The sequence below is a fragment of the Henckelia pumila genome, chromosome 2 (genome assembly GCF_033568475.1).
Source record: "Henckelia pumila isolate YLH828 chromosome 2, ASM3356847v2, whole genome shotgun sequence".
NCBI lineage: Eukaryota > Viridiplantae > Streptophyta > Magnoliopsida > Lamiales > Gesneriaceae > Henckelia > Henckelia pumila.
Genome location: NC_133121.1, coordinates 131732182 through 131802852, shown reverse-complemented (window position 1 = coordinate 131802852; position 70671 = coordinate 131732182). Strand labels below are relative to the sequence as shown.

The following is a 70671-nucleotide window of genomic DNA, read 5'->3' as shown; positions in this document are numbered from 1 at the left end:
AAAGCCCGTGGTAATTCATGAGCCATGTAAGTCCAGGAGATCTGCCACCCTGGCACCAAAAAAACCCAGGTGATCCACCACCCTGGTACTCAAAGGCCTGTGGTAACTCACGAGCCATTTAAGTCCAGGTAATCTGCCACCCTGGCACCAAACTCAGGATTCCTGGCACTCGGGCATCGAAAATGCCCAAGGGAGTAGGCCACCCTCGTGGTATATCAAAACAAAGGATTTATCCAAACATACAGGAAAAATCAATCGAATAAAGAGGCGAATCAAGAGCAAATTTTTTTCCTTAACAAACAAACTATACATGTGTAAAAGTTAGGAGCCCAAGCCTAAAAGCTCCAATGAATTGCCTAAATCTAAGAACCCGAGGGGTCGGTTTCCTCTTGAGATTGCTGATCTTCACTGGCGTCTACCCTTTCCTGGGGCCCTTCTCCTTCATTTTCAGGACAGAAGGGTAAAGAAGCAATGGCCAAGTTAAGATCTGGAACTCCTTCCTGCATCAGGCCAGCCGCCTCGTACTGAGTAGAACAGAGGCCAAAGCCCTGGGTGAAAAAGTCGAAGGACTTATCCATCACCGTCTGCTCAAACTCCTTGGAGGAAAGGAAAGAATTCCGCCATTCAGCTTCGGTGCTAAAGCGCTCCTCCAAAGCCTGGGCAGCATCCAAAGCTGAAGAATGATGCATATCCGCCTCCGTACGGGCGATTACCAACTGGTTCTGCATCACCTCCGCGGAAGCCTGAAGCCCACTCACGGCATTCAAAGCCAGGTCTTTTTCCTGGCGAACTTGACCAAGCTCCCGGGTAATTTGCTCTATTTGAACCTCCAGAGATTGAATCTCGGAAGAGCGGCGATCTTGGATCTCAACTAGCTTACGCTGCCATCTTTCCTCCACCCGCGCCACATCTGCCCGAAAACCCTCCAGCGACTCTCGGTGGGATCGAACCTTCGCTTCATGAGTCTCTCTTAGGGCGGCTGCCTGCGATTGAAGCAGGGTGATATGCTCCTCAAAAGAGCTGCACCTCTCGCTCTCTCGGGCGAGACTAGCGTTCGCCTCATCAAGGGCATTGGCCAGCATGCATAAGCCCTGCATCCAAAGCAACCAAGGGATTAAATAAAGACGTGCACAAGCACCTTTGTTCAGGTATCTAAAGGGCAGAGTTTACCATATAAGCATGAGAAACACCCTCCGATAGTTTGGAGGTGATACCACGAGCTGCCAGTAAAGAGTGATCTTCCGGGGAGAGCAAGCTTTGGATTTGGGCAACTTTGGAGGAGGTTGTCCCTGATAAGAACAGAGGAAATCGAGAGCCCCAGGAGGTGGAATCCACTCGGTCACCCCAGGCGTGAGAAATGGGGTCACCCGCAGAGACAGAAGCATCCCAGCCCGGGGCCCGAAGGGTCATAGAAGAAATAGGAGCAGATGAGGCCAGGTCTTTGGACAGCAGGATGTCCTCCGAGTCCGTCAGGTCGATCATCTGGGATACCTGGCCGATTTTCCTCTTACGGTGGGAAAGCGGTACCTCATCTTCCAAGTTCTCCGGTGACAAAGATAGCTGGGCTTGGGAAGCAAGTCGAGGTGGGCATAGCGCCGTAACCGAAGTCCCGGCAACAGCAGCGCTTGAAGGGGGAGAGAGTACAGCTGAAAGAATCGGCACTGTAGACGGAGGGATTACCACGGTGGGTAAACGCAAAGGACTTTGCGGATGAGTAGGACTCTTTTCCTCCCTACGGGCCTTTTTCCTTCGCTCGGCTAGGGCTTGGGTTTTCTCTTTAGCAGCCTTCCTCTCGGCTGCCCGTCGGGCGAACTCTTCCCTGATCATATCTGATGGCTCTGCACCAAAGGAACAAATGTGAGTACGTATACGTATTAATAATAAAGTAGTGTAAAGAAAGTCAGAGAACAGCCATTATCAGGTTGAGCCCCCAGGTCGCCGTATGCATTGATCACCTGGTCAAGGAGATCTTCCACCCGGGTGCCCAACCCGTAGGCTTTGATGTTATCGTTCGTTAATAAGGCGGGGGAGGAAAATGTCCTATTCTTGACTAAGGTCAAACTACGAGTATAAGGTTCCTCAACCTTATAATGTTCAGGAAGCTCAGGTTGAGAAGGGAGACTAGATAAGAACCCGGTCCTAAAAGTGAAAGGAGCCGGGGGTTGAATAAAAAAATACCGCTCTTTCCATCCCTTTAAAGATGAGGGGATATCGGAAAGAAAACGAGCATTCAGCCGTGCGGCCAGGGAGAAAGCCCCTTCGTTGAAACGACAAGAAAAAAAGTAGTGCAAAATCAGAGGGGTGATGGCTAAGTTGTGCATTTTAAAGAGGATATAGGTCGAGGCCATTATTCGGAAGGATTTCGGGTGGAATTGATTAGCAGGAACGTGAAAGAAGTCGGGAACAGCTAGGTAGAAAGGAGGAATGGGAAATCGAAGGCCACTCCGAATCTGGTCTCGGAAAAATGTGTAGCAACCGGGAGGAGGAGTATCAGGAGTACTCCCAGGTAGAGGACGGAATAAGAAATAGGATAAAGGGATTTCCCCTAAGCCGCGAAGTTCCTCCGCGGCCCCTTGGGAGAGGATGCTAGGAAGGTAAGTGTACCAGCCCAAGGAAGAGGGCACAAAAGATAGGGATTTTGGGTTCTTCACTTTTTGTTTGCCTTTTCCCTTGGGGCGAGAGGAAGAAGCAGCAGAAGGCTTCGTCGGGAGTCGGGAAGCTTGCTTAAAAGAAGAAGGTCGAGAAAGCAGCGCAGAAGCGGAGTGAGCATCGCTCGAGCTACCGCTTGGCTCCTCGTCTCTGGGCGAGCCTTTGGCGTTCGCTCCAAAGGTAGATGAGGTACCTGTAGACATTGAAATAAAACTTACAGAATTAAAGCGAATAAGGGATGCAGGGAAGCGGAAAACGGAACTGAAAGCACAGTCGCTGGGAGCCAAAGGGTAATGAGTTCGAGAAGAAAGACGATGAGAAGAAGAAGGAAGGGTCGCGAATGATTAAATACTAAAAGGGGCCAAAATAATCTGAGCCGTGTATTTTGAAATAAACGGCAGAGATATGCAAAGCGTGCTCAAGAAGCTGAAGCGACGTCTGACAAATTCTCTGACAGACGCACTACGAAGCATCTAGGGCTGACGTAAGGGTAGCGACTCCCGGGTAGATACCCCAGGAGATAGGACCCGGGATGAGTGTGATGATATCACATAACCAGGATGACGATACCCCGGGTGGATTGGACCCGGAAAGATGGTATTAGTCTCTCGGGACAACGGAGCAGGTCCTAGCCCGACTATCTTTAGGAAGTGTGATGATATCACATAACCGGGATGACGATACCCCGGGTGGATTGGATTCGAGAGGATGGTGTAACTACGACATATTAAAGAACCCGGGACTGGGGGGCAGTAACCTGGGATCTGTAAAAAAGGCTTAACCTGGGAGGTCTTAGCATCCGGACCGATACAGGAGATCGAAAGGAACCCGGGTAAGGGGCCCTCCCGGAGTAAGCCTTCGGAAATTAGGAAAACCAGTGGGGCCCCGGCCTTTCTATTTTTAGGGCCAGGAAACGACCATGTTTATTTAAAGTATGTCAGGTTCAAATCACAAATCCAATCATTACTAAACACGATCCAAAGGCATGGGCTCTGTCCGGAAATTATGGGGGTCTAAATCACACGTGATAACCATCTTATCACCCTAAAAGTTGTCAGTAAGGCCATACCCAGTAATCATTGAGGACCCGGGTGGGCGAGTATAAAAGCCCATCCTGGGGGGCAAGGCAAGAAAAGAAGGACGAACTCTCTAAAAAATAAGGTGGGTAGAGCTTCGTCTCAAAACAGATAAGATATTCATATATTTTGTATCTTCACTTATCTTTTTCGCTCGGGAAATTTACCCATCTCCGAGTAGTCATTTTGTGATAAGCACATCAATTATAATATTAAATTTCATAAGGTAAAAATATCATGTCCATCAAATATGAAGTAGTTGATTTTCAATATAAAGCCATCAAATTAAGCAATGATTAATAATTCTTTTTTCATCATGCTACTAATATAAGAAATATTTTTCGTAAGATCACTCTATAATTAATAAGATCGGTATTTTAATAAAACATTACAGTCAAAAAAATTATAGTAACACCTTTCCAATATTTAACAAATATATTTTGAAATTAAAATAAGCATTGTGATAGCAAAGTACTAATATCGAATTCAAAATAAATGAATTACACGCCTTATTTATTTAAATAGATATAACATTTATATAAACAAATGTCCAAAAAAATATTAATATTTTTCCCACAAAACAAACATATAAAACTAGAATGACATTCATCCTTATGAGCTAAAAATATCAAAAATTCTAGAATAGTCATGAGTCGTTACACCAAAACATCAACAAAGAAACATCCGATTTACTTGTTAATTTCTAAACAAAATTCTAGAATAATCATGATTTAATGAGAAAATACACTCGTTTTCTTTTCTCCTCGTCCAAAAGTTTTTTTAATAATCTAAAATTTTTAATGTCACCTTTCATCAATTTTTGAATCTCCTTAAATCTTTCAGAGTCTGTAAGTACAGTTATACTATAAACACCCTCGTGTATTCAATACCACTTGATCTTTTTTCCTTCTTCTTGCTTGTCACGAAGTATATTTCTATCAAAAAAAATCTTACTGAGATATTGGACTTACATATATTTCTATCAAAGAATCATATATAGCTATTAGGATTAAAAAAAAAATCCGCTACTTGATTTACCATTTTCACTATATAAGTCAAAATTATCTTATCGATCCTTCCGATTCTGTATTTTCAAATAATCCACTTTTGGATTGCATCAATAACTAAGCTTGCATCATCGTCAAGATCAGATTCATAAGTGACATTTGATCCAATTAATTAAATTCGTCATACCACTAAAGCAGGAGAAATTTGAAGTGCATATTGTATCATGGGTCATGGCTCGATCACGTTATGGAGCAAACTTACGAATTCAACATAATAAAAAACAATTACAGAGCAATCATATATGTTTAACTTTTTGAAAAGTTCAATAAATATATCATATAACATACCGAAGAACTTTCTATGTATTAGCACATCTCTTTCGGATCAAACATTAGTTAGTCACGCATAAGATCGAACCACAATAATAGAATAGACATACTTCGACCATAATATCTAAGGATAAGGACAAAATACCGAAATACCGAAATAACGGAAAATTGTATCGAAAAAATTATCAAAATTATTAAAAAAATCGGTATACCGAAATCGGTATCGGTATGATAATTTTTTTTTCGGTATACCCGTATATACCGAAAAATAATTTTTTTTAAAATATATATATATGAAAATTTTCGATATATCGACTTTTTTGCCGGTATACCGAATGTTTTTCGGTATACCGAATTTTTTTTGAATTCGGTATCGGTACACGGTATAGATTTTCGTTATACCGAAAGTTCGGTATACCAAAAGTTCGGTATACCAAAAATTCGATATATTTGGTATACGGTACGATATCGGTATGAAAAAATTTCATACCCATTTTTTCGGTACGATATACGGTATCCGAGGTATACCGTACCGACCCACCCCTAATAATATCTACCACATTTGGCCAACGTATCCACAAGATGTCCATCCATTCCAGCTACTATCAAATCCAAGATTTCCTGTAATTTCCTAATTTCAATATTTAGTATGCCAATGAGTCGGTTATAACTTTTGTGCAAGCCGAGTTTAAGTTTAACGTACGGCCACTATATATGATCCAAATTATCACTTTGAGTTGATACGTTGGTGATTTCACGATTAAAAAATAGCTCGAGTATCACATATCGATCAAGGCTCTATACGGATGTACATGCAGAATAGTGGCCGGGGGAGCAATCGTCGATCCCTAATTACATGTCCTCTTTCAACCATTCCATAATCCAAGATTTGTTGTTAGACGTCATGTTTTGGACAACTAATTAGAGTGGAGTAGAGCACCTAAATGGATTGGAGTGTGAAAATTTTATTAAACCAGTGACAAAAAAAACCTCTATTTGTGTGACAGAAGAATCGAGATGAAACACGAACATAAGCGCGCGGATTCCTGCTACAAACTGAGTTCATGTATATATAAAACAAAACAATTATGTAACCTGAAGGAACAAAAGCAACGTCGTCTCCTCTCGTCTAAAGTACTGCAGTGTCTTCAATCTGATCCCAGAAGTAACAAATTCTTTGCCTTAATTTCTTAGTATTGTAGAGGCACTAGTAAGATCCAGTACTCTTAACATACTCCAGTGCATTATCTTAATTTTCAGCGTTTCAATCTAATAATATTGTGATTAAAAAAATGTAATTTTTGCTTTTAATAATCTGGTTGTTTTACCTATACACACATATACGTAGCAGATATTAATATACGTAGCGGATCGGAGATTAAAAAAATGATATTATGAGTGATAGATTAATTAATTTAAAAATATATATAAAATTACGATTGAATTTTAAGTTTTGCTGGTTATACATCTACACAATAGAAATTTAAAAAAAAATTGATATTATGAGTGATAGATTATTTAATCAAAATTTTTTAAAATAAATATAAAATTCGATTGAATTTAAACATAATTTACAATAGTTTTTTTTCGTGATCAAACAAAATTTAATTTTTGTTTTTAATATGAGATTGTTTTGCCTATATGTAATGCATATACACGACATAGATTAAAAAGCATATATGCAACATAGATTAAAAAACATGGTATTATCAATTATGAGTGATAAACTCTTTAAACTAATTTTTTTTTAAATATAGATAAATTAACGATTGAATTTAAACAAAAACTATAACAGTCTTTTTCATGATCAAACAAAATTAATTTTTTGTTTTTTATTAAGGCGGTTGTTTTGTCTATATATGTGATATTATGAATTATAGACTATTGAGTCTAACTATATATTCTAAAATATAGATAAAAATACGATTTGATTTAAACAAAATTTAAAATAATGTTTTTCGTGATCAAAGAAAATATTTTGTTTTTAATATGGTGATTGTTTTGCGGATCATTTCAACCTACCTATACAGGTTGCTGCATATATATATATAATATATACATACACATATACACACACAATAAAAAAAAATTCAAAAACAAAAACAAAAGATAATATCACGAGTGATATACTATTTAATATAAAAAATTTTAACATATAGATCACGAAATGTTAAAATGTAATTATGATAATTGCGACAATAATAATGCAATTTTAAAATAAATGCATCATGAAATAGTTTAATTAATCCGACCATCCTCAAACCATCAGCATTACTCCTCATGGATAGACGACGATTAGAGCGACCTTGAGACTTAACGGTCAGGTATTAGTTTTCTGATGTTTCCTCTTAATTTATTGGTGCGGCTGACGGCTGCTCGATTTTTTCGGTAAAAATGCAGGCATGCATTGAAGGGGATTTAGGCATTGATTGTATTTGTAGGCTTATTGTAGTGGGATTTGAGTGAGAAGGTGTCTACGGAAGGGAGAAAAGAGATTAATTCTCAAAAAAATCGACTTGCACACGGATAAGTAATATAATAGTGTTCTATAACTTTTGTTGTACCTTGTATAATTAATCTCATTGTAGACTTTCAACGCTTGTTTGTTAATTGTGTATTTTCACATGGTACTTAGCTAGTCTTATAACTAATGTCCAAGACAACAGGCCTTAAATCTTATATCTTTAACTATAAATTTAAATTCGATCATATCTTTATCTGTATTTACGCAATGTCTTTTAGCATTTTTGGATGAAACGGGAAAATAATGCTAGCTTTCTTTTTTAATATATTTTTCTGTTTATATTTACAGATATAGATTTTGAGTCAAAATATATATATAATAGATTTAGTATTTCAAACGATGTGAATTTAAACCAAATCTTTTAATCCAAATGCAAGATATATAATATTCACTCTACAAAGCCTATTACAAAAATCAAACATTGTTTAAGAAAGAAAGACTGGTAAACTTCAAAAAACAAATCAAATGTCTTAATTCTGATAAAATATAAACTTTTACGCAATGTACAAGTTTTCTTTCATTTCTGGACGTAGAAAGTAAATTACCTGATACGATTTTGTAACTAGCAAGTAGCCCAGACCACAGTCGGTTTCCCCAAATTTAGGTCCTAAATTCGGGCCAAACAAAAGAATAATGTTTTTTTTTTCTTTCTTTCAACTCAAAAAAAAAAAAAAAAGGGGGAGGAAGCCATATTGACTAAAAGATCAACGAATAAAACAATGGTGTACGTATACACTTTGTATATGTGTTCTCTACCCTCTACCCTAGGAACACTTCAATCTTCAAGCAAACAAGTGTCGAGCCCCTCCGAATGGCGGCTCCGATCTGCTTTTCATTCGGAACTTTGAGCTCCAATGCTCAGTCTTAATTCCTTGGTTACGTAGAACTGTAATCTACAGAAGGTGAATGGCTCTTCCTCCCTTCCGAACCGACGAACGAAGACCTCCAAAGCTTCCCTCATCCATGGATGTGTACATACTTCTCTTGCTTCGTTTACTGTCATCTGTGGAATGAATTGTATGCATACGACACACTTCAAAACTCGTCTTGCATCATAGCATGGATTGTCTTAACGGATTCGACTCAGACATATGAAAAAATATTATTTTTTATAATTCTTGTAACTCTCATGGAATGAAAGCACGAAAAAAAAAAAATAGAAATATTTTTATTATAAGATGTACCCAAATTCGTTGGCGGGCATTCTTCTCAGGCCAATCATTCAACTCCTGGGTCACCAACAAGGGGAACATGGATCCCTGGTGATATTTATCTTGGCTTTTGCTCTTGAAAACCCATTCACCTAATTTATCCTGCAGCAGGCCAATGTGCACCAAATAAAATCCTAGCTAGGAAATCCATTGGTAATTCGAAAACATCATGCTAATTTGATTCAACATGAATATGGAATGTTAATCCTAACCTCCAGCAAGCCGATCACGCCGGCTTCCTCGATGGTCTCCCGGGACGCGGCCAATTCGATATCCTCATCAAGTTCCCAACCACCCTAATGAATTTTATGGCAAACAAACATGTCGAACTTTAGATCTTATATATTTACATATCATGAATATTCTACAAAATTCTTGTGTCGTTTTTTCGACGCCCACAAGATTCTCCTGGAAGAACATGATGTACATGTACCTTAGGGAACATCATGTTTGGGCTCTTTTGAGAGCTGATCAAAAGGATCTCCAAGTCTTCAATCGTGGTCCCCTGATCCAATATTGGGGTTGATTTGTTGCTTTTCCTTTTCCTGTATGGAATACATCTGCAATATATATATTTGAACATATCAAATAAGCTATCCAATAAACAAATACATGATCAACAATATCAAAGAAATCCAACAAAATTAACAAATCAATCCAAAATACATGCCAAGATTGAAAGTGGATTCGGAAACACACACCCGACGACCTGACGGAATCCCCGATCGTAGCGCTGCAAATGCCGCCCCGTTCGAGGGGGCGAAGACGCGATCGCGTTGATTTGCATCATCTTAATTATTCCAACTTCTCCACCAGAAAAAAAAAAATTTAAAAGAAAAAATTTCTATGAAACAGAGGGAGTCTATTATTTATAGAAGGTGGCCTTTTCCGTACGTTGAAGACATTGAGATATCACCGGAAGAATCGGAGCTCGCAACTGCATGTGTACCAGAATTATAGTATCCTTTGTATCAAATTGCTGGGAAAATATATAGTGTGTGTCATAATATATATATTTTTTAATAAATTATTTCTCGGTAACAATATTGTTTGTACATATTTAATTAAGATCCTATGATTCCACGGCCAGGGATTTCTCTATTTATAGATTTGAGAATGGGGAATATGGGACCGACCAATGAAAAAGTGGAAATGGAATAAAAATCAGTTTCGTGATCGAAAGCAGCGTGGAATGTGTTTTTATATGTATAGTTTTTTAGGTACTTGTAAATATTCTATTGGGTGAAGCAGAAGGAATCTTAGAAATTGAAGATATGGCCACATTATATACATAAAATATGAAATTTTTGCAAGTGTATTCAACTCATGAAAAACTAAGAACACGTGCGTATTTTATTTTATTTGTGTTAAATTTTAGTAGTGGGGGTTGGGCATGCAGGATAGGTACGGACGTATTATAGCTAGTTTTATTTATGCTGATTTTTTTTTTAATGAAAAATTATTTGTGCTCATTTTAGTTGCGTAGGAGATTGATAATTAGGAGACTCGTCTCCGTCCTTGACTCCTTTCCTACCTTTCCTTTCCTTTTTATTTTATTTTTGTTTTATTTTATTTGTATATTTTTGAATATTTATATATATTTATAATTGACATGAAAGATTTGACTACGCGATTTTTGACTATTCTCAATTCACACATCTTATTAAAAATGTTTTGGTTATATTCCCAACAATCAGTTTTTCTTCAAACAAAGTACCGCAACTATTCTCATGGTCCGAATGGTCTGATCACTAGTTCACTTCAAACTCATCAGTCCATCCTCTAAATATGGAGAATCATACACTCCAATTGACGGCACTCCCTTTCACTGCGTTGAATCACTTTCTTTTTTTAGTATCCGAAAACTCCAGTACTCATATGACGCAATTTGAGCCTTCAATACCTCCTTTGTTTCCACCCACATATATAGCACAATTAGGCCATGACTATGATGCACTTATTGAGTGACAAAACTCGTATTTTTTTTTTACAATTATATGATATGATATTATTAATTTTGGGTGTAATTAAGTCCTCGTAGATTTGTATTTGGACTTTACCCAAAAGTCTCGTATCAACAAAGATATCATCCGATCCATCTTATTAAATCATGATCTTTCTCAGTCTTCCAATGTACGATGTTAGTTGCATTCCCATGCAACAATAGATTTCGTGGATGCATTTTATTGTGTGATATTGTACAGATAATGTCCATATGATTTTAATGTAATATAATAATTCTTGTGAGAATGTTTGTTGAGTTGATTTAATTAAATGATCTTCGATCAGTCTCAATTAATGAATAATATTATTATGTCAATAATATTAATTCTCACTTCATGTCATTTGTAAGACTGTTTCGCGTGAAACCTATATATCTTAATTAATTGGTATATATGCTTCCTCTAGTACAAAAATTAGTGTACACGAGTTTATTTCTACGAGACAAATATAGATGGTTCATTCGATGCTACATTGAGGTAATATCTCTATTGTATATTCAACGTACATAAAGAGTAAAAACATAATTTTATATATGGGCGCCCTCATATTACAGTACTGCATGAAAAATATATGTTGCCCATTGTGAACATTTGATCAATATATAGTTGGAGTATTACCCTCAATACAAATCCACAACATGATCACAATATGTTATTCTATGTGTGACTCTCATACATTGCATCACATGAAAAATTGTCCATGGAGAACGATAATATATATATAATATATCAAATATATATTTTTATATGGGTGCATACATTATATATATCACATGATCGAGAGTATATTTGGTCGAGTATGAATCGAACCATTGGATATACATATAACTATGGAGGATAATACTCTCACTGTAGATTAATCGAATAAATTATCAGCATGAACAATCTGACCTTCATTTAAGTTGACTATTCTTCCTTTCAAAACAGAAAAAGGATAGCTACTTTCGGTCTAAGTGATTTTTAAAACTTTGAATCTAGTTTTATATGTATGTGAAGTGGGACACGTGATCATTTATCACATTAATATTGCACATTTAATTGTTGATGTTTATCGATAAAATTGATAAAGTTATTTGGCCCCAGCCATTATTTCTTGTCCCAACCCTAATAATTAGGGGTGGTTCGGTATCGTATACCGCATACCGTATCGAAAATTTCGGTATAACATAAATTCATATCGATACCGTATCAAATACCGAAATTCGGTGCGGTATCGGTATCATACCGTGTATATTGATTTTTTAAACTGTTTTTTTTAAAAAAATATCGGTATACGCGGTATCATATCGATACCGTATATACCGATTTTTTTTTGGTATACCGAAAATTTAAAAATCTTATTTCGGTACGATATCATACTGTACCGAAATTTTCGGTATATACGGTTTTTTTCGGTACGATAAAGACGATACGACGACATTTCGGTATTTTTGATCAAATTGCTAACGTGACAACATTGCATGTCAATTTTTTTCGCCATGCTGCGATATATTTTTCCGGTCACGTCATTTTTTTTTCGCTACCACGTCAACAATTGGACAAAAACAATCGAAAATTAAAAGTTGGTATACCAAAATAAAAATTTTGAAAATTTAATTTAATATGAAAATATTAAACCATTTTCCCTTTTTATGTTTGTAGAATCAATCACTTGGTTACTATAGAGTGTTAATATTACTGATTTTATTAATTAATATCGACATCGTGATATACGTGCAGGCTAGGATGCAAATATTTATGCAAAATCGAGTCAACTTTGTGACAATTTCAAACATTTAACATGTGATTTTGACTGGGATGATGACTAATGGTATTGTTAAGTAGTGGCAAGCTTTCAAGACAAATTTTCAAATAACATCATGATGATAAATATAGCATGCTTTGAAATTTTGCTATTAGTGTATTTTCAAGGATGAGATACATTTGCAATAGTCACATTTTAAATATTATCGTTTTCACATAGTAATTTTGATCGACTTTTATTGACTCATGCAAACCGAATCCTTCGTACCGCAACTCAACAATAGTGCATAAACAAAACGTATAAGGTTAATGCAACTATTCGCTTAACAGGTCAAACAAGATAATCTGATCCAAGTCAACATTCGTATGAAGACAGTGATAAAACATCTTCAAATAGAAAAGATGTGTAATTTCAAATTCATATATATGCTAGATAATAATACATCAATCCAAGTAATTTAACTATCTTGATCTTCTCAATGTATGGACAAAATATATCTTCCTTTTTTTTCGATAAAAGTTATTACAAAAATTTATTTTAGTATATTCTAAAAATAACTATACAATTTTTTTTTTTGAAACATAAATTAATAAAAAAAACTATGTACACGCGAATTATTGAATAGGTAAGTTGAATTACAAAACAAGCAGCCACCCTCTTGTGATGACAAGAGAAATAGTTTGGTTTGGATCAAAATTGATTGGGCTTGATTAAGCAATAATAACTCAAATTGGGCCACATTTTATTTATTTTGGGCCAGAAAGCTGCGCCGGGCCATTTTGTTTTTTTTTAGAACTCATTTTGTATTTTTTTTAATAAGTTTGTAATAAAATTGATTTTAATTCTATTTTAAGTTATATATTTGGAGGAATATATTTCAAATATATTTTGTTGTTTAAAATTTAAAATTAGCATCATGAAATTCAAATTTATCATTTACACATTTATATAAGGCCATTTTGGTTAATAAACATTTTGCTTAATTTTAAAAGTGTTTTTTAAAGTTGAATTTTAAAAATATTTTTTTAAGTAAACTATAATAATTATGTGTTTGGATAAATAGATTGGAAGAAATTTTTTTTAGTTGATTTATAAAAAAAAAAACAGTTGGAAAGCTATAAATATGAGATTTTAAAAAAAATCATATTTTGAATTAAATAAGTGCTTTTAAAAACACTGCAGATCTACCCAAACACATTTGAAACAATGAAACACAATTTTTTTTATAAAAAAATAACATTTTTTATCTTCTAACTTCTTCCAAACGCACTCATATTGTCAGTTAAAATTCATTATAATTTGTACCGTTAATGTGTTAAAAATAAGGTGGGATTTAAAATTTGTCTATTGTTTAATCAAAAACAATACGCAGTGTTTGGTTCAATTGATAGGATTATTGAATGATTATTAAATGAATGATAAAAGAAATGATAAATAAAGATTGATAATTTGTGTTAAAAATAGTATTGTGTTTGGTTTAATTTTTAGGAATAAGATTAAATATTGGTTTAAAATTTTTTGCCAAAAATACCATTTATATTTTATTAGATGAGTGAATTTTAGATTGGAGGGAAAGGATAATTATGGAATTTATGAGTAAGATAAAAACAAGGATAAATAATACTAGGGTGAGAGGAGGGTTTAGTTAACCTACTATAAAACAACTTTATCCTTTCTAGGTTAGATTAGCTTGTTTTAATAAAAATCCTACCAAACAATGGATTAAATAAAAAATTACAAACAAACCTACCTAATCATTTGTACCAAACACTGCGTAAAATTATAATCGAAATTTTGCTAAATCCATCAACCCAAATGAACTCTTACATTTGTTTAGCATTTTTGTGGTAATATATTTTTTACTTTATTTTCTTATTGATACGTATAATTTTTATTGTTCTATAATACTTGAACATCTCGTAAATCATAATATCTACTTTGATATATCAACATGACACTATTCTTTTTGTTATCTAGTTTAATCATTTCGTATATAACTTTCATGGTGCAGAATAATCTTCATGCCTTTTCCAATATTCTCATATTTTCTTCAATTTTTTTTTCCTGTTTGAGTCAAAATCATTTTTTAAAAAAAAAAATAAAAAATTTATGTGATCACTTGAAACTTAGTGCATAGTTACCCATTAATAAAAGAATGATGATTTTTTTGTAAATCGACACCATATGTTAAAAAATAAAAAATAAAAAAATTGGAAAGAAGTGTGATTAAATATTGGTTGACAATAATTTGGTTGATCATCATCCTGTTGACTGAATCGCATTCCACCCGATTTCCTCTCTCCGGACAGGCGTTTCTTCCCCGATTCATTCTCCGCCGCCGGAATATTCTACTTCCACTAGACCTATTGCAGTACAGATGAACCGGAAGAGGACCGAGAGTCCGGTCTACACCCGCCAGTGGAGCGGCGGATCAAGCAGCACCGGTTCATCTTCTCCTGCTGGTTCTCCGGCTCATCCACGATCCAGGCCTCCGCCGGCGGCTGCGGGGATGTCAACTATCAAAAGGACTCAAAATGTTGCCGCCAAAGCAGCGGCGGCTCGCCTTGCGCAGGTGATGACAGCATCGAAGACTACAACAGAGGACGATGATGACGATGATCTGGAGTTTCGTTTCGGACTTCCTCCGCCTATTTCGAGTAATAATAGCATTAGTAGGACTGACAGTAACACTAGCAGCAACGGTTTGTCTGGAATCGCGGTTTCCAAGCCTAATAGATCTCCGTCGCCATCGGTAAAATTTGATTTACCGTCCTCGAGTTCTTTGACGTGTTCTGACTTCATTTTGGCTCAATTTTTTGTCATAACCACTGTTGCTGACCTTATTTTAGTTAGTGAATCGTTCAATCCGTTCGATAGAAGAGTTTCAGTTGTTTTTTGATTTGTTCCGTTTTGAATTGAGTGTGATATCTCGCAATTTGATCTTGTTAACTTAAATAATTTTTTCTTATCATGTTGAGATCTAAGCGATTTGGTTATTTTTTATGGGTGCTAGCTCGATATAGTGAGAACTGGTTGTTTACTTGCGATGTAGCAGTATAGTATGTTATTATTCGGACATCATCAGGCATTAGTCATGTCATGGATGTTGAGAATATGTTTTAAAATTTAACTGAAGCTGTAATGTTTGGACACCAGGGTTCTTACAGCCGAACAGGAAAGGATAATCCCTTTTTATAAAAAAAATTTCTTAAACTTTACATTTTAAAGCTGTATGAGTTACAGTCAATTGACAGAATGTCGTGGTTAACAAATCTACTGATAGTGAATGCTCACTTGCTTATGATCTGTTAAATTGTTTTGTATTGGTTTTAGTTAGGTCGGAACTTTATGGATATCACTCCTTCTGTTCGATCCACTTCAGCTGGAAGACCTTCAATATCTGTTCGTACCACAACGACTAACGTGGCACCTTCGAGACAATCCTCATTGAAAACTCCAGTTATCATCCCTCCTATAGAACCTCCCAATAACAGACTAAGAGAAAAGCGGTAAGATCTTCATCTTTTTATTCTATATTCATTTCAGCTAATTTTATGAAGTACAATAATTCAAGAGTATAAGCCTTGATTTTTTTTTGATGGTGTCATGGATAGCTGGATACTATGTTTAACAAACCTTTTACACAGTGTACATTTATATTTGACTCTGATCCTAGAATAATTAAAAAATTAACGATGTTGAAATCTTAAATTAAATCTATTTAGGGTTGAAAGTTCTGCAACGTCACTGTATTATAAATATATCGCATGTATAAAATGTGGCAAAGACACAAAGTATAAATTTCAATATGTTTTGAAACAGTGCCACGACCTCTGGCCAAATACTTCAACCAATATTTTGAATTTTAGTTGATTATAGCACACTCTTCTATTTTACTGTTATCATCTTTAATGTTTCGGACTTTGACAGTAAATAGATAAAATGAATTGCTAGTGGTAGCATTTCTTGATAAGAAGTTATTGGATGATTGAAATGGGCAAAATAGTACCTCCTGGCAAATTTCTTGCAAGTGTGTGCTAATATGGAACAGGGACCAATTGCAATTCGAATCTGTTATTGAAACATGCAACCAACGGATACATGACCATATTTTGTTGGCATTTTGTGGGACAATTTTGCTGGCCTCAATGTTTTACAGTAATTTCACCCTGATATTTGAAAAAAATTTAAGAGTTAAAAGAGAACAAATACATAGTAATTTTTTTATCTTGAAAAAGTTGAGAAACATCAAACCAGTTATAATTTTATTCTCACCGATCTAATATGCACTTAAAATGTGAATGATGGACAAGGGTGTATTGAGGGGTTCAACTGAACCACCTCAATTGCACCTTATGTTATACACATATACACCTATATTGCAAAATTCACTACATTTTACCCTCATCCAAAATCCAAAGAGTAATGCAAAGGTTCAAATCTTTTAGTCAAGTTTTGTATATCTATAACTCCTGTAATGATCCCTAATGATCCCTGTATGCGGAGTCACTAATTTGCCCTCATAATCCATCAAACTTGGGTGTATTTCCTTGAGGAGTGTTAATTGTTCTTCTTTGAAACAGTTGGTATGAAGTTAACTTTGTGCTTATTAAAAGCATATCAAATCAGTTAGTCAATTTATATGTGCATAGCATCCTGGTTGATTGGTATGATTTGAGACTTCAGAATCTCAAAAATCATCTGATATTGGCACATACACAGGTTAACACATGATGTGGGATTTGGCCTGAAAGATTCTGGAATTCAGCATGAGACATCTGCACTTCGTGATGAAGTATGACTTCTAAACCAGCTGCAAGTTATTCAATTTCACTTCAGTGGGATAAGAATGCATCTTTCTGTTGGGTATTGATTCTAATGTGGCACTAGGCAGGGCTTCCTCCTGTTCTTGTGAGAATTACCGTTGTGTAGAATGCTTTAGTAATATGAATCGACTATCAATGGTGGAATTTGAAAGTTGATGTGATGTATTAATTGAAAAGAGTGACACTTAAATATGTTTGATGGATGCAAGCGTATGTGTTTGAAGTAATGGACATGTAATATCTAACCGTCAAACCTCGACTGAATAAAGTATTGAGTTCTTGTCTTTATATTCAACATTCACATGGTTAGATAGTGTTCTGGGCTGACTGAAATCTACTAAATTTGCAGCTTGACATGCTGCAAGAAGAGAATGAAATAATTCTAGATAAGGTGAATTTACTTAACTCTCTTGTTTCTGCCTAGTGCCTACTAAATAACCTTGAAAAAATAGAAGTGTATATGCTTGCAAATTAATTTCTGTTGGACCCCACAGCTTCATCATGCAGAAGAAAAACGTGAAGAAGCAGAAGCAAGAGCCAGAGAGTTAGAGAAACAGGTCAGAATTAAAGCACCCCTTTGTCCTTTATTTTGAAATTTTGCTTCATCACTTGGCTTATTCATGATGTAGAAACAATGCAAGTTTTTTATTTCATTGAGTTTTGGCCGTCCTCTTTTCTGAAGCAATATTACTACGGATGGATTATGATACGTGTAGATAAATTATTTATGTTTTTTTCAATCATTAGTTTGCCAACCACTTTTTTCCAAAGTAAAGATGAATAGGTGGTTGAATACTAAACTTTCTATATTTGGAGTGAACACTGTACATGTTCTTTTTCTAGTGAATTGTGTTGGTTTATTCATCTTTAGTGTTGGACTTATATTTCTACAGGTTGCTTCTCTTGGAGAAGGTGTTTCCTTGGAGGCCAAGTTGTTGAGCCGGTAAATTCAGTTTTCTAACCACATTTTCCGTTGCACTACATTTCACTGATGTGTATGGCTGTTTGCAGGAAGGAAGCTGCTCTCCGTCAAAGAGAGGTTGACTAGACTCTCTCTTTTATTTGTGCCATGTTTCTATTTCGGCATTCTATCAATATGAATATATATGTATATTTACAGGCTAATCTCAAAGCTGCGAAGCAGACAAAGGATGGAAGAGATGAAGAACTTTCCGCTCTTCGTGCAGAACTTGAGGTTGTCATATGATTCCTGGTGGTACCCTGATTTCTTGCCTGATAGTTTATGCTTCTGATGTTTCATGGACATTTTCTCAGAATATTAAAGATGAGACTGCAACAGCTGCAGAACAGTTCCGTGAAGCTGAATCTGAAGCAAAAGCGCTAAGAACTATGACTCAGAGAATGATTCTGACACATGAAGAGATGGTTTTGCTCTAAATTTTTATCCGTAGTTCTTAGCGATTTTCTGATTGTTTTCTTCCCCAAATTCTGACATACTTTACATTTTCAATTTACTTTCCTTTGGTAGGAGGAGGTTGTTTTAAAGAGGTGCTGGCTTGCTCGTTATTGGGGTTTAGCTGCACGTTATGGTAATTTATGTCAAACTATGCTTCAATGTAAACAAAAACTGGTAGTCTAGGGGTATTTTTGGATTTTTTTATATACATTTCTTGGACGTCTTGAAAACTAAAAAATAGCGTTTTGAGTTAAAATTAGAATATGATATTATAATTGTTTTGGGAAGTGGCAAAAAGTTGAAGTAAAATTATTGTTTAGGAGAATGCGAAAGTTAAATGAAAGCACATTTTGGTATAAAGAATTTGAAAGTCGAAAATGATATTGGTAGGTGTTGGATGCTTTAAACATCGAAGATATAAAATTTTATGCTCGTCTCCAGACTCCAATAGATATCTCGAGAAATTAAAGCCATAAAACATCATCTTGTAATTGCTTTATATAGTTCTTCTATCATCTTGTCATTTTCTTAAAATTAGAATGGGTAATGAAAATTTATGATGTCTCACGTTGATATATTTATATAATACTTTTGTCATGTGTAATAGCAGGCAAATGACAATATTTATTTTCTTCGTTTTGAAGGAACAATATTTGTTTTCAATTTTCATTGCCCTTAAATGTTTTCCACGCCACATTCTTGATTTTTGTCTCAAAAATTCATTTAACCCATCTTCACATTCCCATATGCAATTATTAGTTTCAGCTCAGTTTTTCATAAGTCTCAAAACAACTTGATCATCAGAATAGATTATACCCAATATGCAAATTTTTAAAATTTTAAAACTTTAAATGTTGAAAAAAATAAAATGATCTAATACATAATATGATATCTTTAATAGAAAGTGCCTCCCTAAGAAATCAAAACCAAACTTACATCACAATTTTCATTTAATCCTAAAAATATATTTTGAAGAAGTATTTTTCTGTGAAGAGCAGATATAAACCAAAGATATCCAAGATTCTAGTTGATTCCATGCTTCTATGTCCTGCAGGTATCTGTGCGGATATAGCAGCTTCAAAGTATGAGCATTGGTCATCTTTGGCACCTCTGCCATTTGAGGTTGTCATTTCTGCTGGGCAGAAGGCCAGAGAGGATTCATGGGATGGTGCCTACTAATGCCATTGAATACTATTTTCATATCGATTTCTTTTGCAGTAATTATTTTAAATTTTCCATCTAAATGTCATAGTATTTCATAGCTAACGGTCTTTAGCTCTCTGTAACCATGAGCAGGGGGAGATGATCGGAGCAAACATTTTCGTGATTTGAATGATTTAACCGGGGAAGGAAATATTGAAAGCATGTTGTCAGTTGAAATGGGGTTGAGGGAATTAGCGTCCTTGAAGGTTCTCCATCTTTTATTAATCATAATACTATTTGGAATTTTCTTATTTCCGGTTTGATTTTTGCCTTTCATTGTCAAATGTTCAAATTATCATATAAATCTGCCATTTTACTAAATTAGGACGCAAGGATTTTCCCTGTTTTTATTCTCACCCATCTATGTCTTTTGAAGGTTGAGGATGCTGTTGTCCTTTCATCGGCCCAAAACCGACGGTCAACTTTGGTTCGGCATTCCTTTTCCGGTATTTTCTACTACGAATGTCTGTTTTCTCATTCCTTGCAATTGTGATACAGCTTATATGCATCATATTACCTTGTGAATTATTCCTGAGCTATGATGTAGCACTGTAAGTTAATTAGGTTCTTGTCCTGTTATTTGTAGATTCTAAATCGTCAAGTGATCCCAAGTTCATGGAGGCCTCTGGTGAGAAACTTGATCTTTTTATCTCCTTCCCTCCTTACGTATAAAGGACTCTTGGTTTATTAACTGGCTCAATATATTTGCAGAACTGTAGCATTCTAACTTTGTTCCCTTCTTCTTCATTGAATAGTGTATCTTTAATTGTTTACTTAAGTGGATGTAATGATGCAAGTAGTATGGTGCCTGATGGTTCCCTTCATATTTCTATATACAACGGATAAATCAACGTTCACATTGAACCATGCGACTCATGCGACTTCTTTTTTTCTGTATCACTCTCTTGAAGTTCATATTTTGTGCTGGGACTAAAAATCTGACTCTTCCATTGTGATTTGGAAATACCATGACAAAATTCATATCCATGCTTTCAATTTGGTTTGCAGAATTAAGTCAAGAGGAATCTGAAGATGTTCTTTTCAAGGAGGTATGTGTCAGGGTTGTTTGCAGTCTCTTTTTTCAATGACATCAATTCTTTCAAAAATGTCACCTCTAATTGACACCCCTTCTATGTCCCCATAAAATGTGTTCTTACCACCCTGAGATCCTGTCACAACGAATATTCTCAAGGGTTTAGGTGACATTTTTCTTCATATTTTATATATGAAGAAAATCATGAACTTAGATGTAAATACTAGTAGGAGATTCCACCCACTTTTATACTGTCTCAGGCAATTTTTCTGCTTGATGTTGTAGCCATTGAAGTGCGAATTTGTCTGTCAAAGATAAGATATTAAGATCTTTCTTTTCTCAGGCTTGGCTAACATATTTCTGGAGAAGGGCCTTAGTGCATGGAGTTGAGGAAGATATTGCAGAAGAGAGACTTCAATTATGGATAAGCCGCAGTGGACAGTCACCAACTTCACATGATGCTGTTGATGGTAATTGCTATTACTCTTCTTTTCGCTCCCTGTATCGATGTTTTTTTTTATTTTTTATTTTTATAGAAAGGAACTATTTGATTTTTTTGTATCCAAAAATAAAAGTTTGGCTTCTGAACTCAAAATCAGCCTGCCATCATATGTCCTCTGATACAAGGTTGCACCTCATGATATTTGCTGTATTGCAGTTGAGAAAGGTTTAACGGAGTTGAGGAAATTGGGCATTGAACAACTGCTGTGGGATGCGTCTCGGAAGGAGATTGGCCAGCCTTCATTTACTAATAGCAAACAGGCTCCAGATTCAGATATCTCGACATGAGATGGTACATTAATTTGTCGGTTTACTTCGTCATCCTTTTTTCTTTCCTTATTTACCAGATCTCTGAATGGAAGTTTTGTGGTTATTGTCCTTTAATTCTTTTGTTGTTGAACCAAAGGTTCTGTGAAGTTGAGTGATTGTAAAGCTGTTTTTTGTTGTAAGAGTGATTGGTACAGGAAAAAGAACATGAAATCCATGTATTCATTTATAGACAAAAGAATTGAATTTATAGATTTGTCAGTCTCGAGATTTGATAGAGTTTGAAACGTCGCCTCTGTTCATTTCTTTGTTTTTGGCTGGATTGATGGATGAGTGTTTAGAGATTGTTCAAGTGATAAAGACTTGGTTGGATCATGGGTGGACTATAATGAGGTGGTTGGAGAATGAACTCATATTTAAGAGTTAACATTATGTGAGAAAACATTTTGGCCTGTCTTTTTTTATTTGTTTAATTCTTTTCTGAAAAATTATACTGCCATTTGCTTTTCACCTTTTCTGTGCCTTCATTTTTTACTGTCGCTAATTTTTCGCTGTATTTTTTTCTTCCTCCTTTTTTTCCATCTATTTTCTCCCTTCCCATTATTTTCCAGGAAACCCACCCCAACTCCTCAATTGGCACAATTTAGCTCCCGTCTAGCTTTAGAAACATAAAACAACCTAATCGCTTGGGGAAACCTAAGTCCCTGAGGGAATTGTTTTTAAAAGAATACAAAATCCATCTGTTGAAATTTATCTTTTAACTTTTGTACCTTGTAAAACAGTTAGTTTTGTTTAGTGTTTTTTTAAAAATAAATTAATAAATAAATAAAAATGGAGTAGTTGTAAAACAGTTTATTAATTAATTCATACGTTGGTGGAATTTGGGTTTGAATTGCCTGCTTGTTGCCATCACCATATACTGATTAATTAATATGAAGAATGTGGACTTAAGCCAGATTTTATTTTTTTTATTTTTAGTTTTGTTTTTTGAACTGAACCAGATCTTGAGTTTGAGTCAAGACTGTCAAGTGAGGTGTGCAAGTGTACATTTTCCCTGAAAATAAATAATTTCTTCTTTATTCCTATAAATTTAGAAGCATCTAATTCTAACCGAAAACTAATTAATAGTGAGATTTCCAATTTGCCTTTATTATTATTTTTTTTTCTGAACAGCAAAATAGGGACGATGATAATGCGTGATCGTAATTACGAATAAATTAGATTTAAAAACTTAACTAGCTTTTTAGGGAAAAAATAAAAATATTTTTTTTTCCAGTTTATTCAATAAATTTTTAAAAAATCTTTAACTCCATTATGCATATATTTTTAATTTTGTAATGCCTTTTATAATATTTTTTCGTTGGAAGGATATTTGTTTTTGTTTGAAAAATTGGAAGGAATTTGATATAATTGAGTTTCAAATGTGATATTTCATCTCAAAAAGTAGAATTTTAGTGCTATCATCGTGTATTTGTTGATTTTTGTTATGTTCGATTTGGCGAACCCCTTTTGTTGTATTCGGTAAATCCTCTTAAATCTTCTCACCACCAAAAACTTCATTTTTTGGGGAATTAATTACTAAAAATAATGAAAATTTTCACAACTGTTATATAAAATATATATCTATATATTTAAATCATTATATAATATATAATTTGTAGACACATGTTATTTCCACGGTCATCTAGTCATGAATTATAAAATGGCAGGATGCCTTTCATTGCACTTAACGAATTTATTTTATATAAGTTGATGGAGTGAGCAAATTTTTATTAATAAATCATCATGAATTGGATTCATTTTATGAACATTTTTTCGGTTAACTTGCGATCTACTCATAAAAAAACATAAAAATTGTATATAATATCTTTACTTTTTTGCTATTTTATTAAGCATGATACAAACTATTTTTTTGGTGTCACGGTGATTTTTCCCCAATTTGTTTCTTTTATACCCCTACACCCTCTTTCCAACTTCATCTCACACCATCTTATCTCACCTTTTTCTTATCACTTCTTTTATCATCTCACTTCTCATCAAATTCTATTGAAACTGAATTTCTACAACAACTAATTTTTTAATAAATTTGAAAAAAAAAATCCATAACACAAAAAATAAAGATAAACCAAGTACTTTAAAATTTTAAAAAATATTAAATATGCAATACATTATATTTATATATTATGATTCATACACGTAATGTGTGTGCTCAGTGACTAATAATAGGGGAAATTGCATATATCACCCTTGTGAAATCTCGTGCTAGCTAATAACCCCCTGTGAAAATTTTTTAAGCTAATAACCCCCTGTGATTCTAGATTTGTAGCATGCACACCCCTTCTGGCTAAAAAATGACGAAAATGCCTTCAACTTTTATGAACTATTTAATTTATCATTTATTTTATGTAGGGGTATTTTCGTCATTTTTTAGCTGAAAAGGGTGTGCATGCTACAAATCTAGAATCACAGGGGATTATTAGCTTAAAAAATTTTCACAAAGGGTTATTAGCTAACACGAAATTTCACAAGGATGATATATGCAATTTTTTCCTAATAATATATATATTATTATATACACACGTATATATATATATTTACCGTTGGGTAACAGCTCCGCACTAATCTGCGCCAAATCGTGAGTGCCACTCAACCAAAGCCTTCTAATAGAGACACTCAAGGAAAGTAAGATATTACCGTTAAATCAATATCGTGGTATCAGGCTTGACAACCATCGTATATATTGTATTTATTTAATTTCCTAATAATACCATCTTTACAGTAGCTCATAGGTGTGTATATATATTAGGGGAAATTGCATATATCACCTCTGTGATATATAGGGTTCGCTGATAACCCCTTGTGTAATATTTTTGAGCTAAAAACCCCTGTGTTTTCGGATCTGTAGCACACGCATACCATTCAGAATTTTACCATAAAAATGACGAAATTGCCCATATCTTATCTTCCCAAAGGAAGTACGAATCGGGTAAATTGATGTGTGTGTTTTGTTAGTATGGAAAAGAGGGTCACAGATCGGGGTTTCTTTGGAAGATTAGTGGTCAGAGTTGGTCGGAAACTAAGAAAAATTAGTCGGCTTCGTGGTGAGTACCAACGTAAGATTGGAGATGTAGCTCGACATATTGAGGGGAAAAAATGAAGAAAAAAATGTCGAGGCTTGTAGGGGAGGTGAAGAGGAGTCTAAAGCAAGCAAGGAATGTCGGAAATACGGCTGGACGGAGTCGTGATCGGAGAAGTTGAATGTGACGAGTTCAATGGCCGAACTGAATGGGTATGATTTAAGGGTATTTTGGACCAAATTTATAAAAAAAACCCTTGCATTTTCGCATCTATCCGTGCATGAGCCACAAAACCCAGCAAGAGAAGTGCGCGTGCTACAAATCCGAAAACAACAGGGGTTTTTAGTAAAAAAAAATTTCACAAAGAATTTCAGAGTAAATATTCATTAATGAAATGCTAAGCCGTTCATTATTATTTTTTGTCTCATTCTTCCATTATCTCTCGGTAATCTTATACCTTCCACCACCTATTTCAAGTAGCCGGAAAATGAAGCTATGTTCCGCTCGTAACTTCCCCTGAATGGAACCAGTCTCAATCGGAAAGCTAAAGCATTCAAATGGCTACGAATCGAGGAGAAGATTCATGTTTTTCTCAAGTACGCTGCCTCTTTATCTTTCCACCTCTAATCTATCACGTGTATCCGTAAACTTGTAATGATTCGAATCGTTTAGGCCCGGAATTTCGCTGCATTTTTCGGTCTCATATTTATATATCGTATTTTTGCAAAAGAATTTTAGTTTTTCCGCGTTATGCATCCATATTTTTATACTGTTAATGCAGAAGGAGGACGAAGAGAAGGACTTTGATATTGGGAACGATGCGTCGGAAGCTCCATTGCCGCTCACAGCCACCTCAAGGGTCTGTCGTTTCCCCCATAGATTTCTTTCTTTCTTTCTTTTTTCCTAATTTTTCTTTTGTGTATGTGTGGGGCTTTATATCGCTAAGATAAGGTGTAAATAAATGTGTTTTTTTATGTGTATATATATGTAATTTCAAAAGTGAGATTTAAGTTGAGTTTGTTGGGGAAATGCAGGTTTTGTATATGTTGGGGGACATTACAGCAGGACCTGCTTATCGGTTTGCACAATGGCTGGAATTGGTCCGTAGACGGAGCAGCAAATATCCTGCTTCAGGCTTCCCCCATCGATCTCACCACGCTGAGGGCATGCCTTTTTGGTTGGTGTTTGTATTTATTGTATGTTGGCAATGCTTTGTAAAAGTACGGCTCTGATTTTGTGGCATTGACAAATTTCATATTCAATGCCAGTCTCATCGGATTCGCACTTTCTGAGTTAACTGGTCCTCCTTTAGAATGCATATAGATACTTTTAAATGAAACCACCAGTAGCAAGGTTGGTGGTTTTTCACAAACCTGACTTATAGATTGATAGAAAAGAATTGAGTTGATAAGTCCTGCCAAACGACCTATTTCCAATAGGAGTTAAGAAGGTTACAGACCAATTTAAGGTTCTATCACCAAGTTATGGCAGAGTTAATCTCAGGTTTGTCACTGTGAGGAGTCCTTTCAAGGATTGATTTAAAAGGCTTTGATCCCGTCGACCAGAGCTATGAGCAATCAGAGTAAGCTAGAGAATCTGCAATTTTGTGTGTTCTGAAAATGTACCATATTTGCACCTCCATGATTGACAAAAGCGACTGAATTTCCCTGAAAAAGAGTTCTGAGTTTCCAGTGACCAGGATCTGAATGACTTATTAAGTTGATGGACTAGCTAGTTGTGATTCCACATATTATGCCCTACCAAATGAAAAAAGTACTGCGTATAAATTGCCGGTTGTTCCAGAATATTCTTGAAATGCAAGTATGTAACTTTTTTTGTTCCTCGGAATACGTTCTACATCTGTTTTGTCTTGATTTCTTCTGTTGCATCACTGGTATTGAATATCTTCTATCTGTCATTATGTTTCTGCCAATTTATTAAATTGGTGTTACAAAAGGTTTTGCATATTTGAAAGATTCAATCTGTTAGCTAAGAACTTACCTTCTCTAAGTAGGTAGGAATCAAGAAGAACTTTTCAACTGTAGAGGTGTCTTCCAACATTCTGTTAGCCAATAACTAGTTATGCTTAGCAGTTAGCACTGTCAAAGTGCATATACCTACATACATCAAGCAAAGTCCTTTCTCATGATATTATTATTGCTTACCAAGTCCTAGAAGGGAAAGATTTTCCTATGGCTTTTGAACAGAGGACATCCCAATAAATCATAGGAAGAGATTTATCAACAAACTGGTAGGGGGAGCAGTCAAATTGGTGAAGCTGAGAGACGTGCTGTTGCCAGCGACACTATACTTTTACTATTTGTTAATTGATTGACCAATGACCATACACAATTGCATAAACGAGAAATAATTTTAACCTTTGTTATGCTTTGGGAGAATCTTCTGGTGGAAATTTAGGTTATCACCATACTAAGGCTGGAGATTATCACAGGGTTAGTGGCTAAGAGTTGCATCTACGAACTGATGGTCATAAAATTTTTGAGGCCTCTAGCCCTCTACAAAGAGAGTCTGCCACCAATGCAAATAAAGATAAGAATTGACTCTCCTTGTTTTGGACCTCTTTCATTGTGAAAAATCTAGCATTCTCAATGTTAATAAAAACCTAAGGAATGTCTTGGAAATGAGTTTTGATTTGAGTTTAATGCATTGAGTACAAAAAGCTGGAGAGCTTTCAACAAGAATATCCCCCAAGAGCTAATATAAGTTCTGGTTATTTCTAGTTTGATGGTCACATTTCCACCTCTACTTTGCGGCTTGTGCTAAGTGGTGTGCAGTAGCACTTTAGCCAGAAGGATGCCATCATTGATTTGCCTTCCTTTTTACAAACCACCATGGGCTGCTTGATGGAAATAAGCGGCTTTCTTAATGATAATGTCATCCTTCCAGTAATCTTTTGAATCAGATGGAATCCTCTCAACATTTATTTGGTTGCTGGTGAAATTTTGGCTTCTTCAATTGCACAATGACTTGCATCGTCCAAGTACAACATAGCGAGACAGCAGCATCTGGAAGTACACCAAATTTATGGATGAATTTCCGCATTCAAATGATTGCCTTTGCAGTGTCTGATGATACTATATATTTAGGAAATTAGGATTAGTGGTGATTCGGGGAAACCCATAAATTTCCTTGCTTGGAACCCTTTCAAGAGAAGAAGTCTGTCATTTAGTATTAAACGAATTTGGATACTAATTTTGGACTCATCTACATTCGATTGAAATGCGAGTCTCTAGAGCTCTTTAACTTCAGTTCTTCTTAGGTAGGAATGATATTTGCGGCTTTCAGTAATCTTCGCCGGTGTCTTAATGATTACGATTTGTAACAGTGAGAGTATATGCAACCTCAGGCCTCGCACATAGCATAGAATACGGAAGAAATTTGGTTAGTCCGACCCAAAGAAGCTCTGAAATGAATCCATAATATAGGTCTTGCTTTTGTAGGATAAAAAGTCGCTTTTTGTTTTCCTGTGCTTACTATTATTATTTTGCTTCAGTCCGGGAGAAAATAATCTCGATCTAAAAACTCACACACTTTCTGAGCAAACTGCCGAAATAAGTTTATGGGAAAAACTTGGTAAAGCTGGCATGTTAGACATTAAATCAAGCTCCTTCTCCTGGACAACACTTTCTTCTCTTCACCGCACAGAACACAACGGAAGTGGGGAGCATTATGAGGACGAGATGAATAGAGCACTGGAGGTTTGTCAGAGAACTTAAATGCATTGATGGATAATGTTATGCATTATTTTTTGGTTCTTTACGTGACTTTAATATTGTAATTGCCTATTCATGATTAACTGGTGTAGGAGAATATTTAATGCGAGAACATATAATTTATATTAAGACTAGTCCCAAGTTTGTTGATGTAAATATTCCCTGCAAAGTATCTTTGGTCAGCTACAGTAATGATCACACAATATGTGCAATTTTGTCTTTAATGCGTTGGTAAGCGATACAACTGGATTTTCTGATTTTCTCCATGCATGACGTGTGTTTTCCTTGTACCATTTTCTTTCTAATGTGCTAAAGCTTATATTTTCATTGTTTAGAACTCTTCTATATGCATATTTGTCGATTATATAGTAAAGCATTTGCTAAACTCAAAAGTATGTGTATAAAGTTTTGCAGAGAGCATTTGAGCTTTTCTTATTTTTTACCCTGAAACATGTTATCTACTTCAAAATTTGATTTTCGATTCTTATGCCGGACAGGTTACTGTTAATTCTGGCGGTGTTGTTTTTTTCGCTTTATTCAACCGAAATAAAAATGATGAACATCATTATTCTACAGAAGCTTCGGCTGTTATAAAGTTCTCATCCTCAAGGATGGCCACTCAGTCTGAACTACTTGGTTATGAATTTGCAAAATGGCTAGGTGTCCAGACCCCACAGGTTGTATTTCCATGCTTTGACAGTTACCTGTTAACACACATGAAGTTTGAACTTAATTTTGAAAATTTGTCTACTACTTTTCAGGCTAGAGTCATTCACAATGTGAGTTCCGAGTGGCTGCAAATCAAGGAGGCTGCAGAAAAAGCGAAAGATGCTGCTATTATTCAAGGGAATGAACTTGCTGAAATGACTTGTTCAGAACTCCTGGAAGCTCTTGAGCTCAGTCGCTGTTTTTTACTTATGAAGTGCGTATTGAAAATTTTATCATTGCAAGTAATTGCGTTAGCAGAAGATGTACTGCATAGCGAGGCACCAGAATTTCAGCAATTTATGCTAGACACAATTAGACCTTTTGCCTGATCCAATTCTTCACTAGCATTATGCACCTACTTCTGTTGGTCCACCAAATTCCTTGTGTAGGTCATTTACATCAGGCCAAAAACAACAGCAGCTGTAAGATAATATATTGGCACTGCTTAAGAAGACTAAATATCAAAATACGAGGCAGACGTGTTTTGAATTCCTTGCATAAGTCATTTTCGTCAGGCCAAAAAATAACGATCATAAGATAGTATCGTGGTACTGTTTAAAAATGACAGCATATCAAAATCCAATGCAGATATTTTTCATGTAAAAATATAGCTATGCTTGTATGATTACTTTACAAAGGTGAAAGCACATACCTGTGAAGCTAATATTATATAAGTGCTTGATTTATTTCTCCAAATAATCTTCACATTGCAGCTATGTTCATGGGTCTCCTCTATTGGAAAGCTCGAATGCATTTGAATCGCGGGAAGCTGCAGGAAAAACAGCTGCAGCTCTAGGCAGGATTTTAATGTTAGACCTTGTCATAAGAAATGAAGATCGTCTTCCTTGTCACGATCTAAGGTGGCGTGGGAACTTTGCAAATTTACTATTGGCTGAAAAAGTGGCTAGTGCAAATAATGATTCATTAGAGGTTGCTTTTGATTCTGCAATCAAACGATATAGACCTAAGGTTATCCGGGCACTTCAGAAAGAAATTAGAGCAACTTCTGTTGACAGTGTATTTAACCTTTCTAATCCAGGATTGGTATCTCAGGGTTCTGATGTTTCTAAGACAACAGACTCCAGGAGGAGTCTCACTTTGAATGAGTCAACTAGCACTGATTTACATATTGTGGCTATAGATAATGTAGTGCCTCGTAGACCGCCAGCAGGGAAACGTGCAAATGATCAAGCAAATTATCCGAAGCTCATTGAGCTACTCCTTAACAGTTCCGAGTATGCCTCACAATTGTTGCATGAAATTACTGGAGGAAAACTTGAATCTTCACGGCTAGTTACTGATGCAAATGATTTCCGTGGAATTGAGATAAATTCAGTTGTCCATGAATTCAGAAGTGGATTTCGAGCAGCACTCAGGGACTTGCAGGGATTTCACATGTTCCTTCTTACCCTTCACCAGAAACTAGATATCCTCTTACGGGCTTTTCTCAATATAGCTAATAGATCTTCCGGGGATCTTGATAAAGAGGATCCAGCGGTTCCTGAATCTCCAGCACAGGCTAAAGGGACTGAGGTCCCTTGTACACCTTCATCAAGCAGGGATGGCAATGACAATTTGGATTTGAACGACTCAGAAACACAGAAAACAGCCCTTAAGCTTCCATCTTCAGGATCTAAAGAAAGTTCAGACGCTTGTTCTCCAATCCCACGTAATTGTTCTTATGGGAAGTTAAGCAAGGGAAGCAGTGAACCATTGCATAGCTTGAGGTTGACGGCAAAGATTCGTGATTTTCACCGATTTGCAAAGGTTGTCATGTGTATTAATAGGACGTAGTGTTACCTAAAAATAATTAAATGTTCTATGGTCTGTTCATCACAAATAGTTTCAGATTGTTAGGTAGTTCAGCAACATGTGGCCTTAATTGGATGCAACTGATTTCCAGTATGTTTCATTCAATATCTGTAGAGTTGCTCAAATTTAAGTCTTGGTAATCCCATCCACTGGTATACTAGAAGCCGATTTCTTATTTTGATTGTACTAGTAAGTCTGATGTGTTCTGTTAATCCCTTCCTCCAGCATACTGGCCGACCAATTTCATATTCGAATCCAATTTGGACTCCGATGCATCGTGTGTAATTATATTTAACATGTTTCTATGTGTATGTTTTTTGTCAAACAAAGAAAAGAAGTGAATATATATTTTAGAATGGTTAAATGCATAACTGTGGATAAGATATATCAAATGATAAGTCTATGAATTCTGCGGAATGAGATTGTTAGCAACACTTCATTTTTATAATAATTCATTTTATCTTGAATTTTTTTTAACAACAATTTCTTTTTTGCGGTTTATTTTCCAGGTTGATACGGAGTTAAGCAAAGAACTAGAGCAATGGAATGATATGCTTAAAAATGATGCAGTTAAACTGTGCCAGGAGAATAACTTCATCTCTGGGTTTTTTGAAGGTAGTGATAATAATTGTGTGGTGGATGCTTATGAGTTGAAGGTGATAACTGCTTCAATCATGCCATATTTTGAGACAACATATATGTTGGTTTCTGTCATGGAATGACCAAGTTTCTTTTTGTTTAAATACTTAAAATTCAGGTGAGGTTAGAGCACATTCTTGAGAGGATAGGATTGATATGTGACGCAGCAAATACAGAAAAGCCATCAGCAATCTCTGCTACTTTGTTCATTGGTGGGGCACTTGCTGCTCGATCTGTGTACACCCTGCAGCATTTAGGGATTGCACATATTTTATGCCTGTGCTCCAATGAAATTGGGCAATCAGATTCTCAGTTTCCTGAGTTATTTGAATACCAAAATTTTTCAGTATGTAATTTACAGCCTTTTGCTCCCCTTTTATAAACTTTCCAATTTATTTTAGGCTGCATTTGGATGGAAGGATATGAATTTCAAATGGTTACTCCAAATCCACATTAATTGTTTGAGTAATTCTTAAATCCATAGATTTTAAATTGCTGCTGGCTTTAATTTCTTTAATTTTAAGTTCTTTTAACCAAAATATGTGATTTGAAATTATCAATTATTAGAGTGATTTCAAATTCCCTTTTTAAGTCTATTCAAATAAATTGCTTCTGTCCAAATGCAACATTACTAAATTCTGTTTTGCCAGAAAATTTTCTTGAATTGTCAGGTGATCATGACTTTGTGTCTCTGTACAGATATATGATAATGAAGATGATGACATCAGCGATATATTTCAAGAAGCACATGATTTTATAGATCGTGTGGAAAAAAATGGTGGCAAGGTTCTGGTACATTGCTTTGAAGGGAAGAGTAGGAGTGCTACTCTAGTTCTTTCTTATCTAATGCTCAGGAAGTAAGCGTAGACGACAACCTTTCTAGTATTTTATCGTCTAAGTGGCATGTCCAGGAAGAATGCATGAGAGGGAGAACCTCTGTGTCCCAGCATGAACCAAATTGTCGCTGTCTTGTCTTACATTTCTATTGCTTTTTCATGTTTAACTGAATGCAAATCTAGAGCATTAATAACATTTTTATCGGTGTTGAGCAAGGAATAGGAAGATCTGTTGTCCCTTGAGAAAAAAGGTTTAACCTCTGCAGTTCTTTCCAATGCAGAAACTTCACTTTACTGGAAGCATGGAATGCCCTGAAAAGAGTTCATCGTAGAGCCCAGCCTAATGATGGTTTTGCGAGGATTCTTTTGGACCTAGATCAGAAGTTGCATGGAAGAGTTTCCATGGAATGGCAACAACGTAGACCTACGATGAAGGTTTGCCCTATATGCGGAAAAAATGCTGGTTTAAGCAGCAGTTCTTTAAAGCTTCATTTGCAAAAAGCTCACAAAAAACTATCATCAGGCAGTGTGGACAGTGCCATGACTATGGAAATACAAAAGGCATTGGATGCACTCAGACTAAGTCGAGGCGGGAGTGTCAGCCCCACCCTAACACTAACTCATTCCATGATTGATGAATAACTGGTTCAAGCTTTTCGTGCACCTGCAAAGGTATTTTAATGGCTTTCCAATTAAATTTCCTTTCTGTTATTTCAGCTGGTATCATACTGGTGAATGTTTTCCAGGAATTCCAAATAGTGTATCTGATACGAACCATTTCAAGAGGTCGTGCATACACAGGTACATACTGAAGAATGGATATTGAGGTTTTAATGATCCAATTGTATATGTTTTGCGGTGAAATTTTGTAATTTATTATTTGGCTGTGTAGTGAAAAAGTACCGTTTATTTTACTGTAGAAACCATGAGTTGTCAAATGTATTTGCAGTGTTAATATATAAAATTTTGAAATACTTTAGTATGTTACAATATTCCACCCGCGTAACATCATTCTCAAGTTTGTTCTACTTCTGCTTCCTGCTCACAAATGTACTTGGGTTATTAGAATTGTGGCGAGTTTAACAACTGTAGGGAAGGCGTATTGATGAAAATGCTAGCTCATTTGTGGTAAGAGACTACTGGACATTTAAAATGAATGTCGTCAAAATCAACAATTATTTTAAAATTCACTAGGAAATAAAATAATAGAATAAGAATTATGGAACTATTAATGTTTGCGAAATTCACAGACATCACAAATGATTTAGGTAATTCTATAATATTTGATTTTGGGGGGGGGGGGGGGGGGGGGGGGGGGTGTGTGTGTAATATGTTTAATCTAAGGTTCATTGATCGCTTGACTCGCACAAAACTTATATCCAAACCCTACTCTTACATAATACATGGGACTATTGATCTCATTTTCGTGTTCCTACCAAATCTACCATGTCATTTCGGACGACATTTAACTCGATGTTTCCGACATATTCGATATTTTTTTAAAAAAATTCTTCTGTTAATTAGAATTTCATGTTAACATCAAATGCCAATTTCTTATTCACATCAGACGGACATTTTTCCAAACGATTGCTAGCAGTTCAGTATAAATCAATGGATTGGCTATGGAGTTCCCTATCATCAGTCACTTCGAAGAAAACGAGTTCAAACACGAATACAAACAACATATCACCATAGTAGCGATAAATAGCTACATCTACACTACCACAGGTTCTGGTGCCGGTTCTGGAGGTGCACCACTGCTACCGTTGAGAACTATCACATTGCCATCAGAATCAACATCCACGATGACTGAGTCACCTTCTTTGATATCGCGGGCAAGCATCTTCTCAGCCATACTGTCCTCCAAAAGTCTCATGATGGCTCGTCTCAGAGGTCTCGCCCCATAACTCGGGTTGTATCCTTCTTCCACGACCCTGTCTCTGAAACGTTCGGTCACTTGAAGTTCTATATCCTTGGCTTTCAGTCTATCGAATACCTCCTTCAGCATAATATCGGCTATCTCCTTCACCTCAAGCTTGGTAAGCTGTCGGAAAACAATCATTTCATCCAATCTGTTCAAGAATTCTGGTCTGAAATACTGTTTCAGCTCTTCTGTAACCAAGCTCTTGATACGGTTGTAACTACTATCCTTCTCATCATAATCTAGATCAAAGCCTATGCGTCGGCCACCCTTCTCAATTACACTACTTCCAACGTTTGATGTCATGATCAAAAGTGTGTTCTTGAAGTCCACTGTCCTACCTTTGCTGTCTGTCAATCTTCCATCCTCCAGAATTTGAAGCATCATGTTGAAGACATCAGGGTGAGCCTTTTCGATCTCATCAAAAAGAACGACCGTGTAAGGGCGACGCCTGACTGCCTCAGTTAACTGCCCACCTTCGGTATAACCAACATAACCAGGAGGTGACCCTATGAGCTTTGAAACAGTGTGTCGCTCCATGAACTCACTCATATCAAGCCGGATCATAGCTTCTTCGGATCCAAAGTAGTAGGCAGCCAGAGCTTTTGCTAGCTCTGATTTCCCCACACCAGTTGGACCAGAAAAGATGAAGCTAGCAATGGGGCGGTTGGGATTTTTTAGCCCAACACGGGCACGACGGATAGCACGACTTATGGCTTTGACAGCTTCATCCTGTCCTATGACACGCTTGTGGAGAGTCTCCTCCATCTTGAGAAGACGATCAGATTCATCTGTAGACACTTTTTCCACAGGGATGCCCGTCCAAGAAGAGACGATGTGCTGAATGTCAGCTTCTGTTACAACAGGCCCTGTGTCCCCTGCCTCACTTTCTGCCTTAGTCATCTCCTTATTTTTGTCCACGAGAGCAGATATTTGTGCCTTAAGATCCATTTCTCTGTCACGTAGCTCACCAGCCTAAAATTATTTAAATCATAAATTAAGTTTGAGGAGAAATTCAAGATCTTAAACCACAAACTAAGTAGCCTATCATAGACGCGAGAAAATGTTAACCTTCTCAAAATCTTGACTTCGGACAGCTTCATTCTTTTCCTTTGTTATCTGCCTAAGCTCTTTCTCGAGCTCTCTGGCTTCTTCAGGGAGCTGTAGATGAAATGAAAAGCATGTCACAATACATTATATACAGCAAAAAGAACTTTGCTAAAGCATGAACATTACCTGCGCATGGCGAAGTCGGACCCGAGAACCAGCTTCATCAATCAAGTCAATGGCCTTATCAGGCAAAAAACGGTCACTGAAATTTCCAAAAACAAAGGTCTTCAGAGAGGTTCTGTACTGAAGAATGATTTCAAAATTCTACATACCTGATATATTGATAAGAAAGCTGTGCAGCAGCAACTAAAGATTCATCAGTGTAACGAAGCTTGTGATGTATTTCATAGCGTTCTCGAAGTCCTCTAAGAATTTGTATGGTTTCATCCACGGTGGGTTCTGGGACTTTGACTGGCTGAAACCTTCTTTCTAGAGCTGGATCCTTCTCAATATGCTTTCTGTATTCATCTAATGTAGTGGCCCCAATGCACTGCAATTTTATACATATGCACCATTATAGACATGTAGGCTTTGACATTATGATCGAAAAGCCATGCTTGTCAGAAAAGAAAATCAAGGTGGAAGGGGATGTAAATTAGGTTCCCGATATCATTCAAAGGTACACATTTACTTGTCAAACTATGGAGCAATATCCAGATTCCAGAAAGCTGTGCTGTTCCAAAATTCAGATTGCAAACTAATGTTTGTATTAGAATTTGCTAACCTGCAATTCACCTCGAGCTAAAGCAGGTTTCAAGATGTTTGCTGCATCAATTGCCCCCTCGGCAGCTCCTGCTCCTATCAACGTATGCACCTCGTCAATGAAGAGTATAATTTCATCACTTTGCTTAATTTCTTCCATCAGTTTTTTCAACCTCTCTTCAAATTCACCCCGGTACTTTGTCCCAGCAACGAGAAGACCCATATCAAGGGTTATAACCTAAGATGATCCATAGGAAATTTACTATTTTGACATGGTAAAAAAGCAGTATTTCAGAAACATAATGATGACAGAAACAAACTGCCGGAACAACAATACCCATTTTTGTTGCTCATCTACACCGTATTCCAAAAGAATTCAACATTAACAAGAGTAGAATTTTAATTGGCAGGTGATCAAGTATATGTATGGCTGCTTTTACATTTCACATTTTCCTGTAAATCTCTGAAGGAAAATCTATATAATTTAACCTTTCAAAATACCGCCACATCATCACCCACCTCTTATATCAACTCTCAAAAATAACTGAAGGTAGACGCTAGGAGGTTTCCAATATTTCTTTTCTTCATAGAGCTGTGACTACTAGCTTACCTTTTTCCCTTCAATTGTTTCTGGAACATCCCCATTGGCTATTCTCTGAGCAAGGCCCTCAGCAATAGCTGTTTTCCCAACACCTGGTTCTCCAATCAGGCAAGGATTATTCTTTGTGCGTCGCCCTAAAATTTGTGTAACACGTTCAATTTGAGCCTGCCTTCCAACAACAGGGTCAAGTTTACCCTGAAAAGGCAAGAAAACAATATCGTATTAGGCCTCCAATTTTCTAATTCAAAGATATCAAGAAGAATATAAATTACCTCTTCAGCTAGCTTGGTGAGATTTGTACCATACTCTTCCAGAGTAGGCATCTTGTTCCCAGAGCTTCCACCTCCAACACCAGCTCCAACAGCCTCTGCACTCTCACCTACCATTCTAATAACCTACTCGCAAAATATGAATGTCCATCAGTAGCATACACATAACAAACTAAGTGGGCAGTGTAAATGAGGTTATGTTACTTGCCTGTGTTCGAATGTTGCTTGGGTCAGCCCCCAAATTTTCGAGGACTCGTGCTGCCACACCTTCACCTTCACGCAGTAATCCCAGGAGCAAGTGCTCTGATCCAATGTAATTGTGACCTGCATCAAGAACCAATGTTGAACATCAATGTCCTAACTGCATTTTTTAAAATCCGATTCGAAGCTTTGAAATTAGACCAAACTTTGCAGCCACTACTATGATTACTACACTATAATGATGCTGGGAGGGAGGAGATATACAGTAAACTGCATCACTTGGCAAATTCCCCAGTCATAAAGAAACAAGAACCGCTACACAATTAAGGCCTGAGGACCAGTTAACAACCTAAAGCACACACAATAATAGACGGAAAACAAGTTACCAAGCTGGCGGGCTTCCTCCAATGAGAGTTCCAACACCCGCTTTGCGCGAGGAGTAAAAGGTATTTCCACAGCAACAAATCCACTACCCCTTCCGATTATTTTTTCAACTTCCACACGAGCATCTTTCAAATTTATGCCCATGGACTTGAGGACCTTGGCAGCAATTCCAGTCCCCTCCCCAATAAGTCCCAATAATATCTGTTCCGTTCCGACAAAATTATGTCCAAGCCGTCTTGCCTCCTCTTGTGCAAGCATGATTACTTTTATTGCTTTTTCTGTGAACCGCTCAAACATGGCCCGTGGTGCCATTCGCAATTTTTTCCCTCGCCTGCCAAAGGTTGCAGCTGCTACCTTGGACTGAAGTGTTTGTCCAGTTTGTCGAACCATCATGTCTAAGGTATTTACTCCACGTAATCCTGAGAAATTCCTCAGCGGTAAGGGAGTTGTTTGGAAACCGCACAGCATTGTAGCAGGTCCATTTGTTTTACTAGAGCCCCTGAACTTTCCATTTTTTGTCAAACCAGCTGAAGGTAAATTGGTAGACTGAACCAAAGCATGTGCCATGACTGCCTCCCAAGTGATCTGCATATCAAATCGGTAATTAGGAAGCTGCGGACAAACTGATCAGGCTCTTGATCTGAGCGTGAATTTTTAATTGGACGCATAAAAAATATAGAGATTTTCGATGTTCTTTGGTAACATGATAATCTTCAAAGTGACCTCATGAACAGCAACAAAAGGGATTACAAAACTTTTACCGGTCGACCACATTCAACAAACACCGAATTAACAAAAAGCTCCATTCTTCAAACAAAATACTCAATAGAACTGAAACCGACACAGAGACAGCGAACCAATAACATCAATCTATCACCTAGATGAAAAATAAATTTCACACAACCAACCAATTGAACAATCAATCAATACTACCGTGACATCACAAACTTCTGGGCAGTCAATTATTTTCAATAAAACCCAAATTAACACAAAGCTCAAATCTTTAAAAGAAAGCCCTAAATTAAACTGAAATCCAGTTAAAAGAAACAGAGCCCAGAACATCAATACAACGCCAACATGAATAGCATCGAAGAACCACTTACAGAATCAAGGAGGAGCAGAAGTATGGAGAGGTGTTCGAAAGGAGGGTCGGCTGGATTTCTTCAGAGGAGAGGGTAAAATATAGATATTGTGAGTGGAAGATAATTGGCTGCTCAGTCGCCCTTCATGGATTTATCTTCACGCTTTCCCCTTCGTGTTTTCCCCTGTGTCTGGTCCAGTGCACCACAAGACACAGCAATTTGGTCACGGAAACTTATCACAACCGTTGGATTGGGAAAGTTGATAAACGGTCAGAATTTATCATTATTTGGCTTTCAGCTGGATATTAATTGTTATCCAGTATCCTCTGGACTGGACGTGAGCTTCGTGTTTCATATACGAGTTCACCAAAATTTTAGTGTATTTTATCGGTCAATTTTGTGAGACGAATTTTTTTATTTTATTTGAATTATATTAATTTATATGATAAAAATATTATTTTTTATTAAAAATATGGATTAAATCAACTGATCTCATATAAGTTTGCGGGAATATCTCACATGAGAACTACTCGGTGTTCACTCGTATATTATTTGTTAGGGAAAATTGCATATATCACCCTTGTGAAATCCCGTGTTAGCTAATAACCCCCTGTGAAAATTTTTTTTTAAGCTAATAACCCCCTGTAATTCTAGATTTGTAGCATACATACCCTTTTCAGTTAAAAAATGACGAAAATATCCCTACATAAAATAAATGATAAATTTAATAATTCATAAAAGTTAAGGGCATTTTCGTCATTTTTTAGCCAGAAGAGGTGTGTATGCTACAAATCTAGAATCACAGGGGGTTATTAGCTTAAAAATTTTTCACAGGGGGTTATTAGTTAACACGGGATTTCACAAGGGTGATATATGCAATTTCTCCAATTTGTTATATTATAATATAGTAAAGATATTTCGGTGAGAACTGAGTAGGGGGAAAATTTCTTATTACTTTAAGACTAATATCCCGTCAATCTAATGGTGGACATTTACCGATTAATACATGATCAACTGAACAAACAAGGAATTTCACATGAAATGATAATTGTCTATAATTTATTTTCATGAAAGTAAGTCAAACTATTCCATCTCTGTGTTTTCTTTGCGTGGAGCCATCCAGCTACCAAGCTTAGGGAAAGAGGTGAAAGAGGTAATTTCATATCATATCCTTGAATATGCACTATCTTAAAGATAATATCTCATTAATCGGATAAATTAATAATCTTTATGTTTATAAATTATAATAAATAATTTAATATAAATCATAACACCTTCGATTTAAATCGATATATGGATAGGTATGCTTGTATTTATTTTTAAAAAAATGTCATATTGCTTCCTCATAATTCATGCACAAACCGCATTTGTTTCTTGATTCAAATCATGGACAGACGTATCGTTTTATCACGTTTAAATCCAATCAATTGAGCTATATGAGTATCATAGATTCTATTTTTCATATATGCCCAAAGCCATGGAATATGATGGGGTGGCCCAAGCTTAATTTTTATTTAATAATATCTATGTGTGTTTAATAATATCTATGGGCACCATATAAATTAATTAATAAGGTTCAAAAATTTGTAGGCCATATAGTTAAAATTCTATATAAAACTATTTGAATATACATAACAATTATGTTTTGTTTTCATAAAAACTTCTATGAATACCCATCGAGCGTCAGAGTGTTTTTGCCGAAAACCTTCTTGTTGTTCTCTGACTTTGTTTTATGACATATGAACGACCCGCCAATCATAATAAAATCGAGAATACTCACGATCGTAAATATTACGAAAATGATAATTGCATATATAAAAATCGATTACACAATTATAATGCGTGGTATAAGTACTTATTACAAGCTTGTATTAAAAAATCGATCTATTTTTGTAATTTCCAATTTCAAGTTAATTAGTTTAGCAACGTACATGACTAAATTTTAATTCTAGGTGATAAAATTATGGTTAAAATTTGGAGCACACAAGTGTGCCAATAGGAAAGAACTGAAGTCCATGTTTTATACGACATTTTAGTCTATGGTCTTAACGTGGAGTAGATTTAGTCGGTAGACAATTATAAAAGCAAGTTCTCGTACATTTCATACTCTCTAAAAATAGCAACATTTTTTTTCCCGCACCAAAAAAAAAATAAAAATAGCATCTTTTCCTATGTTCGAGGGAAAGTATTTTGTCAAAAAAATAAATGGAATTATTTTGTCACTGAAGGTTAAAATATAAATATAATTTATGTCGGACGATTTCATGTTTATTTTGTGATATATATATATATATATTGTTTTATCCAATTCAGTCAATAAAAAAATATAACTTTTTATTTTTGTTATTGATCGATGTGATCCGTCTCACAGCACAAAATGTCTACTCACTTTAAAAAAAACATTTCCGGATGAATTGTTAAATAAATATATCAGAAAAGGGAGAATTATAGAATAGGAGTAACCGAAAAATAAAATTGAGAATAAAAATATTGTTCTAAATTTATAGATAATGTCTCCTTGATTATCTTTTAAAGTATCTGTCCACTTTGTTTTGTAACATAAATTAAGCAAGAAGCAGAGAGTAAGGTGCTTAACAGCTTAAGAGAGACTTTAATTTATGTTTCGTAAAATTTCGCTAACTGAAACTTGATGCATTGGTGCCAAGTGCCAAGTGCCAATTGCCAAATTTCATGATTTTTTTTTTTCACGTTTTAGTTGTTTTTAAAATTAATTCATGTTTCTCCATCGAATTAGTAGTTTATAGGTTTTCCTCACACATTATTTTGTCACAATATAAAACAAAGCGTATCGGTAAAACAAATAATGTTTCTAAAGTTAATTTTAATAAAAAAAAATATCAAAGCTGATAAAAGAAGAATTTAACTAATGCTTCCAAAAGATTTTAGTCTAATAGATTAACATGATAGATAATGGATATTTTTACATGTTTTAAGTTATGCTACAATAGGACATGATAGATTTTGATCTAGCAATATATATGGAAAATGCCCGATTGTCAATGATACAAATAGTGCAAACATTTTCATAAAATCATTTTGTTTAATAATTTTATGAGATGAATATTTAATCGACTCAATCCATAAAAAATATCATTTTTTTACGATAATAAAATCATATCGATCGGTGTTATAAATAATAGTATAATTTATAACTCGGATGGTCTTAAATTGTTGAGAATAAATGTATTATAAAATCCAGTACATTTTGATAAAAATAGAAAAAGATAAAAAGAAGTTCTGGTTTAGCAGTCCCTATGTACAATGACATAGCACAGAGAATAGCCTACAATCTTGTTATGTGTCGTCGATACTCTTCATTTCTCTGCCATTTTCCCTCTTATCTCCGCCACCACATTCCCATCTCCTCCTCTCTTCCTCCGCCTCTCTCTTCTGTTAAACTTCCTCGTTTCTTCTTCCAAACTCTTCTCTTTGATTCAGAATCATCGCCCCACCCGGCCCTTTTGAAAAGTTCTTCTCTCCAAAGCATACGTTGCAGCAAAATCAAGAAAATTGCAGAATGTTGCCTGGCATGGTTTGGGCTGAAGATGGTACAGGAGAGGGTGAAACGGAGTCATGGGCTCAAAAAATTAATGAGAATGGTGGGATGGAGAATGAACAAGAGCTGGGAATAGGGGCGCTTTCGAGTTTCAAGTCCATGATTGGAGCTGAGGAGGAGGATTGGTACGTCGGCGGGAGCGGGGGTTCCGCCACTGGTACCACCAGCAACCATTTAGGAAGCATTAATGGTATCTCGTTTTCATCAGCCTTTCCTGAAGCTGACAGCAGTCAGCTGTTTCTGCAGACGGTGGATTCTTCCGCGTCTTGTTCCCCAACTTCAGCTTCGGTTTTCAGTAATCTTGATCCGTGTGATCAGGTAAACTTTTTTCTGCCCCCGAAGTATTTAATGAACCCAATGCTTAACAACGCTGCTCTGGAGGGAGGCTTTGATTTGGGTTGTGGGAATGGGTATCTTGAAAATGTTTTGAACAGGAGCGGTGGGATTCTTGGTGATCATGGTTTCGGTGATTTGAGTGCTCAGGCACAGTTTGGTGCTTTTAATTTTAGCTCTGCTAATAATTTGCTCCAATTTCCCCAAGGAAGTGGTGGATTTGGTGCGTTTGGGTATGGGGAAAGCTCGATGCAGGGAAATTCTTTGCTCAATAGGTTCAAGATTTTGAAGCCGCTTGAAAATTTTGCCTCGCTTGGAGCACAACCTACTCTTTTCCAGAAGAGGGCTGCCCTGAAGAAAAATCTTACCGACGATGATAGCAAAAACTTGGGGTCTTTGAATTTAGGTGTTGAATTTAATGAAATAAGCTTGATATCTCCAAATGATTCAACTTTTATGGAGGGATATGATAAGAAGAGGAAACTAAGCGGTGGGAATGATTTGAGCTTTGAAGAATCTAATCTGAATTATGACTCCGACGATCAATTCTTGGAGAGTTGTGGTCTCGACAAGGTCGAAGGGAGTGGTAAAAATGGTGGAGATGACTCAAATGCAAATAGCACTGTGACAGGTGGGAAGAAGAAGGGACTTCCAGCCAAGAATTTGATGGCTGAAAGACGCCGGAGGAAGAAGCTCAATGATAGGCTTTACATGTTGAGGTCAGTTGTTCCAAAGATCAGCAAGGTATGAAATTCTTTACTACAAATTTCTCGTGAATTATTCAACATGTTTTCATTAGCTTTTGCGTTTGTTGTTTGAGCCATCTTGTTATTTTATTTGTTTTTGAATTCCTGTGAAGTTAGTATTTTCTTTGTGTTTGATCATTAATGATTAACAGTTTGTGATTGGCATATTTGATTTGAGAGGTATCTATATTAAAGTTGTGTGATGGCATTTAATTTACTCACATGGAATCTATGAACTGATTCAAATGCCATCTTACACTTTGAAACGTGGACAGCAAATTATATATTGTTTGAAAGCTGTTGATTGAACAGTGGACCATTTCAAATTTATTTTTTCATTTGCTTACGGAATTAGATGGGCACTAAATTTGTTTATCTTGTCACGTGGACGCCAATGCGAAATAGAAATATTGGTCAACAGTTTTTGCTAGCGAACTAAGTGGTTGTATCTTTGCTTTCCATGACTTGAAGACACCTATAATACTAAGGTAGTGTTTGGGAGAGCTTTTTGGAAGCACTTTCTCTCCCAAGCACTATCTAAAGATGCCACAGACTTGGAAAGCATACTTAGACAGAATATTCTTTCATGACCTATTTTGCTGAAGATCAATTTTCGTTCTTGATATGTGGAGTATGATGTCGTAACTTGTATGAGGAGTTGGACTGCAGAAAGCATATTTCTGTTTAGAGTATTTCTTATAAGATGATTGATAAGTATTATTAGATGTCATTATAAATGGTTTGAGAAAGGAAGAATCACATGTTTTTCATGGTTCTAGACTTCTAGTTGCTTAGTGATTACATAATCCATAGTTGGTACTAATGAAATGAATTTACACATAATTTTGACGTCATTCTTCCAAAAGATGGACAGGGCATCGATACTTGGGGATGCAATTGATTACTTAAAGGAACTTCTTCAAAAGATCAACGACCTCCATAACGAGCTGGAATCGACCCCTTCTAGCTCCTCTCCGACTCCATCATCGACTTTCTATCCGGTGACTCCCGCTGGTCCCCGACTTTCGACACTTGTTAAAGAAGAACTTTGCCCCCCAGCTACATTCCCAAATCCAGTCTCGATCCCAGCTGGACAACCAGCTAAGGTAGGAGGTCTCACTGCCAACACTTTTCTGCCTTGAAAACGAGTTTGTTTTTTAATAATAAATGAGGAAATTGCTTCCTTTGTGCAAAATTATTAATAGGTTGAGGTGAGGCTAAGAGAAGGGAGAGCGGTGAACATCCACATGTTCTGTGGCCGCAGGCCGGGGCTCTTACTCTCGACTATGAGGGCTCTGGACAACCTTGGTCTGGACATTCAGCAAGCTGTTATTAGCTGCTTCAATGGGTTCGCATTGGATATTTTTCGAGCTGAGGTAACCAATCATCCACTCCTTCCTGATCCTGCGACATGCATGTTTAAGTACTACTCGACTCAGTTTCGAATTCCTTGTGTTTTCAGCAATGTAAGCAAGGCCAAGACCTTCATCCCGACCAAATCAAGGCAATACTATTGGATTCTGCTGCCTTCCATGGAGTGGTGTGAGTTTTTTCTTGCAAGATTTCGAGGATTTACGTTTCAACTGCTAGCTAGTCAGCCGCACTCCTTGAGAGCCAACTACTCTCAGAATTTGCCTACTTAATTAAACATGTCTGAATCAAACAAAATTGAAGCTAACTCTTTCAACTTGCACTCCTTGTTTCCCAACTTCATATTAATTTGTTTATCAATTTGAGATTAGTCTTTTGGTTCTTTTTCCCTCCTCACCTCAAATATTTCGTGGAACACAGTTTCGTCTTTTCACGCCAACTATGAAATTCAATAAGTTCAAATTTTATATTAGTAATATTTTAAAAAATAACAATGTTATCTTTATCTTTCAATATCATCCCCTAAACTACTTAATAGTATTATTATTATTATAAAATGTTACTATCACTTAATTCAACTGTTTAAATTTATGTCATAATGAAACAGTAGATTGTTTTCAAAATATAATTCATCAGTTCATAATAAAATATATTATCTTAAATATTGTATACGTTTTTATAAATTATAAAATAATATGTGCACATAATAAATTAACCTCTCGAACAAGAAAAAAAAGAGTGCGAAGCAAGTAAATCCAGCCAGTACAAATCTAGCAATATTATGTAGATTATAGAGTTGCAGCTTAGGTAATAAATGCATGGAGCTAGGTGGGCTTGAAATAATATCAATGGTACATAAAAATGTGGCTTCAAATTCCATTTATTATACATAAATATACAAATTAAGACATATGTATGTTCGTTATTTTTCCTTTAGGCCACGATGCACGAATATCGCCGAAAGGACGTATGATCTCGTATCAGGATATATTAAATGATGCATATTTTTTTAAAAAATCGATATATTACTTCATAATATTGGTTATTGGTTTTTGTTTTTGAGTAGGTCTCATGTGAGATTAGTCGACCCGACTAATGAAAAATAAAATTTTTGTCATAGAAATAATACTAATTTCATGGAACGAGTGAAACTATCTTACTACGATCTTTTAATGGTCGTTGCTCCAAATATGAGTTTAGTATTTGACAATTGTTTTAAAACTTTTCACGAAAGTAAAATAAAACAGGCCAATCATCTATCAACACAGCTTAGGTCCAACACAACCGAATAAAATGGGCTTCACGGAAAGTAAGCCCAACTTTAAGGCCCATTCATGGGTCTAAAATTTTGGCCTGGTTCAGAAAGAATGTCACTGAAGCTGCCGTAAGTCAATAAGGCGCTGAGGATTCTGTACCCATTGAAATGGCGTATCTATAGATTCGCATAGCAATAAGGAAATTCAAGAAAATGGTACCATTGTTCTCAAAGGGAACTTGTACTATGGGGATGTACCAGAAACAGTTGATCAAGAAAATAAGGTTGCTTTGTGTGTCCGTCAAATCAAGGCGATATTTTCATAGCACAGCAGAGATTGAAGTCACGGCTGCAGAAATCACCACGATTTTGAAGCACAATAACTGGCAATTCCTTTTGGAATCCTCACACATCCCACAAAGACTTGACTTCGATGTGGTGAATACAGTGCTTCAAAGAAGCCATTTTTCAATTCATCCCAGGAGACTCCTTGATTTCTATAAGTGGTCGAATCAGCATTTGGGTAATCCTCAAAATTTGTTTTCTTTGTCCATTCTAGCACTGGTTTTGTGCAGCTCTAATCTTTATTCGCCTGCCATTAATGTGTTGAGTGAAATGATAGAGGCCCGGGTTTCGGTGTCTGATATTTTGAACTCGATTCTGAATCTTTATAACGAATGCCAGAGGTTTAGGTCGATGCCAGTTGTGTTTGAGCTTTTGATTGATGTGTACAGAAAAAAGGGCATGTGGAGTGAGGCTGTTTCTGTGTTTCTTGGTGTTCAAGGTGGTGACGTGGATATCAGTTTGTTGTGCTGTAATTCGTTATTGAATGATTTGTTGAAGTGTAATAGAATCGAGTTGTTCTGGAAGGTGTATGGGGGAATGCTGGAAAAGAAGATCCATTTTGATGTATATACTTATACCAGTGTTGTTTCTGCTTATTGCAAGGTAGGGAATATAAGCGAAGCTAAAAGGGTGCTTCTAGAGATGGGAGAGAATGGATGTGATCCAAATGTGGTTACCTATAATGTCTTAATTAAAGGGTTGTGTGGAATTGGTGCAGTTGATGAGGCCTTGCAGCAAAAGGTGAAAATGCTCGAGAAGGGGTTGGCTCCTGATAACTACACATATACAATAATTATTGATGGGTTCTGCAAGCACAAAAGGTCTTTGGAGGCAAAACTGATTTTGGAAGAAATGTGTGGAAGAGGCCTGGATCCAGATTATATTGCATATACAGCCTTGATTAATGGGCTCATGAAAGATGGTGCTGTGGATGATGCTTTTCTCATTAAGGATGCAATGCTTGAACATGGGATTAAATTAAATTTGGTGACCTACAATGCTGTTATTCACGGGCTCTGCAAATGCGGTCGCATGGACAAGGCAGTAAACCTGATACACGAGATGATTAAAATAGGAATTCATCCTGAAACCCAGACATACAATTATTTGATTGAGGGGTATAGTCGAGAGAGTGATATGGATAAGGTTTCTGAAATGCTGATTTGGATGAATGAAAGAAACTTGACACCTTCTGCATACACCTTTAGTGTTATAACTAATGAGCTGAGCCGTTTGGGAGATCACCGAAAGGTCAATCTTTTGTTGGAGAAAATGATGGCTGGAGGTATAAAACCCAATGCTGTTATCTACACGGCCATCATAAAAGCTTATGTTAAAGAAGGTAGATTTGAAGAGGCAAAGAAAATCTTGGATGATATGTGGCAAAAGGAAACTTTGCCTGATGTTTTCTGCCATAATTCCATCATCATCGGCCTTTGCAAAGAGAAACGGACAGATGAAGCCAGGGCTTGTCTGATTGAAATGAGGAAGAGGGGATTAATGCCAAATGCCTACACATATGGAGCTTTAGTTTCTGGATATATGGAGGTAGGGCAAATACAGGCCGCGGAAAGTTATTTCATGGAGATGCTTGATCAAAATATAGCTCCAAATCTTTATAACTATACGACCATGATTGATGGTCTCTGCAAACATGGAAGCACTACACAGGCCTTTTCTATATTTAGTCATATGCTAGCTCATCGATTGCTTCCAGATATGCAGCTATACAGTGTACTTATAAATAGTCTTTCAAAGAATGGGAAATTGATTGAAGCAATGAGTGTTTTTTCCAAATTCTGCGACAACAGATTGGTGCCTGATGTTTACACTTATACATCCCTCATCTCTGGCTTCTGTCGGCAGGGTGATATGATTCAGGCTTTCAGGCTCCATGATGAAATGCATCAGAAGGGCATCAATCCTAACATTGTCACTTATAATGCCTTAATAGGTGGGTTGTTTAGATCGGGTGAGATACAGAGAGCTGAGGAAGTATTTGCTGGACTCTCCGGCCTATGCTTAAAACCAAATGAGGTGACATACGCCACAATGATAGATGGACACTGCAAGTCTGGAAATTTGGACAAAGCATTTCTACTATTGGAAGAAATGTCGTCATCGGGGGTTCAGCCTGATGCTTTTGTTTACAATTCTCTTGTCAATGGGTGTTGCAAGCAAGGGGATATGGAGAATGCATTTTCCGTGTTCGATGGGATGAAGGAGAGGGGTATTGCATCTGTACTGACTTTTAACACTATGATTGACGGGTTTTGCAAGTCAGGAAACTTGACTAGAGCAGTTGAGTTGATGAAAGACATGATTGATAAGAAAATCATGCCCAATCACATAACCTTCACAATAATAATTGATCATTATAGTAAGAAGGGAATGATGAAAGAAGCAGAGAAACTTCTTCTAGAGATGCAAAACAGGAATATATTGCCCACAATTGTAACGTACACGGCTCTTTTACATGGCTATGGAAAAATAGGGGATTGGTCCAAGATGGTTGCTCTGTTAAATGAATTGGTGGAAAAGGGTATTGAGCCTGATGAGGTGGTGTACCGGTTGATTATCGATGCACACTATGCAGATGGAAAGTCAGATGAGGCATTTAAGGTTTTGAATGAACTTTTCAACAAGGGTGTATTAAAAGGAAAGGTGAGTGAGATATTGATGGGGGCCTGGTGTGGAAATGCAAATACTTCAGAGGTGTTGGCATCACTCGATAAAATGGGAGGGGAAGGGTATAAGCCCGCAATTGCCACATGCAGTACCTCGGTCTGAGGTTTGAAAAAAGCAGGTTATGGTGAAGAACTTGGTATAATTCTTGATGCCATGGTGAGCTTTGGGTGGGTACCGAATACCTTGAGTTTCGATGAGTTAATAAGAAAATATCGAACAGGGGATTGAGAACAATATAGACCTCTTCGGGCAGGCAGCACCAGCAGTTGTTTGTCAGATTTAAATTTAACATCAACAGGATGTACACAGCAGCAATTTCATGGTGATAGATTTGTGAAGCTCTCTCAGTACCTGTAGATACGTGGCATCACTCATGCCATCCCATGTGGTGAATATTCTCAGATGACACTTTTAACTTTTTTAGGTTAACGTAATAAGCCATTATCTTAATTGATCAGTACATGTTCGATGTGGTGGTGTCTAAGAACCTGATGGTGCATATTTGGGCCTAACCAAGTCACACGCGTAGCTGATAATGATCTTTTCTTTCTGTTAAAAAATGTACAACTTCATGCTTCTCAATGAGCTTCTCTTGCCTGTTATGACTTTCGTGGAGGTAAATCTTTAGCCGAATGAAATTCAGTGTGGCAAACACTCAGATGTTCTGCTTGCCCAAATTTTCCTTTTTACGACTTCCAAATTCTGCACATTCTTGCCTTAAATTGTTTTTATCAGGTCATTTGTTTCTGAAATTCAAGATTACAATTTTCAATTTCGTTGACAGTTTAATTATCAATTTGCCAGCATCAGGCTATTCAAAGAACGCAAGACGTATACTGCAAGAACCAATGAGAATACAATGACGCTTCTCTGTTTCCTGTGACTTTACGAAATGGTATGTTAGCTAAGTCTTTATGTTTTTTAGTATAACCTCCAGGTGGGTTTCTGTTCCAGCCTTGGATTTATGCGGTAAGCACGCCTGGAATTTTGATTAAAGTTGAAGTTTTTTCTAGTGACTTAAATTGGGAGATCCAAATCTTGGTCTTTATTATTCTTCATGCAGTAGATGATCGGGTTGAAAATTCTGTTTTGTGGAATATTCGGCGAAAATAGGACGAATATCTACACAGATCTTTGTGCTGGGTGGTGGGACGAGAATGAACACGGAACAAATTATACAGGTTAATACATGTAACAGAAGAAAAGAGTCAGAATAATACATAAATTTGGTATGATGTATTATTTTGTTCACCGATCTTCTTGTGGTGGGAGAGTAATGTTTCCATCTTGTTTTACTATAACAGTTGTATATGTTTCCCTTTTATCATTTCATGTCATTTAATTTAGATTCAATGAAATACATGATTTTAGGAAGACAATGCTTGGGAACGTAATGTTTAATTGAGTTGACTTCATATATTATATTAAAATTAGAAATCTATTAATGCATATGGGTTGGATTAGACATCACTCTCATCCCATGTGATGACGACAAGATTAATTCATAAGAGTGAAATTTTATAAATATAATCATTTTTCCACTATTGTTTGCAATTAATTTAACGAGATCATTTAAGACGTTATATAATAATAAGCATAATAATTTTACAAAATTTAAAACATGCAAAATATTATATTAATGATCTCTCCATATTACTCATCATCTTATTATATTTTTATAACATTTATACACATCTTTCGTTTATCCCACTTTATTTGACATGATTATTTCCTCTGTAACTGATATTTTTTTAGTGCAAATATTGTAATGTTGACATTTTGTTATGAGAATCTTTTGGCCAAAAAATCTTGTTATTGCATGTAAATGGACAAAAAACTAGAAAAGAAAAGAGGAGGAATGCTTTCATGGTTTTGGTGTTACGAACTTACGATGATGCATACTCAAAGGTTGAAAAACTTTACGCCACCACAAATGGTAATATAAAATTAAAACTAATACAAAGAATGCGATGGTAAAAAAATTACAGGGCACATATTACCAAATGAGTAAATGGCCCGGTTCTTCCTCATTAAATCAATATAACATAATATCGATTGTAAAAATTACAATCCTGTATTACCGGATTTTAAAAAAAAACTTGTATATCCTGAGAAGAAGATGAAAAACATATTCTCTTCATCTCAGGCATCTTCAATGAGAAAAATAATTCAGCTGCTCAACATCTCAATCCAGAAAGATGGCAAGCAAAGCTACTACAAACCATCCCCGATATTTTTGGATTGGATATTCTTGCTAAGATAAATATAATAAACAATGCTATCTACTTGCATGTTTTAAGAAAGCGAGGAGCTCGACATCATCGAGGGCCGATTCTGCAACGAGCTGAAAAGGAGTTTTACCTTCTTTGTCAACAACTTCAGGATTTGCTCCTCTGCAGAAAAGGAAAATGTTCCATAGTTAGAGTGATTATTTATGAGCTCAAAGCAATCTTAAACCTGAGAAGGTCCCAGCTTCCTGTTGGGATCACATGTTGATTAAAAAACTAGGAGAAAATAAAATTTTCACGTAATTAATCCAGACAATTCAACCCTATAACATATGTGATCACAACAAAGCAATTCCAAACCAGTATCTTCCAAGGTTACAAGTCAGGTAACACTTAGTGTTTGTCATAGTGCTGATCATTTTGAGTTCTGCAAATAACATCACACCTCCTAAAGTATAATCTACGATGACCATGATGTTGACCAGAAACTCAGCGAAAGGTTTCTGTGCATAAAACAAAATAGAAGCTGTAGACAATAACCTTAAGTTTTAGAATGAGGAAATTTGTGAAACTCAACTACTAAATATTTTTTGGTTTGCATGGCAACTGCATATTGTTAGCAACTAGATTCACTTCAAATTATTGTTTCACAGATAACATTATCTGTGTGTATAACATAGCAGAGAACGCAAAGCATATCACCTGGCAAGCAGCAGTTTTGCGATTCCAATTCTACCCCTAATAATGCTATGATGCAGTGGAGTATGACCCCTTAGATCACAAGCATTTATGTTTGCCCCGTGCTGCAGGAGCAGTTCTACCATGCCAATATCGGCAGTTTGACAGGCAAGATGAAGCAAGGAACATCCATCAAAAAGATCATCAATGAATCTGTTTTCATCTTCTACTTGTGGTTCTGGAGATCTTGAAGTACCATCATCTACAGCATGAAAATTCTGATCCGGATTTGCATGCTCATGTAATCTCATTACATTGGCTAAAGTTAAAGATGTAAGGGGTAAGGCCTGACCATGAATTGAATTGATATCTGCTTCCCATGTGACAATCAGGCGGTATACTGCTTTCTTGTCATTAGCACGTACACCGTCCCACAGCTGTTCGGCAACTGAAAGAAGATGCTGGCTGTCCTTTACTTTGTGAACGTAACGCTTTTCTGCATACTGCAATCAAAGAGGCACTATGCTTTAGGATAGACATGAAACATAAAAATTTTCGAGATAGGATAATGGACAACTACTAATATCTATTATGGCTGATAGTGGTCATCTTTCCGCTCCATTTTAGGATTGGCTTAGCTTATGGAGACAAATGATTTGACTACTTCCTATGTGAAATAAGTCCCATTGAAAGTTGAACAGAATGTTAAAAAGTCCTTGAAAAAAAGGCAGGAAGTTTGGTTCCAGAAAGAAAAGCTTTAAGGTCTTGATACAAGGCCAATAGCTCACTCCATAAACATTCCTTGGAAGAAAGTTCTCTCATTGCATAGTAGTTTGAGTCATATCACTGTGCCTTCTAAGCTGCTTAAATTCTGAAGATATATTGAGATTGCCACATTTACCTATCTATTACTGCTCAGGCAAGCGAAGGAACATAAAACTGATTATTAATCAAATGAGGCGATACCTTTGCATGAATGAACTTCTCTTTCACCGATATATGATCGCTATGTTTTGGTTTGCTGTAAAACTTTTTGTGTTTGTCAGATTCAAAAGACCTGTGGAATAAATATCAGACACATTATAAATAAATATCAAGAACATGACAATAATGTTGATTTCAGTAAACTTTACCTTCTAGGTATTTCATCTGCCTGAACAGTTCTACTTGCTTGCAACAATCCCTCCCATATTGAGTTGACAAAGATGTTGCCAAGTGCTTGAAACAAGGTAATGACAGAAGGTTCCCAAACTTTCACATCAAGTGTTAAAGATCTTACCTGCATTAAAAGTTTGGAAAGCCATGAGATGAGTGCATACATGTCAAATATTTTGTGGCACATGATGAACAACCTCGGTAGAAATCAAACACTCCCTTGGACTTACATCAACATCAAAAAAGAAAACGACTGAATTCAAGGACAAAAATGTTTAGGCACAGTAAGGAAGCTACGGTCAACTTGCCTTGGATATGTGCACACCAAGATTGCGATGTACGCCGGAGCATTCAATACAAATAAGAATGCCATGATTCAAGGAAGCCCAATCTGGTTCAGGTGCACCACAATCGGCACATTTATCATTTCCAGGCAACTTTTTCAATGCATCGACTGGCTTTTCATTTTTTAAGCTGCTGGGAATTTGGACTGAACTTTTGGATACTCGTATAAAATTTCGTGATGAAAGATCCTTTTCCGATGCATATTCTTCAATGGTCCTCACATCATGGTCAGGACTTCCAATGGAACTGCTTTCACTAACTGGACTACAACAGAAATGCTGACATACAAATGAATTATGATTACAACAATGAGAACACAAATGAAAGAAACTGTCCATTCAATCACAATTTGTTTACCCTCTCAGGAGTCTGTGAACTCAGCAAAGAAGTAATAACTCCAGTTATTTTTTCAATCCAGTCCATTTGTTCTGCTGCATTTTCCGCCTGTATCAAACAAGAAATTGCCAATTTCAGAGCATTATGTCCATGGAGATATATACTGTTGAAAAGTATGTGCAGTACAGAAACTAAACCTCTGCCATATCTGCCATTTTAGAGTTTTTGTGAAAGAGATGACACTAAAAAATTCAATCTGGTTGCATAAAAGTTAACCTGTAAAGTGTAGTTTTTTGTGGGGGAAATAATCCTGAAGCAAAATCTTAGATCCGACTGCTCCGCGTCAACTTTTATTGTTGATGTCAGCAGGTTCACTGTGTGACGTGCAACAGATTTTTCATCATGCACACCACCATGGTAATGAGATGAAAGCCACCGGCTTAACAACCCAGGACCAGGTTCAGAGGGAGAACTTCTATGTATGGGAATTGGGCCGTTAGAACCGTGAAACTGAGTGTCAAATGATCAAGTTAGCAAAAAGTATCATAGAACTGAAACAGCGTGCAGGGTAGAGTGTGTATGTTATTCCATGACTCACAGTTGGCCTGCTCCATTGTTTGCGATAATAGAATAGCCTTCCCCGGCTGTCAAGAACAAAAAATCTTCTCTTCCAATCGCCTCTCAAATTGGAGGATCGTTTCGAGAGATATCCTTGTTTAATGGTTTGTACCTACACTATTGAAGTCTTAGTTATATACATGACATCTCTAAAAGAAATAGGAGTCTAGAACGAGAATATTAGAAATGCAAAGGCAGTATTAGAAACAACCTTTCCCTCAGAAGCAGACCGCATCACCGCATCTATCATTTTATGGGAGTTTCTGGAAAAAGACTGGATACCATCCAAATTAGTGGGACCATAAGGTCCACTAAAAGATCGTCTGTTTTCTTGATCAACCTGTCTTTGATATTCTTGCATACGATCATTGAGTGCTGCTTGCTCATAGTTAGAATTTGTTCTTGCTTGCTGGGCATAAGCTAATACCTGTAGTATAGTAGCAAACTGAATAAAGAGTGGGTGCATGTTGAAATGAAAACATCATATACAAGAGCAGCTAAGAGTCCCACAAACTGAAAGGGAAAAAAATCCTAAATCGTGAACACTAAATCATATACTTGGATAACAATTATCTATAAATGCAAGTCAGCTCAAATCAAGAGGCATTTAATTTGTCATAGCTTTGAATAACTATACCAGTCAACAAATCCCATCCTAGCGAATAACTTCGTTGTAAAGGATGACTAATGGCTGCCAAAACCAAAAGGTCTTGTCATAATTTAATGGATTATCCTCACCAAAAATAATCCTGATAAGGAAGATCTGTGCTATCTACCACAAAGCCTCGAATGATAAAGTGATTAAATTTTCTTGACCCATCCTCATTTTTTGGGAAAAACTATCTGTTGGAGTATAAATTGTCCTTTACATGGAAAAATAAAATGCATCATCTAGTATATAATCATTTGATTCTGAATTTATGCTGGTTACTCTTCCATTACCATGGGAGGACTATTCATTATCAAACTTATTTTAGACTCTAAAGGAAATCAAGGAATTTAGATATTCATTGCACTCGCTTTTTCCCGACAATAATCATCCTTCTTTAATATTTCCCATTTATTGAGTACATCAACTAAAAATATAATCCTTTTTTTAAGAGAAAAGTACAAGCTACACACAAAAAATAAGAAAAGATATAGAGAAACTGGGGTACAACTGAAAAATACTGATACATAAACAAAGAAACCTGATTAATATAAGGCTCCATTTGGTGCAATAGTTCGTACCCCTAGCATAGAGAGAAACTTCAGAATAAGTAACAAACAACAATGCCCAACATGAGCAATGACAATTTCTTATTATGCCACAAACCTGTTTAAAGTAACGAAGATGAGCATCCATTGTACCACCAACAGCCTCTAAAAATTCAAACCTCTTCTTTGCTTCTACAGCAGAGAGGGCACGAACCTGAATTTGCAAAGGAGAAAACAGGGTGCTCAAAATCTTCCCCTTTCCCAACTGAATCCTTCAGCGTCGCTATGTGACATCGAAAGTTTGAAACTAGATGACTTGGAAGAGATTATCAAACCAGATTGAAGCGCGTTTGTTCAAAAGTTGATCTTGCATTGTGGAGTTCCTGGAAAATATTGATAAATTAGAATTCAACAGATTATAGTTATCCATGCCAACTATCTGAATAGTTACTGCCACAGTAATAATTAATAAAGTGCTACTGAATTAGATAGGTATTAATGGTGGGATACCTCCTCTAGGGCAGTAGCTATGTCTATCCTTGCACTTTTCCTCAGTGATAAAAACTTTTCACGGACCTGAAGCATGACAGGGAAAGATGTCCAGTATATCAAGTACCAGTCTATGTCATATAAGTGAAACAAACCAAAACAGTGTTTTTTTCTTATTTCAAATATGTAAGAGCTAGACTACTAGATGATGGTGGGATTTTATTAAGTCTATCTTATGGTAGTTGCATAGAGTGAAGCTCATACCATTTCACGATCCAGATATAAAAGGGAAACAGTTTATGCTGGATTTGATTTCTATCTAGCGAACCAACATAAAAAAGGTACTAGCAGAGATATTCACTATCTTCCTTCGTATCACTCCCTACAAAGAATAAGTAGCTGTTCCTTTCTGTTACTGAGGAATTTTAAATTATTAAGTTGATCCTTGTAATCACTCTTATGAACTTGCGCATGAAGTGTTAAATTTGGTGTAAAAAGAGAATACCATAAAATCAGTATCAACTCCAAGTTCACAACAAAACAAGCCCTTTTGTTGTGTAGAATTGTCAGGTTTAATTTCCCAAATACGCATCTCCTATCAAGCAATCACTTCGAGTCTTCCTTGTTTACTCACCTTTTGATGGCAAGGTAAAAAGCCATTAATAGAAGGACTAAGGAATGGAGATGGCTTCAATCAGGAAAAGTTTTGGATAAGCAAGTTTTGGATAAGCACATGATAGTAGTTTTTTTCTGTTTTGACGCTCATCTACAGTGCAGCATGTGGTTCCTTCCCTAGTTTGCAAATGATAAATCTACGACACAATATGCATTTGAGGTAATTCCATTTCGACATTTTCGCTTCTGAGACACCATAGCCACCCTGCAGGTGTTTTTGTCATACATCTGAGTTACACATTTATCCTATCCTTGACCTAGTATGCTTGTAACTTTAGCACAACTTAGGCCTCCCACGCTGTCCACTTCATGCTAATCAAGTAACAAAATATTAAGGATAATTAAAAGACACCAAACATCAAATTCGGAGACAAAAGACGCTGAAGTTTTAACATTGACTTCAGAAATAATGACTCGATTCACACCTGGTCATAAACTGCATTGGCTTTGTCAAAGCGCTTGCGGGCTTCCTGTGCATGATCAAATAACAATAATGTAAGATATAAAATTCCTAGAAATTACATGAGAGGTGGAGAAATCTGCAAAAATAGTAGAAATTTTTTAGGTGTATGACAGAGGTGTGTTTCTTCTCATCAAGGGGATAATTTTCATTACTTCAACTAGTACCGATTGATGGGAGAGAGACGTATGTGGATTTGTACAATTTTGGCAAATTTAGGATTCCAAGAGAGACCGGGTCTGGGTTTCGATCCATGTAATGGAATAGAGTACCGTATCTTTCTCGGGAGCACATGCACAAATGGAATTCGTTTCTCGTATGATACAAAATGAATTTAACAAATTTCCCTGAGTAGAAAACTTTTAAAGATGGGTTTTGGCTCCGATTTTGTGTATGTAGCTAGCAATATATTCCCAAATTTTGACGCAGCTGAAAGTAACTTCCTTGAGCACAGTACAAAATTTTCATTTTTCTTTGACAGATGGTCCACGAAAAGGCCAGGTTAAAAAAGGAAGAGCTACAGATGATATGCACAAATATCCCAGGCTCGACCAAATACGTATCTAATTTATTGTTTGAAACTAAGGAAATGTGTAAAAATTCAATTTTGCTGCTAGTTCATAACAATTGAAGAGTGATAATGACTTATCCATCAACGAGCACATGGAAAAATATGCGAACAAGTTTTCCTAGAGTATCATTGCAATTTTATTTCTGAGGATGGTCCGTCCTGTTCTTCATCCATAGCTTTTTGCTACACCCCCATCGTCTGGCATACTAGTCATTCTCAGCTTTTATATCTAATAGCGTATCTCAGCAGAATTTAGTAGTTACTGGACAATGCATGCTTGCAATCTAAGCTCACATGACATTAAACTGAAAATGCCATTAGCACGTTGATGTTTTGTGCTAATTAATGATGTCCTTAAACAAGGGCCCACCGATAAAATGTAAGAACCAGCATAACATGAAACATGTGTAACACAATTGTGAAATGGGGCATACCTTGACATCCTGAAGATCAACATTAGCAAAGTGCAGAAGTTTGTCATTCAGCACGTGCTCTACCTAAAAGGCACAAGTGAAGAATGTCAGTAAGAAGCCACAAAAGCATAGAAGTTTTCAACTTATTATCAAAAAGTGAATTTCAGAGCAATATATCTTGATAAGAAAAGTGCAAGAGACAGTACAAGCTCAGAGAACAATTATCACATTAAGGCCACATAAGACTTCTATCAATAGTTACTATTTATTAAAAGATTCATGCTCACAAATACTGAAAACCAATATATTTCCACTTATCAATAACATTGATGAGTAGCTAGGAGTAACTTTAGGGGACAAGATGCACATTCAAGAAGCAATGCTAAAGTCTCTCCAAGAAGTTTAAGATATGGATCATAAAATGGGAAGATAAGCACACTTATGACCAAATATACCATCCTACTTCTAATGCGTTTCTAGTGATGATATAAAGTATGGCCTGCAGACTACCAAGCTCCAATTCATGGGGTTGTAAAGCCTTTGTTGTTCACCAAACATGTAACCATCCAAAGAACATCACTTTGAGAGATCATTGATCATACTTGCTGTGGAAGTCGATTCACATGTAAAACTTGAAGCTTAAAAACCTGTTCGGTTATAAACCCATGAGTTATATATCCCAAAAGGCTTGCCTATTGGGTGATGTGACCACATGAATTTATAAACAACTCTTTATTAGTTTAGTATTTCAATGTGGGATATTATAACACCGCCGACCGCTTGAGAAGCCTACGTCTGCGGCGGCCCACTCTAGACGGCTTCACTCACCTTTCATCCAGTGGTAGCCCTTTCCTAGGTCTTTCCTTCCGCTATGCCGACTCTCAACGAGAACACCAATATTAGGTTATAAACCCATGAGGTGTCCATCTCAAAAGGCTTGCCTATTGGGTGATGTGACCTCATGAGTTTATAACAAACTCTTCATTTTTTGAAATAATATATGAAGGGGATTGAGTGAATTAAAACTCTTTGAAAAAAAAAATCAAGACTAGAATCAGTTCCTCCTATGAAGAACTGACGTGGTCTCCTAAATTTGATCTGTGATTCTTGATTCCTCAGTGCCTGAGACTTTTCCTTCTTAACCAATTAGCCTAAACTCATCAGCCCCTATCCATGCTCACCCATTGTTTCAATATGCACACCTATATTATACATCTTGAGGCATGGACAGAGCATATTAGTAAATCACCAAGTTATCCAGCTATTGCACTATATTGTTTACCAACAGCATGAGCTTGAGCTATAACAATGTAAGAAAGAGAAAAGTTTCCACCTGTGACCGAAGAATTTCCTTGTAGGTTCCAATTTCTCTGAGAGCAATTGCAAACTTTTCCATATCTGGGCCTGAAATATAACTAGCTTAAACCAACATCACGAATACTTGAATATACAGAACTAATAACAAAGAATACAAGACAATGATTTATGACATTTTTTCTGGGTTAGATGTAGTGCCATTTGATTTTTGTTAGGATTTTCTCATAGTTGAATCTTAGAAGTTCAGAGATGTCCATGTCTAGCCACTAAAGTGATCAGATGGCCTAGTTATTGTATAAATAAATCAATAGCTACCAATTCACATTTGGCCCATAAGGACTCTTGTCCCAATGATGAGCCAGACCAAAATCAGAAACCAAAACACAAAAACCTTGACTTGAAGCTTTCATTGAGCACACTATTAATCAATCTGCTGTCAAGCCATATTATAATTTATAGAACGAGAGCAACGAAAACCAATTTTTACGATATCTTGACTTTTTCTCTCCATCCCCTGTCCAGCAAAGCAGCAATATCCAGCCAAAACATTTCTGCTTTAGATTTCTTCTTCTTAAATACAAAAATTATTAAATGTAAAAGAATGAAAAATAAAAACTAGCAAGCCCAACTTTCTGTCGCTCCCTTGTTTTATCTCTCACTTTTTGGGTGAGGAAGAATTGAGAAATGGGGAGGTGGACAAATTTACCACCTGATTTCCACTCATGAGAGTGGAAGAGTATCTGTATTTAGAAAATAAAAAACATACCTCCAAATGCAACCGATATTGGATCATTATGTCCTCCAGAAAAGTTTTCGAGGGAGCTTGCGAAAGCAATGTCCATATCATATGCTTCTCCAAGTCCATCTCTATGCATATAATAAAAAAGGATTAGTAACAATAAATGAAAAGTTTTGCAAAACAGCATGTAATTGAAATTTTATCACGACATAAAACATGAGAGAACAGAGAAATGAATCTCCTTTTTTTTGTTATCAGCAAACGTTCTCATCTTTTAAAACAAAACAAACGCTATTATCTATTTTTATCCTCTTCCCCAAACACTTGTTTTTCCACCTTGTCAAATCTCTCAACATAATCGTTAATTTTAACTAAATTTTTCCTCACTTCTAAAAAATATGCTATTGATATATTTTATGTTATAAGTTCAAAACATTAAAATTTTCAGTTTAAAATACTGTTATCCAATAACTTTTTACATAATTGGCATCTAAAGCAACAATCAAATTTTCTCAAAACAAAACCAATCATGAATTTTATTTCCCTGAGACTTTCCCCCAAAAACTCCCAAAAAAACAAAGAACCAAACGAACCCTCCATGTTTCATCAATGCTCCGTTTTACAAGATGGCGTAAATACAGAGGACCATATGCTAAATTTGACAAGATTTCATCCCAGAGTAAATATGTGAAACAGAAAAGAGCAAATTGGTCAAGCAAAGAAGTAAATAAGATGTTTAAAATATCAAGTACCAGTTTATCCATCCATCCACGTATTCATAAGTGACACACAAGCTGCATATAACACATATATACACAAACACAACTGAAATGCCATCCAAAATTTCGCAAGCTTACAAAAATTAGAGCTCAAACAACTGTTTCTGCACAAGATGCTCAACTGCGCTTAATACCACACATACCATACATACCATACTTAAAGATATCATTTGAATAAAATTAGATGCATAAGCTGAGGACTATAAGTGATAAATTATCAAAGGTGTGAAAAGATGCATGGCTCGTAAGTTACATGTACTTCCGACATCCTTTATGAAACTTAAGACTTCTATCCCGTAACGTCTCAGCTGTGTCTTCCAGCAACTGGATCTGCATGGTCAAACAAGACTATGCGTCCATAAAGTTCAGAGATAAAAATACATGTGATATCTGAAAAACGTTGGATTGGGTATTTCAATGAAATATAAGAGATGAAACAAGTTTGTGTTTTAGGTTCTAAAAAACAAAAGATGAACCCCCAGAGCTATCGACAAAAAGTGCTACAAATAGTCGGAAATATTGCTGATTTATTCATCAATAGCATAGCTAATGCCATGATTATTATCATTGTACACTTGCACCAATCGGCCGAAGCCAGGATCAATGACTACTGTCATGCCCATATATCAGGATGCATTTCTCTAATAGATACTAACCTCTAAATTTTTCCATCAGACACATGAGCTAATATGTATCAAAAGTAAAAGAGAGTGAGTCTTATTCAATCTTTGTCTGTAGATTCTTAATAAATCTTAAAAGATGTTCATGTTGAAGGAACCTCAAGAAACTGTTTAGAGTTTAATCAGAGACTAGACTAGCTTACGGCAGTTGCTAGTGTGCAATAGAAACTGCCACTAAAATTTTCCATTGTAATGCATTTTCCCTTTCTTCCTTTTTCTCCAACTTTGGTCTTGTAGCTTAAAAACCGTGCCAAAATGCCTATTGCCCAATTAAATTTCACTTTCAACATTTCGTAAGCAAGTGTATCTAATAAACCCCATCACTGTAGCGCAGGCAACATCCATTCACTACAAACCTGCTCTCTAATTACAACCGAATTCTACGGGATCCCAAAGTACATCTGCACAAAGCTATTATTCTTCAAAAGTAGGCATGCATAAAATGATCAAAAGTAAACAACCCCCTCCAGTTACCCACACAATGTAGAGAATTAAAACTCTAAAGAGAAGTCGTGAATGTCTGGAAAATACACTTGATACATACTAAAAGAAAACAAGACATGAAAAAGAACCTGTTGCCGAAACATAGGCGAATCATCTAGCCTGGTGAAATACATATTTGTCTCCTGCGCGTGTGATCCAACGTATGAAAGCCTATTTTACGTGATTAATTGATCCCATTAAACCGTTCAAAGGAAAAGACACAAAATTCAAGATGATATTCGAGCAAACCACATGCCCACAACGCAATCGAGGAGCCAGCGATCAAAAGATCATATCTTGATGCAAATTCTCGGGGTCAAACCTGTCTGGAAGAAGGAATTCCAGAATATATCGAAAAAAAGAGAAATAAATGATGGGCTTGATTCAGGAGAGGTGAAAATGAGAGCGACAATGGAGGAAGAATTGGGAAAGGGGGACCAGATTTTGCGGTATTTCATGGCTGTCACAAAAGAGAAAGCTTTTATGTGTTCTCCACTTTTATGTATTTTGGTTTAATTTAATAAAAAAAAATCAATTAACTATTAATATTATATTACTATGACTTTCGTTTTTAACTGTCAGAGCGCGCCAATTTCTATTCCTGTTTTTTGGCGTGCGCGTGCTTTGTCTGCCATCGCAGTCGCAAGACAATATATATATATATTCGAAGTAGGACTCGTTTTTGTTTCTTATTCAGAACAAATATATATATACACATTTCTTTATGTCAATCTTTTTTTTTACTATTAATTCGATTCATGAATTTTTATATAAATAAATCCATGAGCTACTCAGATAAACAATAAAATGAAATGGATGTGAGGCGAAACTCATGCTTTTGTTTTGTTTTTTTTTCAAAAAAAAAATGCCAAATATGCTATTAATTTAAGATATGATTCATAAATTTTATTTTTAAAATTTAATTTAATATAAACACAAACTCAAATGTGTGCAGTACTTATCAGGAAAAAAAAAAGGTGTTTGCATTTAAAAAAAAAAATCTGCACTCTCTGGATCCACAAATTTTTTTTATGACAAATCCCGCAAGAACATCACTCCATTTCATTACAACATTCCGTGACACATATTCCTGCTTTATCATCTACGTTAACTCTTTTCATTTTCATCTCTTTAACATAAGTAACGAACCCGACTTCAAAGAGCTAAAAAAACTGGATAAATCCAAATCCATAATGAACAGACGAGATCTTATTTTGTTCGAATTTCGTGCCTGACACGAGAGGAATTGGAGATTGGTGTTTCAAGATTGTAAACCAGGAAACTTCGTTTGTCATCGCCAATGTTTGTGATGTTTCCTCTTTTCGTTGGTTCTCAAAGGCCAAAGCCTTCATTGTCTTGTCTATTTGATTCCATTTCATTTTAACGTCTAAAACACAGAGTTCTTTTAGCTTTGCCCCTTCACAAATGATGCTAAATAGTGTCAGATGTAACGTGAGAAGAAATTCTCAGCGTTGTGAGTTCAATCTTCATGTGAAACATATTTTTCATTGAAATATTTGAAGGTGTGCTCTTGGGGTTCGACCGTGTTGTTTCATCCCTCAGGCCCTGGTCCTGCCTATTCGTGCATATTCCTCGATTTAATCTCGCATGAGCCAATAAATTTCCGACTCATGTGGGATAAAATCTACTTCGGGGTCAATCCTTTTCGTAAATAATGTGTTTAATTCTTGTCTTATCTAAAATTAGAAAATGCGAGAAAATATAAATTGAACACAAATCTAACCTTAATATTTAATATTCAAGATAACAACTTTGAAATATCAACCAATGTGACATTCTTAATTTTACGAACAAGGTTCTTTTTTTTAAACACCGAACTTTCAATATGAACCACATTGACCATAACCATACTATGAGTCTATAACAAAGAAAAATGACATTCCTAATACTGCTATATATCATTTTCTGTTTCAAATTTAGTTATTAATTTTTATATATCTATTTTTTAAAAAAATGGATCTATGTACCTTATTCAAATGGCTAAGTAAACATGCACACAACATGATGTATTTCTGATCAAATGAAGTTTGAACTAGAAGAAAAAACAAAATTTACACCCATTTAGATGCATATAAAAGTAATATGCAATTTCTTAGAGGAAATCATAGATTTCGGCATTTTCATAATCTAAACCATAGTAATTCATGTTTTTTTTAAAAAAAAATACAGAGAATTAAAAACACAATCATGTATATGTGTTAGAATTTATAATTTGTGTCATATTTGTATTGCAACACACTGCCTACGTGCAATATATTTTTACACACAAAAAAAGTAAAAAAGAAAAACGCTTCTGAAATGCAATATGAAATTCGGGGTGTAGGCAGTATGCTATGTAAAAACGGTCAGTATTGTACTTGGTATTGTAACATTTGAGACAACACAGTGCAATGAAAATAAAAGCGTAAATATAAATAACACAAGTGAATAATTTTTCACAAGTATAAAACTCGTGCGGGTGCCTTAGGGCTAATTATCACTAGAAAAAGTCAATCAGTTTTACAAAGTTATTCCAGTGATTTTACGAAAAATCAATAAATCCTAAATTTCTCAACAAGTTGAAAAATCAAACTTTGCATCCTAAATAAATCAGAGTAAAACAAATAGATGCAACACCCGTAGCCTAAATTTAAAGAGACAGAAAAGATCTTCAAACAACATTGTGCACTAAGTGTTGTCTTTCGATGTCTTCAACACCAACGAAAACACAGGTATACGCAATAACAACTATTGCAAAATGTCTTCAAAAACCTTCAACTTTTCGATCAGAATTCTTCAATTGTGGCTCTGAGAATTGACGTCTGAAGTTTTTTTTAACTTGTGGGGTGGAAATCCTCTTTTATATATTAGGGTCCAAGAAAAGTTGATTTTCATAAATAGAGTCCTACAGGATAAGAAAACAATTATAAGTAGGAATAAACTCTATCAAATTATATCTTGATAATTTCAAATAATAATATATCTATAAATTCCCTTATCAAGATATATTTGAACATGGAAAATATAATTCTCATAGATTTTGATTTATACATAATATATTTACCAAATCTTATAATTTATCTAGAAAGCAAAATCAGATAATATTTAAATTAATTAAGGTCGAAAATTTCAAGGAATTAAAATTCTTTTCAATCTCCCCCTTTTTGTTTTCTAGACAAAACATAGCACAAGTAAGAATAAACATAAACTTCTTCTGAGTTTAAAAAACACTTCTCCCCCTGAATTTTAAGTCTCCTCCTGAAGGTGTTGTCCCTCGTGTTGGCAACACCAAGGATAACATGTACATTAACACTTAGGGATTCTATAATTCATATATCAGAGCATAAGTGGGATAGAAGATGTTAGTCTAGTTAGAGCATATTAGAACAGTTAAAGCACAAAACTAGAGCAAAACAAAAATAGATATATTAATCATTAAAAGCGAAGCTAAACAAATATAAGAGAGGATCAAGAAAAACCAAAACTGATCAGTATCATATCCTTCTTGATCAGCAACTTCATCCTCATCATCTTTTGTCTCAGATGGACCAACAACTTTTGCTTCAGCTTGTGCACTAGGATTTCTCCCTTTTTGGCCAGAAATGCCAAGTTGACTACTACAATCAGGGAACAAAGCACTGTAAAAAGTGATGTCCTCTTGAGCAATCTAGCACGAGTCATCAGCAGTTGGAGAGTAGTCACTGAAAATTCCAGAGGAGATGGAGTAGACACAGTTTCTTCGATGTTGTCACCGGTGTTGGCAACACCGAGTGCAACATCAGAAACAACAGCAGGAGTAGGAGCGACAGTCCAAGGCAAATCAAGAACTCAATTCCCCTTGAGTAGTCCAGCTGCAATCCTTAGAATCTCGGGTTGGTTAGACAAATCTTTAATGATATTGCGAATGAACCTTTGAGACTCCAAAACACCATGGATTAAGGACGGGAAGGGAAGTTTTGTAGATTTAAGCCTCCATCAGCAAACTGGAGCACTGTTCTGAACACTAGCTTCCCAAAATTGAAATGACTCACAGTCCCTATGGCATACAGAATGAACGCATGTGGCCTAGACACCACTGTAAAATTTGATGAAGACGTCCAATTCCTCACAACAATCTTATGAAGCACCGAATAAAAGGAAGCGAACTTGACTGCAGAAAAATGGTCAATGAATTTCTTGACCATGCCACCAGTAAGAACAGCTATTACTTCATTAATGTTCGTGTTGGGTTGTGAAACACAAGCAATCTTGATTTTGATGATAACAAAACTTGTTATTGTGTTTATAACATATTTCATCAAGTGTTGTAGATAGTAGATCAAAGTTGGAAATCTTTGAGCTGGAAATCAAATAACTCAATCTGGCACAGTTCAGTAAATCAATCATATCTCATGGCTCGGTGATTCAAATGACTTGAGGCCAAAACGGTTGGAAATCTTACTCAAATATCTAAAAGTCATATCTCAGGCCAGATGAGTTAATTCGGACATTACTAAGGCGAAAAGTTGGTCGCAACATTGAGCTGGATGCAAAGCAGATCGAAGTTACAGCAACCAGATCAAACAGACCAGTCCTGGTATTTTGGCCATAACTTACAGCTCGCTTATTAAAACAGGATGATTCAGTATGTGTTACGAAGCTAAGACAATGATATACAAATCATATTCAATCAGCGCATCTGAATTGGAGTGTAAAAAGCGGATAAAGCACGATGAAGTTTCGATATCTGCACAGAAATTCTGCAGAATAGAATTTCTGACACAACATAGTATTTCGTGTATATCTTTCACATACAAACTCGAAATTGAGCGATTCTTAATTTCTTGAAAATCCAAGAGAAAGGGATACAACTTTCATGTTCATAACCTTGCCCAAAAATTAGTGAATCAAGAGCTATAATAAAATGAACAGATCAGATGAAACATGACCAAACCAGATCAAGTGAACAAGACCAAATCGAATTTGCTCTAACTAGATCAATTGAACCAGAACAGATCAAAACTCGAACAGATCAAAGTCGGACCAGACCAGATCAAAGCTTGACCAGACCAGATGAGTTTGACCAGATCGAATCGGTCAAACCAGTCCGATGAACAGTAAATCAGCTCAAACTCAAAAAATTGACATCTACTCAAATATGACCGTTTCAACTTCAGAAAGTGTCCAGAAACATCCCAAACGGTCATATTATTGAATTTAACGTTCAAATCATTATTGGATCTTATAAATACAACACTTTGAAGATCAAACACAAGTTTGGGCATGAGATTCAAAGTGTGGGCAGCCTACATGAAGAAAACAAGCTAGATGAGAGCAAAACCCAAAGTGTGAAGAACATCATCAGAATCTTGAGCGTGAGCAGCCTTAGTTCTTCACACCAAACTCACTCATATATTCAAGAGATGTATTCATAGATTAGTTGAGTGAAAAGTCTTAGCACAAAGACATTAAAGATTGTGTTTGTAGTCTTGGCATAAAGACGTAAAATAATATGCGGATTGTGAGGTTGAGGCCTACGATCGAGAGTGGCTAGGAGTTTTTGTTTAGGCATTGGATAAGTCCTAAATTGGATTGGGTTTGTACAAATGAGTTTGTATAAATCAAAGTCTTCTAGTGGATCCTTTCGAGATGGAAGAAGGGGTGACGTAGGAGATTGAGCTCCGAACATCCATAAACAAATCAGTATCTATTTATTGCATTTAATTTCTTATTGCCACTATTTTTAAGATGCATTGTTGAAGCATTTTATGTGTTCTTCATAGACCAAAATATAGCATACAAAGTGTTTGATAAAATGCTTCAACCAAACTGTTTTTATTATTTCAACTTGCATTATTTCAAATTATTTATAAAATGTTTATTTGGTTTCTACGAAGGATTATTTCGAGTGTATTCCGCTTGGTTTGAAAACCAAACTCGATATAATTCATCGGTGCTCGGTTTATTTTTGAACATTTCAAGAACGAGCTATTGTAGCTCTAAAATATTTTTAAGTGTGTATTCACCCCCCTCTACACATATTTCGATCCTAACAAGTGGTATCAGAGAGGTTCTTGCTTATCACCTGAATCGTCTCTTAAACTATGGCATCTTTAGCTATGACATCGTTTAGTAAAATCCCTATGTTCTCAAAAGAAGATTATGATGACTGAAAAATTCGTATGCAGGCACATATTTCAGCACTGGATGATGATATGTGGTTCGTTGTAACAGATGGACCAATGAAGATTATGAAAGTCAACACTGATGTTGCTATTACTGAAGGTGCTCCTCAGATGATAGAAAAGCCTCGATCTGAATGGACTTCTGAAGATAAAAGGAAAGACAATCTTGACAATGTTGCCAGAGATATTCTATACAAAACTCTGGACAAAAACATGTTTAGCAAGATCAAAAGCTGCACTACTGCCAAAGAAATATGGGAAAAACTCACCCAATTATGTGAAGGAAATGATCAAACAAAGGAAAACAAACTCATGGTGGTCATTCAAAAGTTTGACAATATCAAAATGAAACCAGGAGAAAAGATGAATGAATTTGATGAAAGATTCAGTAGTACCATGATCGAGCTGAATGCACTTGGAAAGAGTTACAACAATCGTAAAGTAGCACTCAAAGTCATGAGAGCTCTGCCACGAGAATGGGATGTAAAGACAGTCGCAATGAGGGAATCCAAAGATCTCAATAAGATCGAACTACATGATCTATTTGCAGATCTTAAAGCTTATGAATTCGAGCTGGGAGTTAGAACTGAGGAAGACACATCAACATCACAAGTTACCAAAGCTCTCACTGCAGGAGATGAAACTTTTGTAACCAAGACTGCAGAACAAATCAGTAGCGATGCAATGTCACTATTTGTCAAAAAGTTTGGAAGATTCATGAGGAAGAATCACAATAACTTCCAAAGAGCAAACAGATCAAGCTTCAAATCAAAAGAACCAGTTGAAGAAAATCGAGCTTGTTACAACTGTGGAAAAGAAGGACACTTTATAGCAGATTGTACCAAACCCAAGAAGGATGAAAAGAGAACATTATACAAAAATAACTCAAGGGAAGAAAGAAAAAGATTTAGCAGAAAGAAAGAACAAAAAGCTCTGTTAGCAGATGAAAGAAATAGCAAATGGGCAGAGTCAAACTCTACTTCATCTGACTCAGAGACATCGTCAAGTGAAAGTGAAGAAGAAGCTGTCAAATGCCTTATGGCTAATAACTCTGACATTCCAGACGATGGAGAGGTACTTGACTTTACTTCTGATGAATTTAGCAAGGAAGATCTTATTGATGCATTAAATGAGATGATTATTGAATATCGTACACTATCTCACAAGTTCGATGAAGTCAGAACAAATGGAAAGGGCAAAACAGATAAGTCAGAACAAAGTAACTCAAATGAGTATACTGAATCAGACAGTCTAAAGGCTCAGATAAATTTGTTAATGGCTGAGAACAATGATATGAGAAGTAAGCTGCAAGAAACTTTATCTGAAAATCAGAGATTAACAGATCTAGTAAACTCTTGGAATAAAGCATCGATATCATTAGATAAACTTACAGAAATGCAAAAACAAGCTAGTGATAAATCCGTCTTAGGCTACAGTACAAATGAAGGAAGTTCATCTACTTCAACCACTCAATCGTATCTGGAAAATAACAGCTCCAAGTATCTGAAGTTTGTGAGATCCAGCACGATATATGAACCAGAGATTCCTATGACATACTCAATACCTCATCAGAACAAACTATTACACAGAGGGCTGGGATATGTTGAGCCAGACAGATCTAAGTCAGGATGGACTAGACGTAGATCAAATTGGTCTAGAAATAGTTCTGAAAGACAAAAAACTTCATCAACTCAACATAAACCACATTCTAACAGCTCTTATAGAAATTATTGGAAGTCAAATAGGAATAATAGATCTGATCACAACACTTGGCACACACAGCACATTGCACAAAAATCATCAGATAAATTTATAATTCCCAAAGGACAACATCATGGAAAGACAGTGAGGATAATACAAGTATGGATTCCAAAGGGATTAATCCAACGTGGACCCAAGTAAGAATGGGGACCAAAGTTATTTTACTTTACTTTTGTAGGAAAGAAAGGGCGAATTGATCAAGCAAACAGTCTGGTACCTGGATAGTGGATGCTCAAGACATATGGCAGGAGACATAAGAATGATATCCGAATATACACCAGGACCAGGACCTAAGATTACCTTCGGAGATAATTCTAAAGGTACAACCATGGATAAGGGTAAGCTTATTCATGGAAATATTCACATTAAAGATGTATTACTCGTAGAGAATTTAAAGTGTA

The 70671-nt window shown here is 36.0% G+C and overlaps 7 protein-coding genes across 13 annotated transcripts; 4 read left to right on the top strand and 3 right to left on the bottom strand.

Annotated features, from left to right (window-relative positions):
• Positions 1-8058: 8058 nt before the first annotated feature.
• LOC140883683 (nudix hydrolase 18, mitochondrial-like) lies at positions 8059-9843 on the bottom strand. The gene is made up of 5 exons (XM_073290241.1): positions 9499-9843; positions 9231-9357; positions 9010-9093; positions 8771-8899; positions 8059-8589 (listed from the first exon to the last, which is right to left on the bottom strand). The coding sequence occupies exons 1-5, from the start codon at positions 9585-9587 to the stop codon at positions 8419-8421; spliced, it is 600 nt and encodes a 199-aa protein (XP_073146342.1). The 5' UTR covers positions 9588-9843; the 3' UTR covers positions 8059-8418.
• A 4942-nt stretch (positions 9844-14785) lies between these two features.
• Positions 14786-22070, top strand: LOC140879293 (coiled-coil domain-containing protein SCD2-like). Of its 2 annotated transcripts, none has more exons than XM_073282969.1 (17): positions 14786-15296; positions 15878-16053; positions 17267-17339; positions 17720-17761; positions 17865-17927; positions 18264-18313; positions 18382-18409; positions 18491-18565; positions 18646-18756; positions 18860-18920; positions 19842-19955; positions 20084-20196; positions 20367-20436; positions 20577-20618; positions 20999-21039; positions 21367-21493; positions 21682-22070. In XM_073282969.1, exons 1-17 carry the CDS (start codon positions 14922-14924, stop codon positions 21810-21812), a joined length of 1692 nt encoding a protein of 563 aa, XP_073139070.1. In that variant the 5' UTR covers positions 14786-14921; the 3' UTR covers positions 21813-22070. The 2 variants fall into 2 exon arrangements, with proteins under 2 accessions (XP_073139070.1, XP_073139071.1); XM_073282970.1 differs by having other exon boundaries at positions 15158-15296; positions 15882-16053.
• Positions 22071-25285: 3215 nt separating this feature from the next.
• On the top strand, positions 25286-33560 carry LOC140880521 (dual specificity protein phosphatase PHS1-like). 5 transcript variants are annotated; one of them, XM_073285044.1, is made up of 13 exons: positions 25286-25464; positions 25650-25727; positions 25903-26045; positions 28383-28587; positions 29100-29279; positions 29364-29524; positions 30024-31077; positions 31632-31778; positions 31880-32107; positions 32461-32618; positions 32879-33032; positions 33125-33269; positions 33357-33560. In XM_073285044.1, the coding sequence occupies exons 1-12, from the start codon at positions 25426-25428 to the stop codon at positions 33230-33232; spliced, it is 2655 nt and encodes an 884-aa protein (XP_073141145.1). In that variant the 5' UTR covers positions 25286-25425; the 3' UTR covers positions 33233-33269; positions 33357-33560. The 5 variants fall into 5 exon arrangements, with proteins under 5 accessions (XP_073141145.1, XP_073141144.1, XP_073141142.1 ...); XM_073285043.1 differs by having other exon boundaries at positions 33344-33559; XM_073285041.1 differs by having other exon boundaries at positions 32879-33269.
• Positions 33561-34123: 563 nt separating this feature from the next.
• On the bottom strand, positions 34124-39048 carry LOC140880520 (ATP-dependent Clp protease ATP-binding subunit ClpA homolog CD4B, chloroplastic). Its single transcript, XM_073285039.1, has 10 exons — positions 38889-39048; positions 37788-38370; positions 37409-37524; positions 37204-37326; positions 36941-37126; positions 36353-36568; positions 35901-36118; positions 35755-35830; positions 35590-35679; positions 34124-35493 (listed from the first exon to the last, which is right to left on the bottom strand). Exons 2-10 carry the CDS (start codon positions 38350-38352, stop codon positions 34312-34314), a joined length of 2772 nt encoding a protein of 923 aa, XP_073141140.1. The 5' UTR covers positions 38353-38370; positions 38889-39048; the 3' UTR covers positions 34124-34311.
• Positions 39049-42134: 3086 nt separating this feature from the next.
• LOC140881933 (transcription factor ICE1-like) lies at positions 42135-45276 on the top strand. The gene is made up of 4 exons (XM_073287614.1): positions 42135-43521; positions 44390-44629; positions 44729-44899; positions 44986-45276. Exons 1-4 carry the CDS (start codon positions 42406-42408, stop codon positions 45067-45069), a joined length of 1611 nt encoding a protein of 536 aa, XP_073143715.1. The 5' UTR covers positions 42135-42405; the 3' UTR covers positions 45070-45276.
• A 1020-nt stretch (positions 45277-46296) lies between these two features.
• On the top strand, positions 46297-50582 carry LOC140882071 (uncharacterized). The gene is given in 2 exon segments (XM_073287819.1): positions 46297-50077; positions 50246-50582. A coding segment is annotated over 1 exon segment (3048 nt). The 5' UTR covers positions 46297-46362; the 3' UTR covers positions 49411-50077; positions 50246-50582.
• Positions 50583-51186: 604 nt separating this feature from the next.
• LOC140879677 (ADP-ribosylation factor GTPase-activating protein AGD1-like) lies at positions 51187-62798 on the bottom strand. Of its 2 annotated transcripts, XM_073283499.1 has the most exons (20): positions 62435-62798; positions 61436-61512; positions 60431-60531; positions 59681-59751; positions 58369-58431; positions 57329-57373; positions 56250-56315; positions 56075-56122; positions 55858-55953; positions 55733-55774; positions 54754-54969; positions 54523-54654; positions 54201-54434; positions 53946-54032; positions 53552-53866; positions 53222-53367; positions 53055-53145; positions 52441-52591; positions 52113-52350; positions 51187-51575 (listed from the first exon to the last, which is right to left on the bottom strand). In XM_073283499.1, the coding sequence occupies exons 1-20, from the start codon at positions 62477-62479 to the stop codon at positions 51461-51463; spliced, it is 2379 nt and encodes a 792-aa protein (XP_073139600.1). In that variant the 5' UTR covers positions 62480-62798; the 3' UTR covers positions 51187-51460. The 2 variants fall into 2 exon arrangements, with proteins under 2 accessions (XP_073139600.1, XP_073139599.1); XM_073283498.1 differs by having other exon boundaries at positions 52113-52591.
• Positions 62799-70671: the final 7873 nt, after the last annotated feature.

Coding starts and splice junctions, on each gene's coding strand:
- LOC140879293 (XM_073282969.1), top strand. CDS start 14,922: ATGAACCGGAAGAGGACCGAGAGTCCGGTCTACACCCGCCAGTGGAGC. Junction 18,410..18,490: donor CTGCTCTCCGTCAAAGAGAG/GTTGACTAGACT, acceptor GTATATTTACAG/GCTAATCTCAAAGCTGCGAA. Junction 20,437..20,576: donor GGTTCGGCATTCCTTTTCCG/GTATTTTCTACT, acceptor TGTTATTTGTAG/ATTCTAAATCGTCAAGTGAT.
- LOC140880521 (XM_073285041.1), top strand. CDS start 25,426: ATGGCTACGAATCGAGGAGAAGATTCATGTTTTTCTCAA. Junction 25,465..25,649: donor AAGATTCATGTTTTTCTCAA/GTACGCTGCCTC, acceptor CTGTTAATGCAG/AAGGAGGACGAAGAGAAGGA. Junction 26,046..28,382: donor GCTGAGGGCATGCCTTTTTG/GTTGGTGTTTGT, acceptor ATTTTGCTTCAG/TCCGGGAGAAAATAATCTCG.
- LOC140879677 (XM_073283498.1), bottom strand. CDS start 62,479: ATGTATTTCACCAGGCTAGATGATTCGCCTATGTTTCGGCAACAG. Junction 59,752..60,430: donor AATATCGGTTGCATTTGGAG/GTATGTTTTTTA, acceptor GTTATATTTCAG/GCCCAGATATGGAAAAGTTT. Junction 54,655..54,753: donor GGTCTGCTTCTGAGGGAAAG/GTTGTTTCTAAT, acceptor TCAATAGTGTAG/GTACAAACCATTAAACAAGG.
- LOC140883683 (XM_073290241.1), bottom strand. CDS start 9,587: ATGATGCAAATCAACGCGATCGCGTCTTCGCCCCCTCGAACGGGGCGG. Junction 9,358..9,498: donor GGATTCCGTCAGGTCGTCGG/GTGTGTGTTTCC, acceptor TATATATTGCAG/ATGTATTCCATACAGGAAAA. Junction 8,590..8,770: donor ATGCCCGCCAACGAATTTGG/GTACATCTTATA, acceptor TTCATTCCACAG/ATGACAGTAAACGAAGCAAG.
- LOC140880520 (XM_073285039.1), bottom strand. CDS start 38,352: ATGGCACATGCTTTGGTTCAGTCTACCAATTTACCTTCAGCTGGTTTG. Junction 37,525..37,787: donor GGAGGAAGCCCGCCAGCTTG/GTAACTTGTTTT, acceptor TTCTTGATGCAG/GTCACAATTACATTGGATCA. Junction 37,127..37,203: donor TCACCAAGCTAGCTGAAGAG/GTAATTTATATT, acceptor TTGCCTTTTCAG/GGTAAACTTGACCCTGTTGT.
- LOC140881933 (XM_073287614.1), top strand. CDS start 42,406: ATGTTGCCTGGCATGGTTTGGGCTGAAGATGGTACAGGAGAGGGTGAA. Junction 43,522..44,389: donor TTGTTCCAAAGATCAGCAAG/GTATGAAATTCT, acceptor TTCTTCCAAAAG/ATGGACAGGGCATCGATACT. Junction 44,630..44,728: donor CAGCTGGACAACCAGCTAAG/GTAGGAGGTCTC, acceptor AATTATTAATAG/GTTGAGGTGAGGCTAAGAGA.